Source organism: Andrographis paniculata, unplaced genomic scaffold (assembly GCF_009805555.1).
Source record: "Andrographis paniculata isolate CXL003 unplaced genomic scaffold, ASM980555v1 Contig74END, whole genome shotgun sequence".
Lineage (NCBI taxonomy): Eukaryota > Viridiplantae > Streptophyta > Magnoliopsida > Lamiales > Acanthaceae > Andrographis > Andrographis paniculata.
Genome location: NW_026137611.1, coordinates 3,946,507 through 4,018,595, shown reverse-complemented (window position 1 = coordinate 4,018,595; position 72,089 = coordinate 3,946,507). Strand labels below are relative to the sequence as shown.

Here is a 72,089-nt window from a genome sequence, read left to right as displayed (position 1 = left end):
TAAGAAATAAAATTAAAAATTAAAAAGTAAATAAATATAACTAACGGTTCAACAAAGAAAATATATATATTTAGTTACTTTACCAATAATACAGTGTATTCGATAATTATTTTTGAAAAAATAGTAATACATATTTATTATGATAATAGTAATTTTCAAATATTATATTTATAATATAAAAATACATATTTTCAAAAAAAATTGATAATAATTTATTAATATATTTATTGTGAAATTATTACTTTTTATTAAATATTTAAAATACTATTAATAGAAATTATTATATTCTTTATCATTTATATATTATCAACAACTATAATAATAATAATAATTTTTAAAATCCATCAAAATCTCTCTTATCATAAGAGATTTTTTCATGTACAAATTTTTTATAATTGTCCATTAAAATCTAATAAAAATCCACGGACTTTAAAAGTCTTGTTAAATACCTCAAAATTTTAAAAGACTTTTAAAAGTCTATATTGAATACCTCAAGATCTTAAAGGATTTTTTAAAAGTTTCGATTGAATACCTATTTTAAAAGACTTTTAAAAATCTGAATTGAATGCACTCAAATTTTAAAAGTCTAACAAAATCCTACAAAGTTGTGATTGAATATACCCCCTAATGTATGATTATATTTTCTAAAATAAAAAATAAATACTTTGAAGTGGACACGCGAAAATAGTAAAAATGATACTTTGAAATAGAATGATCAGAGTAAAATATATTTTTTCCAAAAATATAAAAAAAAATATTTCTTTTACATTAATTTGTACTATGCACTTACACTGACTACCTATAGACTAATTATTTTAATTCATATAATAAAATTATAATATTAATATAATTACAATACTTAGTTTTCAAGACGTTCAGCACAGATGTGGCATTTGATCTCCATTGAATTTAAAATAGTAATTTAATAGAAAGTAAGATTTATCGTTGAAAATTAACTTGATAATAGAAAATCAGTTAAAGTAAATGAGGTAAAATTTACTCAGTACACTGATTAAGTACCAGTTCACATCATATTCTCGTCTAAAAAAAATATGTGGCTGGTATAGTTCTGAATAAGTATTAAGTTCAGTATCATGCTGAATTAATAGAATCTGTTAGATCAATTTATTTTTTAATTTTATTGTTGATAATGATCGGGGGCAATTTAGGTATTGAATTAAAATTGATTTTATAACTTTTATTTAAAAAAATCAATATCATTGATTGCATAGATTATATTTTGAGACAAAGATCGTTTTAAAATATAAAAATTGATATATTAAATTTTAATAGAAATATTTACAATCAAAGCAATATAATATTGACAAATATGCTCTAATAAAGCAACAATACGATGTAGTATTATTTAAAATTCTATATGAATGATATGATGTGAAGATAATCCAAAATTTATGTAAGTAATACAATAAGATGATGATGTATTTTGTACCAATAAGTTATTATATATGGAATTATTGGGAGTTTATAATTTCTTAAAAGAATATGATTGATTACAAAAATGCAGCCCCAATTTAAAGATCTATTTTAGGAAAATAAATAACAATTAGTTACAAAAATATTTGTTATATAACACACCTAAAATAATATTTTTTATAATATTTTATTAGAATTATCTATATTATATTTTTATTAATTAATATTATTTTCATATAACACATTTAATTTACAAATTTTGAGTAACTTCAATAATTAAAAAATTAAAAAAAACAAAGATCAAACAAACATTACCATAATTTAATTCTCCTTCATTCCTTTTCCACCCACCCACGGTTTTAAATCTCCTCGCTAGTTTTGCTCCCAAAAAATTCTCCCGTTGCACTGATCGGCAAGAAGCTTTCGGATTCGTCCGCCCCTACACCGTCACTTTTTATTTGAACACCACCACTGCAACTAATTTAATTTCCGGCCCGATTACCGACCCCAAAAACCCTCCCGAATCGCCGTCGGCAAGATGTTGCCGGAATTGACTGCCCCCACTTCTTCGTCGTCTGTTGATTCGATTAGCATCTTCATGTTTCATCTCATTCCCATGTGTGCCAAGGAGGGTTGTTGACATCAACCACATAAAACTTTTTCGTCCCAATAGTGCTTCACTGAGGTACTTTATATGACAAACTTGTTTTAAAGGCCTTTTATATGTAAAATATATGGAGATGGGTGTGGAACCTATTAAAATATATATTAGATAGATATTTAGTTGATATTATTTAGATTTATAGTTATCATATAATCATATTTACTAGATTAGGTTCTTATTAGCTAAATATGTTACTAGATTTGGTTGTTATTATTTAGTTTGATCCTTTTTGTACAAGGTCTATAAATAGACCTTAATTTTATTATTAATATATCTTAAGAGTTTCTCTTAGAATTTTTACAGAATAAACACAGTCTATTAACTCACATTTTTTTTCGGGTACATCCCGTGATGGGCCCGGAGGACTTTTTTTAAAATTTGAGATCCACTCTCACCATCATTGTATTCCTAATTTGGAAAATATTTGCTACCAAATATCATCATAAAAAATAGTGCATATGAGTTATCAATGTCGGTCAATGTTTGGTCAATGTCATTGATCAACGTTTGGTCAATGCCATTGATCAACAATTTCATTGCCGCTCACTTTGGTTGCATGTGCAAGTGCGTTCGGTGTCCAATTACTAGAATTTTCCGGTGACAACATATTGAGATATTTTAAGCCTATCTATCAACCTTTCAGTTTTGATTAAGTCTTTTGGTTTGGTATTTAATTACCTGTCTAGAGTTTCTGCATATCAAGATTTAATTTATCAGGATTTAGTGCTACCGCAACGATAAAAAATCATTGGGGTTGTCACGACAGATGATCGTTGTCATCAGAAACCCTACTTTGATGCCGCCGCAGCGACAGAGGATCGTTGCCTCCACCACCACGACAGAGGATCGTGGCCATTAAAAATCTTAATTTGGCCAAAATTTTAATTTATTAAAGTTTTCGCCGTTGCAACAGAGGATTGTTGGCTCATGCCCACAACAAAGGATTAATGCCATTATAAATCTTAATTTGGCCAAAATCCTAATTTCTTAGAGTTTAACGTCCCTACCATGATAGATAATTGATTTGAATATTGATGTCCAGTTATGAAGTTCATCTATATTCAACCACATCATATTTCTTCTTCCAAACTCGAGTTGGTGAGGAGTTGGCTTTACATCACCAACTTGAGTTTGAGGCGACGTGTTAAATTATATATTAGATAGATATTTTAGCTGACATTATTTAGATTTTTTAGTTATCATATAATCATATTTACTATATTAAGTTGTTATTATCTAGATATGTTACTAGATGGTTGTTATTATTTAGTTTTATCATTTTGTACAAGATCTATAAATAGACCTTAATTTCATTATTAATATATCTCAGAAATTTCTACAATTTTTACAAAACCGATCCTAAACAACCAAAAAGATGTCATCTAAGGCCAAGATAGAGGGAGGGAAAAGGCTCGTTGATATATATAACTTGTGGATTGCTGTTTCGAAGGCCTAGATACATAATGTGGTTAATATCTTTTAGACGTATATGGTTGTTTTCGATTAGATATGTTGCGGACTTCAGATAAATATGCTAATTGTCTCATGCGTAAACGATGGTTGTAATGCATTTTTTGAAAATGTTATAGTTCTTGTGTTGTACTAGTCATCAATATATATTACATGTAAATAATGGATATACTAATTGTCATACGCAAAAATAATGTCTGGAACATTCTTTCCAAAACATAATAGTTTTGTTGATGTACTAACTAACAATATATTGTATACACTTTAGAGGGGGCAAAGATGATATTGGAACAATTTTTATTTATATATATAATTGGCTTTCTATGAGTGTAAATCGGTATTCATCATCAGTGGCTTAAAAAGTTGCAGTCAAATGTAGATCTGTATGCATCATCGGAGCTCGAAAATTTTTTTGGTCGTCCAGTCATAATAGTCTACACATGTAAATGAAATGGATTGTTATACAATATGTTGTATTCAACAATACCATATGCTTTATGTAATATTGTAATATGATATATTTATTCCATAATAATGATGTTATTCGTTAAGTCTACGTTATAATTTATCAAATTTATATCTAAATAATATTTTAGAAGAATAAAATTATTCAATTTATTGGGCTTAATTCTTTTGCAATAAAATTATATATATAAAAGTTAGTTTCATAATTAATGCCCTAAATTTTAGGTGGATGTATAAAGTAGATTACAATTATCTAAATTATATGTCAATTTTATGGCATTACAGTCAACAAATTTAATATTTTCAATAATATGAATATACTATTGATAATTCCAAATAATAGTATATTTTTTGCTTGACAAAATTGTGTATTACTTGAATTTTTAGGTGAAAACTATCACAATATATGATTTATGGCATACTTTATTGATTTGTTTCTCTTAGCATGATCTAGAGTTCATCTGTTGAGATTATTAATGTTTTTTGCCTTTTTAAGAGATATTTTTAGCTCAGAAAAACTCAGTATTGAAAGTCAAGCGAAGGCGCTCCGCTTGGCAAGCGACGCTCCTACCGCTTAAGCCAGCACTAACGACTAGACATCCGCAACTGCGAAAGCGAGATTCGACCACTCTGAATTTTGACTAAGTGCTTATCTCCCAACGGTCAAGCCATTCCATTACCAGCTCACAATGACAACACCGCTGGAGCTGCAATGACGCCCTCCAGCCAGCTAGGTGAGCGAGAAAGATCTGTACCCTTACATTATTGAGACAAGCGAACCAGCGACCTAGGAGTTACGGTCGGTGCAACTGCTCCAACAGATTAACCGCCTTCAACAGCCTAACTGCCCAACGGTTTCAACTGCCGCTCAACTGCTATGCAACTTCCGATTCCAAAGATCCATAAATAGGGACAGTCCCTTTGCAAACAATACATACTACATTCAAGTGTTCTTACTTTTCTGCAAATTTTTGTACTTTTCGAGAGCTCCAATCCTATAAGGGAGTTCTCTAGATAGGAATGGCCAGATGAGTCAAGATCATCTCCCCCTCTGGTCGCTCACCTTACTGTTTTTTAGTCTAGCTTACTGCTCTGATTTACAACTTTGTTACTACTTTTGTAATGTAGATCTTTACTAGCTTCTTTAGTTTAATGACATATCATGATTTTCATACTCACCTTCACCCCCGCTTCATATTTGTGTTTTGAATGATGAACTTAGAATTTTGTTTCATTGAGAAAGAACATAAAAGAATCAATTATCTAAGCCTAAATTCACGTCGTATTCATAAATAGATTTAGCTAGTTTAATGTAGTTGAGTATGCAAGAGCCTTGTTGACCTGCTTGGCTGCATTCAAAATTTGCTTGGCTACACCCGCTCGATCTCGCTCACCACCGCTCGAGCACCATCCTCATTATAACTCCCACCAACCGCTCACTTTACTCACTTTATTTTTATACTATCTATGTTCAACTTTCCCCTTTGGCTTGCTCACGAGCGAGCCACTTTACCGTTCTTCCGTTGCGCTTAACTTTGTATGAAATTTGTGATTTAGTTTTGTGTCTTAAAATCCCTATGTTCGACCTAAAAATCACCAGTAAAAAAAGTATAAATAATTCTGATAAGGAGATTCAGGGTCTACAACTTCACTTTCATCATCTATATCTGAACATGCGTAATAAAGCACACTTCACTCAAATACTTTGTTAATAAATTCTCTGCCTAAATACAAATTTTCCCATATCATAATTTGGTGCTGTTGCCGGAGATTTTAACCTCAAGAAACCTAATCTTGAACTAATCAAGTTATGCGCACTTTTAATTTTGTTAGTCTTTAATAATTGTAATCATTGTACTAACTTTTCTTTGATATGAAATTCGTAAAAGGGGTCCTAAGCGTTTTCAGTGTCAAACTAGTCATAATCCTTCTTCCCGCACTCAGAGATGTATGTTCAGAGAAGCTACCTGAGAACGGATAATGGCCAACCAAGGCAACATTGTTGCCCCAACTTTCCAAACTGCCGTTGGGGCATCCAACAACTCTTCCACATCTTTATCTTCGTAGAAGGTGCCGCTCCAAGTCCCCGCTGCACCCCAACCAACTACTATTCCCCATATCCTGACGTCTACTGAAGAGCAGATCGTTAGGATGCTGACTAGTCTTCAATAGGGAATGGCTAGAATGTAGGTGCACCTCGCTCAGGTTGAGCAGGCACAAGCCGCCCATGCCACATTTATCGTTGCCAAGCGGCCCAATCTGCTCACGCAGTTGCAAATCCCGCTACCAACACTTTACCCTCACCTATTGCTAAGCCCCAATTGAGGCAATTCCAGGGATACCGGGCCGCTGATTGCCCAATTTCTGAAGTCGCGATGAATGTTCACTATCAGTCCCTGCTGGATAATACTTTAATTAAAAGTTATGCGCTCAGAGGCTTTGGAAATTATAAAGTGAAGCTAGCGCTGGTAGGACTATCCAACCAGAGCTAGTTTCGTGGGCTGCTCAATAAAAGCCCTTATGAGCATCTCCAGAACTTTAATAGGATCGATGCCACCTCCAAATCGCATGGCATCACGAAGGATGCTGCCAAGCTAATATGTTTCCCTTCTCTTTAGCAGGTGAAGCCAGGAAATGGTTCGACTCGCTCTAACCAATTCCTGGAACATTCAAGGAAGCAGTGCAAACCTTCATCCGTAAATACCATACTACCATCATGTGTCTAAAACCATCAGTCAGCGAAACGAGATACTGAGTTTCAAAATAGCTGCTAATGAGACCCTGTCCAAAGCTTGGAGTTGCTATAAGCAACTGCTCCGCAATTGCCCACACCATGAGATTCCTGACTTCATGGAGCTTCAGATCTTCTATTCAGGGATCATTCATGAATTAAGGATGTCATTGGATGCGGTGGTGGGTAGCTCACTTATGGGGCGATGTGCTTCTTAAGTGAGGGCTTTGATTGAGAAGATGGCGGCTTCCATCAAGGGGTCTATACCAGGTTCCTGCCATTTTTTCGCACAATGCTCGGATAGACAATCTGTCTATCCAAGTTAAAGATCTAGCTAAGCTCGTGAAGTAGGATATTTCTCGTAATAAAAAGAATAAACAGGTAATTAATGAGATTGTGACCACTGAGAAATGTGCCTTTGTCGACCAACCTAGCCCGCAGGTTGCGGAGAGCTTAGCTGAGCAGACTCAGGACCTAGTGGAGGTCTTCTTTACGGCCAACACGAATCAACCTCATTATCAGCAGTTCCAGAAGAGGCAACCCCAAAGGCTTTCCAGTCCGCGCCCTCAATAATAATTCCACCAGCCATAACAGTTCGCTGCGATGCAATACTACCCGGGGAGATATTATCAGCAATATCCATATTTGCAGACCCCTCACTTTCCGCAAAAGGCACCTGTCTTTGCCCAGCTTCCAACAACGACAAATCAGCCGTTGAGTCTATAGAAGTTATGAAGAAATAAGTGGGAAAAAAGAGAGTGCTACTTGGGACAGTTAAGACTATCTCGAACTAAGCTAAGACTATTGAGACAAGGGGAGAGAAGCAAACTACATCGCCACCACTACCAGACAGAGGTATTAATCACTCTTCTACCCATGTTGTTCTAAATACTTTACATGTACATGATGATATTAATCAAGCCCAAATGAGGAAGTTTGTCCGGCTTAGCAACAAACGGCACAAGCCACTCGGGTGCCAACTCAGAAAGAGAATGTGTCATCCCAAGCGATAGCTAGGGCCCCATTTCCAGCAAGGTTTAGGAAAAAGGACAATACCAGGGAGTTTGAAAAGTTTGTGCGCACCTTTTATAATCTTAAAGTCACTATTTCTTTTGATGATGCTTTGTTGTAGATTTCACAATACGCTAAGTTTATAAATGATATAATAAATAGAAAACAATCATTTCTTGAAGTTGATGCAGTGATGCAACTCGAAGATGTGTGCAGCGCCATGTTCATGAAGAAGCTGCCAAAGAAACTCAGCGAACCTAGGAGTTTTATTATTATTTGTACCATAAGAAATCTGAAACCGATTAGGCACTATGTGACTTAGAAGCTAGTATAAATCTTTATGCCTTTTTTGTTTTTCAATAAATTAGGGCTTTATGAACTTGAGCTATGTAAAACTGTAATTCAGCTTGCAGATAAATCAATAAGACTCCCGAAAGGGATTATTCATGATGTACTAGTGCAAGTAAACAAATTTAATTTCCCTACAGATTTCATAATTATGGAAATGAGCGAAGATCATAAAATTCCAATTATTTTGGGAAGACCTTTCCTTGTCACTGCTCAAGCGAATCTCAACGTCGCTCAAGGCGAAACTACATTGAGCATTGGTGGAGAGAAAGTCACATTTTCAATAAACAAAGATTTACGCCAACCTCAGAAAGAAAATTGTGATTTTATTGATAAATTAAATGAATTAACTTCTCTTGAGAGAAATTTAACCTTAGAATTTCTCCAAGAAATTTCAAAAAATGATTCGCTCAAGCTGGAGTAGCTGGAGGACTCAGAGGAGCGGAACGTCAGTTCACCAAACCCCACTGAATCCATTAAACAAGCAAAGCGAGAGCCGGAAAGTGAATACAAAGTTAGGAAGGAGTTGAAAAAGCTACGAGAGCATCTTAAGTATGTGTTTCTTGGCCCAAAGGAGAATTACCCACTGGTAATCTCCGTCTCGTTTGTGCCGGACCAAGAGGCTCAACTCCTATCCCATCGGTGTGCATGCACCATATCAGGCTGGATGGTGAAGCGAAGCCATACAGACAGCCTCAGCGACGCCTTAACGAAAATATACAATAAGTAGTTAAGAAGGAGGTGATTAATCTTTTCGATGTAGGTATCATTTATCTGATAAGTGAGAACCAATGGGTCAGCCCATCCCAGGTGGTCCCCAAGAAGGGAGGCTTCATTGAACAAACGAGCGATGATGGGTAGGTTTTCATGACAAGACTTGTCACTAGATAGAGAGTCTGTATCGACTATAGGAGACTTAACGCAGTGACAAAGAAGGACCATTTCCCCTTACCGTTCCTTGATAAATGCCTTGAGAAGCTTATAGGTCACGAATACTATTGTTTCCTGGATGGCTACTCAAGCTATCATCAGATTCCCATCAAGTCAGAGGACTGTGAGAAAACAACATTTACTTGTACATATGGTACTTTCGCTTATAAGATGATGCCTTTTAGGCTCTGCAACGCCCCAGCCACCTTCTAGCGATGCGTGTACCACATCTTCAGTGATCTCCTGGACTCTTGCATTGAAGTTTTCATGGATGACTTTTCAATCTATGGAAAGACCTTTTCTAAATGCCTGAGCAATCTGGATAAAGTACTACTCTGCTGAATTGAGACTGATCTTATGATGAACTAGGAAAAATGTCATTTAGTGGTAAATGAACGAATAGTTCTTGTCCATAAGATCTCACTCGTCGGTATTGAGGTGGACAAATCTAAAGTTAGTCTAATCGGAAGAATGTCAATGCCCTCGAATGAGAAAGGAGTACGAAGTTTCCTTGGCCATGCTGGTTTCTACAGACGGTTTATCAAGGACTTCAGCAAAATCATTCAACCGCTCGCCACACTGTTGTGCAAGGATGTAAAATTTGAGTGGTCGAGCGAGTGTGAAGAGACTTTCCATATTCTGAAGAAAAACTCACTACCGCCCCCATCATTTCAGCACCAATATGGAGTGATCCATTCGAGCTAATGACGGATGCAAGCAACTATGTTGTTGGCACAGTACTAGGTCAGAAGGTGAAGTCCAAGCTGAATATCATTTATTATGCCAGTAGCACGCTAGACTCCGCTTAAAGAAATTACACTACAACTGAAAAAGAGCTACTAGCCATTGTTCACTTTCGAGAAGTTCACACAGTATCTGATTGGGAGCAAGACCATAGTTCACACAGACTATGCAGCGATCAAATTTTTAATGAATAAAAAAGAGACTAAGGCCCGCTTAATCCGCTGGTTTCTTTTGCTCCAAGAATTCGATATAGAGATTAAGGACAAAAAAGGGAAAGAGAACTTCGTTGCTGACCATCTAAGCATATTAAGAAAACTGGAGGGCACATACCCAGATACGAATGATTCTTTTTCTGACGAGAAATTGTTCCTTGTGTAGGGTAAAGAGCCATGGTTTGCAGACTTGGCTAATTTTTTGGCTACATGACAGTTTCCCGCTCACACTGTTCAGAGGAAAAAGAAGTGTCTTTTCAGTTTGACAAATGATTATTTTTGGGATGAACCTTACTTGTTCAACATCGGCTTTGATGTGATTATCCGTTGCTATGTAGCGGAATCAGAAGTCCCGCTAATATTGGATGAGTGTTATGGGTCCCATGTAGGAGGGCATTTCACTGGCCAACGCACAACAACCAAAGTTTTGCATTCTAGCTTCTATTGGCCAACCCTACAAAAAGATATTGACGTCTTTGCCAAAGCTTGTGAGAAATGTCAAAGATTATGGTCTATCTCGAAGCAAGATGAGATGTCCCAGACTGGAATCTTGTTTATGGATATATTTGATGTGTGGAGAATAGACTTTATGGGACCGTTTCTGAATTTAAATGGAAAACTGTATACCTTGGTGGCAGTGGATTACGTGAGTAAGTGGGTTGAAGCGCAAACGCTCCCTACAAATGACTCTCACTCAGTGATTCGCTTCCTCAAGTTCTGAATTCGGGGTTCCAAGAACCATCATCAACGATGAAGGCACTCATTTTGTGAATAAGGCGTTGCAATCTTGCCTTCAACAATATGGTGTTTGTTAGCATCTAACTACTCCCTACTACCCACAAGCAAACGGTCAAGTGGAGGATTCAAACAGAGATATCAAACATATCTTCCAGACCACAGTCAATAAAAGTCACAAGAACTGGGCTGAGAAATTGGACGATGCATTGTGGACTTACATAACAGCCTATAAGACACCAATTGGGATGTCCCGGTACCGGTTAGTATATGGAAAAGCTTGTCATCTTCCGCTGGAACTCAAACATCACGCATACTAGACAATCAAGTATCTAAATTTTGATTTGTTGTTAGCCCAGGAGAATCACACTGAGTGACTGTTAAATCTAATCGAGTTTCGATATCTTGCATGTGAAAGAGAAAAAATTTACAAGGAAATGATAAAGTTCTATAACGACAGGAAGTTGAAGAAGAAAGAGTTTGCTGAGGAATCCAAGGTCTTACTGTATGATTCGAGGCTTCATCTTGTTCCTAGGAAAATTAAAATAAAGGTAGACTGGACCATACATAGTCAGACAAGTGACGCCACTAATGTGGATAACCCAAGGGAACATGGTTCATTCCTAATATATAGAGCGAAACTAAAACCATATATTGAAGGGCCTATATTGCAGCGGACCGAAGCAGAAATCAATCTGATTGAAGTTCAGTAGCTCACTTTGTGATCAGAACTTAGCCAAGAATCTAGATTTGCCTAATCTTATATCCGCCTAAAGTTTTGTCTTTCCTTAATGTTTTTTAGTTAGTATTTTATCGCTTTTCTAGTTAGAATTTTCGTCGCTTTTGTAGTTAATTTTATTGCTTTCATAGGTTACTAAGTTCTTGTTTTCATAGTTAGTTTATCACTATCATTTATGAGTAGAATTATCGTTTTGTTAAGAAGTTTATCGCTTCCAGTAGATTAGAATCTTATTGTTTTCTTACTCTTTTGTAGAATAACTTCTAACCTGAGTCTAACCCAAACTAAACTTCATTCTACTTGTTTCACCCTAATACATGTTGGAAGAGTGTTATAGTTCACTCAGTACCACTTTCTAGTCGTTTTTTTGTCATACTTAGGATAAATTAGAAGTCTTGCTTTAATTCACCCGCCCTAATATTCTACCCTTAAGTCTTTATATTAATATAATAATATTGGACTGCCACAGAAGGTGAACCGCCCACTGCTTCTGTTACCCACTAGCAAGCACACACCTCTCCTCCATAAATACCCCACACTCAGTCATTTTCACTTTTACCTTAGAGTAGTTTCTTCAAGACGCTATTAAGAAACCACAATTTCTCCGTGTTCTCGAATTCGAAAAATCAAAGTCTTCTAACTGATTTTAACAAAATCTGATGTAAGATCTAGGCCTGTCATGGTCTAATTACTTGATTTCATGGTTAATTTCTTCTGATTTCATACTCAATAACGCATAATCATGAATTTCTTTTGCAAAATATCATTGTTCTTCAAACTTTTCTCAAAAAATCTTGTTTATGAGTCCATTATCTTTTGGATTTAGGTCTAATATATGATATTCTTACTTTCAATGGATTGATTTTGCATTTTGACATGGATTTATATGTGTTCGTGATTTTCTCCCTTTTTCACAATGAAACCCTCTCTGGTGTGTTTTGTTTCATTGTGAGAGAAGGAACTAGGGTTCAGATCGGCGAGAGTTAGGATATTTCTACCTTTTTATTTGATTGTTTGTCCATTCTGGAACTAATATCGTAGGTTTGAGATAGTTCTAGGTGTGTTATGTTCCACTCTGTGTTTTGAAGAAAATCCTAGGCCGTTCTAAAGCCATCACGATAGATCCAAGCGAGAAGAAATAAAGTGTGAAGGAGGAGTTTGAGGAAGTTAAACGAGAATACTTAGAAGAATTCTTAGGATATTTTCCACTGCGGAAGAAGAGTGGTAGAGACAAGCTGTGGTGTAGAATTTGTGGAACCAGAACCACCAGAGGCTTACTATAAGCGAAAAATGGTGCTTGAACTTACCGAGAATTGGGGCGAATTAAGGAAGCTGAAGTCCGTTGAATTCAGGAAATACCTTTCAGCGTTCCCAGTGGACTACCTCATATTTGAATACATTGACGAGACTGACCAGAGGTATCTGGTGAGTGACTGGTGGTTGAGCTATAGAAGGCTCAACGATTTTAGTATGAGGGAAATCGAGCAAGAATTCGCTCTTTAAAATCGTTAAGCTTTTCATTGTTCTTGTTCGTCTGAGTCAGTTTGTGTATCATACCCTTAGTTTCGGGGATTCTAACACTTTGTTAGAAGAGAAACGTTTTGTGTTCTTTCTTTTTTTTGATAAACTGTTTGACTAACCCCTACTTTCTAAAAAGAGAATAGGTTTGTTTTTTTGTTTTCCTACTGTTTTGTAGGAATATAAAATATTTGTTGCCGTGCTACAAGGGTCCGGTCCCTTAACTCACATTGTTTACTGTTTTTGTATTTTGAATTAATTTCTACATTCAATTTTTGTGCCCAAAAATGAATCGTAAAGGCTATTGTGAAACCAAGGTTACTAAACTTCGATCCTCACTTCATGAGTGATTCTCGAGTACCTTTGGTTGAATAGTCATGAATGTATATTGTAATAGTTAGGTGATATATTTCTTTGATTGCCTAATTGTTTGTTGTGATAATCTGTGTTTGTTTGTTTCGTGTGCATTGCTTTCCATGTAGTCTATTTTGTGTGAAAATTCAACTAAATAATTTTCTGAAATTAAAAATAGAATTTGTTTTGAAATTAAAATATATTTTTTATTAAAACAACAAAATGGCTGATCAATCTAGTTTTTGTATTCAACCTTTTGATGGAAAAATGAATTATGCAATTTGGAAACAAAAAAAATGAGAAGTATTTTAGTCACTCAAAGGTTAATTAGAGAAATTGAGCCGGATCATGTAGCTCAAGTTCCTCTATGGAGGAAGACTGAGTTAGATGAAATGACTTAATCTATTATAATACTTAACTTAGCAGATCATGTAATTAGAGAAGTAGGTAAACAAGAATATGCTATGGCATTATGGAAAAAATTAGATGAACTATACACTCAAACTTCACTTCCTAGTAGGTTGTATTTGTTAGGAAAAAATTTTAGTTTTAAACTTGATTTGTCAAAATTAATAGATGAAAATCTGGATAATTTTTCAAAACTAATACAAGATATAAAACTTACTGGTGATAAAAAAAAATTGATGACTATAGTGCTATAGTTTTGTTAAATGTCATACCTAATACATACATGGATGTTAAATATGCTATTAAGTATGAGCGTGATAATGTGACATTAGATGTAGTTATTAATGGATTAAAATCTAAAGAATTAGATTTACAAATTCATTAGTCTAATAAGGGTGAAGTCATGTATGCTAGAGGTCTCCTTTTAGATCAAATAAAAAGGGTAATTCTAGTGGTGTGGGGGTTGAACGTGTGACCGTAAGGTCATGGATTCAAACTCCCGATGCCTCAGGTCACCTGCCACACATGGTTCGCCTAGTGTGACTTACCTGCCGGGCTTAGTTTGCAGGGTATTAGGTTCGGCCGGGGGTTTACCCAATGTACACTTTCGGGTAGCGGCTGCGAGTTCCCACGTCATAAAAAAAAGGTAATTCTAGAAATAATAATAATAACCAGAATAATAGTAATAAAAATATATCTAAAAGTAGAGGAAACAATAGATCTAGAACTCCAAATAAATGGGGTAAAAGATGTTATAATTGTGGTGATCCTAACCATTTTATACGTGAGTGTCCTAAGAAGAAGAATAATAACACTACAAACAATAATAATGATAGCCAACAACATGTTAATGAGTTAGCCAGCATTACATTACTTGATCATAATTGTGGTATGTATGTATGAATGGTTTATTGATTCTGGATGCACTTACCATATGACTCCTTTAAAATCAATTTTTGTGAATACAAAACTTTAGAAAATTGCACTGTTTCCATGGATGATAATAGTGTTTCTAATATGCTTGGAATTGGTAGTGTAAATTTAAAATTTAACACTGGTTTTGTTTTAAAATTAAACAATGTGAGGCATGTTCCTGGTTTATCCAATAATCTATTATCTTATGCTGCCTTATCAGATTTAGAATTAGAGAGAAAATGGGAAAATGATTGTATGAAAATTACGAAGGGATCTTTAGTTGTGTTTAAAGATGTAAAGCGTAATAATCTGTACGTTACTTGTGTTGAACCAACTAATATGCCTGTAAACACAATAAATTCTGTTAAAGAGAATAGTAATTTGTGGCATAAGATATTAGGACACTTAAGCAATAAAGGATCAGAAATTTTACATAAAAATGGATCCTTAGAAAATATAAAATTTAATCCAATGTCTTTTTGTGATAATTGTGTGTATGGTAAACACCGTAGGGGTCCAATTTTCCCATCCCCCTAGTGAAAAACATGAATTATCTAAATCTGTGTTAGATTATTTGCATGTTGATGTGTGGGGCCCAACTAGTGAGCCCACACATGGTGGGTTTAGATATTTTTTTATCTATTATTGATGATTTTTCTAGAAAAACTTGAGTATTTCTTATGAAGAATAAATCTAATGTGTTTGAGATTTTCAAAAATTGGAAAATTAAAATTGAAAATCAAATTGGAAAGAAATTAAATATCTAAGAACTGATAACGATTTATAATTTTGTAACTCCTGGTTTGATGATTTTTGTCAAGAAAATGGTATAAATAGACATAGGACTGTCTCCTACACACCTCAACATAATTGGGTGGTTGAGAGGATAAACCGGACTCTATTGGAGAGAGTTCGAAGCCTTTTGGCTTCATTCGGTTTGTCTAAAAAATTTTGGGGGGAAGATGTTATGACAGCAGCTTATATAGTCAATAGATCACCCTCAATTCCCTTGAATGGTGCTTGTCCTAAATTTCGGTGGACTGGTAGAAAAAAATGATTTTTCAAATATTCGGGTGTTTGGGTGTTTTGCTTTTATATGTGTTAATAGTGATAAATTGGACCCTAGAGCTGAAAATGTGTTTTCTTGGGTTATTCGGAGAGAGTTAAGAGGTATAGATTGTGGTTAAGATCTAAACCTGGTTTTAAAATTGTTATTAGTATAGATGTATTTTCAATAAAAATGAAATGCCCTGTTTAAATACTAAAAAATCTGTTTTGGATAAATATTAAATTAATATAATAAATTTAGACTCTAGTAATATTCCAAATAAGATGGAGTATAATGTTGTTAGTATAGGAGAGGTTGAAAATAATGTTGAAATTCGTGTACAATCTGATGTGAGAGATGAAAGTGTTTCTGAAAATGAGAATAACATTTCTAAAAATCAAAATAAATATGATTTTGATAATAGTAATCAAAATGAATCTGATTTTGATAATAGTAATCAAAATGGGTTAGAAAATTACCAATTAGCTAGAGATAGGGATATAATAGTCCCTAGGTTGTCTTCTAGATTTGGTGATTTTGATTTGTCTTCTTTGGCTTTTAAAGGTGTGTTTGTTTGGGGGTTTGGATTTTGAGTTGGGATTTGAATAGTAAAAATTTTGAATTTGAATAGTTGTATGATGTGATATAAATAGGTGTTGATGTGATGTTTTGAATGTAAAATTGATTTTTAGTATAATATAAAAAATGAAAAATAGGTGTTTGATTTGATGTTTTTGGGGGGAAAAAATTGGATGAATAGTAGAAATCTTATTAAATCCCCCAAACAAACACACCCTTAATGTATTTGAGAATTTAGATGGTAATAAACTTAAGACATTTAGAGAGGCCATGAATTTTGAAAATAAACATCAGTGGTTAAAAGCAACAAAAGAGGAAATGGATTCATTATATAATAATAAAACTTAGTGTTTAGTTCCTAAACCTCCTAATTGTTCGTTTGTTGACTGTAAATGGATTTATAAAGTTAAATAAGAAGATAATGGAATTAGGTTTCAGGCTAGATTAGTAGCTAAGAATTTTACCCAAAAGGAATAAATAGATTATAATGATATTTTTGCCTTTGTTGTCAAATTTACCACTGTTAGAGTCATGTTAGCTCTAGTTGCATTTTATGATTGAAAGCTAAAACGATTAGATGTTAAAACAGCCTTTTTACATAGGGAATTAAATGAGAAAATTTATATGGAACAACCTGAAGGTTTTGTTGATAAAAACAAAATGAATCATGTTTGTTTGTTGAATAAGTCATTGTATGGTTTAAAACAGTCACTTAGACAATGAAATATCAAATTTGATAATTGTATGAAAAATCTTGATTTTACTAAAAGCAAATTTGATTATTGTTTGTATTTTAAAACTGTTAAAAACCAACCTGTTTTTCTTCTTATTTATGTGGATGATATGTTGATTATTAGTCCATATTTAAAGCTGATTGATCAAGTGACTAAATGTTTATATGATAATTTTGAAATGAAACTGTTGTGTGATGCCAAAGTGATTTTAGGCATGTGTATCACTAGGGATAGAAAAAATTCAAGACTTTTTTTGAATCAGTTTGCCTATATTTCAAAAATTCTTAAGAAGCTTTCTATGAGTGATGCTAAATCTGTTTCTGTTCCTATGGCTTCTAATTTTGTGTTAAGTAGGGATCAATGTCCTAAGTCAGAATCTGATTTTGAATATATGAAACATGTGTCATATGCTAATGCAATAGGTTCCAAAATGTACTTAATGGCTAGCACTAGGCCAGATTTAGCTTATGTTATTAGTTGTTTAAGTAGGTATATGTCGAACTCTGGTTTAGAACATTGATATGCATTGAAATAGGTCTTTAGATACTTAGTTGGTACAATAAATATTGGTCTTATATTTGGTAAACATACTGAAAATGTTAAATTAGAGGGTACAATAAATATTGGTCATATATTTGGTCTTATATTTTGTGGATTCGAATTATGCAAATGATAGAGATATTAGGAAAAGTACAACTTCTTATGTTTTTACTTTGAACTTTTATAAGTTGGAAATCTCAATTACAACACATTGTAGCACTATCCACAACAGAATCTGAATATGTTGCAATAACTGAAGCTTAAAAGGAAGCATTGTGGTTAAAAGGTTTAATCAATGAATTAGGTTATTTGCAGCATGTTGTTACTGTTCTTTCGGATAGTAAGTCGGGAATCCAGTTATGCAAAAAGCCTGTATTTCATGACAGAACCAAACATATTGATGTGCGTTTTCATTTCATACGTGATATTGTATCTAAAAGAATATTAAAATTGGAAAAGATTCCTTCTGAATATAACCCATCTGATATGGGTATTAAAGTTTTGTCTGCAAACAAATTAGTATCTTGTATGAAATATATACACTGTGATACTTTTGATTAGCCTTATAATACTTGAAGTAGTTGGTAGGCTAAGTTAATGTTTTGTGGACTGACATTATGAATTTTATGTTTGCAGGTAAATATATGGGCGATGATATTCCCCAACTACTCAGACTAAAAATCCGGTGGAGGATTTGTTGGATTTTATAATCTAGTGGATTCACCCCATTAATAAGGCATGAACACACCCATTATTGCAGCCCATGAAAATTAGGCCCAAACCCGCGACCTTTGGGTTGACCCGTGCTCTCAACCTGCGCCCGCAACCCACGACCCGCTGAGGATCAGCGTCTTTCTTAGACATTGCGCTGACCTTCTGATTTGGAGTTTTAATCTTGACCGTTGGATCTCTTTTGACCTAGGTATATATATGAAGGATGAGAGAGAAGCCGCCATAATATACAATCTCTTCCTCTCTCTACAACGTCTCTCTAGCCTCTCTCATCCTCTCCCTAAACCCCTTCTCCGGCGATGGTTTTGTGACGGTTCACGGCGGTGCTTTCCATCTTGTGGAGCTCCTTAGCACGTTCGATTTTCCCCTGTGTTGGTTGTTTCAAGCTCCAAAGGGATCGTTCAATCTTGTAGGCGCTCGTTCGCCTTGTTTTCTTCTCTGCGGGGATCTCTTTTTATTTGTCGTGGGTTGTTAGGGTAGATTTTTGTGTGTTCGTCGCGTTTTGGGTGTATGTTTGTATCGATTTTGCGTTTCGTGAGTTGGTTTGGAGCTGAGCCTACAGAAACCAAAATACTAGTTCAATATTTTTACTCGATTTCGTTAATAAAATTTTTGATCTGTTCATATTTTACAATAACAACAGCCTCTCAAAAACCATTACAATAAAATTTTTTTACGTGATTTATAAGTGCGTTGATCGTTCACATTTTGTTATGAAAATTATCGGTACAGAGATTTTTTGTAACTCGAGTATATACACTGATAAAAAATCAATTCAATATCATTACAAATAACTTTTTATAACAAAAAATGACCATTTTTAGCCATTTTGAATCCGAATCTTAATTTGGCAGTGAATAAAGTACTTCAACATTTCACATCAAATATAAGAAAATATCAAACGAGTAAACAACACTTAATGTATAGAGATTAGTGTGAAAGCAGCTACTAGAAACAAACACCCCCCTTTACATAAAATAGTCATATAATAATAAATAAATGCATTAAAAAAATTAACACGTGTAAATATGTATATATATATATATATATTCCCGTCCCCATTTAATACATACCTTCAACACAACTTCCCCCAATTCCATCTCTCCACCACTACTGCCGCCGCAGAGTCGTGTATATTAAATATTTCTATTAGAACAGAGATTAATCAATCGCGATCATGATTAAAAGGAAAAAGATAATCTTAGTACCTTACCCAGCGCAAGGTCACGTGACTCCGATCCTCAAGCTCGCCGCCGTCCTCTCCAATCTCTCATTCCGGCCGGTAATCGTCGTTCCGGAATTCATCCAACGCCGCATCTCGCCGCGAATCGACGCCGGAATTATCTGCCTACCTATCTCCGACGGCCTCCCCGAAGACGCGCCTAGGGATTTCTTTGCCGTCGAGCGCGCCATGGAGGAAAACATGCCGCCGGCGCTCGAATCGATCATCCGCGCCGAGGAGGACGGCCAAATTGCGTGTCTGGTGGCGGATTTGCTGGCGTCGTGGTCAATCGACGTCGCTCGCCGCTGCGGCGTCCCGGCGGCGGGGTTCTGGCCGGCAATGCACGCCACTTACCGCCTTATCGCCGCCGTTCCGCAACTCATCCAAACAGGACTTATCTCTGAAAACGGTTAGTACTATTTATTTTGTTGTATTTTCTCTTAGGAGCTGTTAGTTAGTGCATTTTGTTGGATTATATGAAATTTGGATTTTAAATTCCTAATAAATTTATATTTAGTTATAAAATTGATAACGAAATTTTAAGTGTACGAGATTTTAAAATTCTGCAAATATAAGATTTTTCAGTAACAGTCATTATTTTTCATTTTACTATTATATCCTCCTATAAAAAAAATATATTTCTTTTCCCTTTTAATATTAAATATATATAAATATATATATTTACATTTAAATTATATTTTCTTAATTTTATAAAATATAATATTATATTTAAGCATACTATTACAAATCATATATTTATTTATAAAAATGTTATATATATTTAATTCTTTTACCAATGATAATTTAAATAAATTAATAATTTAAAATATCAATTAATAATTTAAATTTATTTTAATGGTGTATTAATTTTGTATTTTTAGTTTCAATTATTTTTTTTTATATTAAATATAAAAAAGAATGTCGATAGTATAAAAAATAATTAAATTACAGTATTTTTTAGTGTATAGATGATATATTACAATATATATTTTGTATGAATATATATTATATATTTTATTATTAATCGAAAATCTTATTAATTTTTTTTTTATTATAATACACTAATAAAAAATAAAATTTACGGAAAAAATAAATGGATGTAAAGTTTAATTTAGCACAATAAATAAAATTAGTGAAAGGATAATTACGTCATTTAAAATATCAAAAATCAAAATTTTTAAACCAAACACATGATAGAATTCTAAAGCTAAATATAATAAATCCTATCACATATAAAATTTACTGCAAAATCTCAATCTCATCGTAAACGTCATTGAACCAAATAGCACCTAAGCCTTTTCTTTTATTATTTTCATCTACTTTTTGTTATAAATAAATAAAAAAATCTCATAGTAATATTAAAAATATGTGCAGCTAGTGATTTTTTGCGTTTTTTTAATATAATTGTATTTTTGTAAGAAATAATAATATACATTATTTTATATGGAAACTTAAAAATTTAATATTCTTCGATCAATTATAAACTAATTTTTTAGTTTATTAATTAGATTATTTTATCATTTTAATCGTGTAATTGAAATTTATCACAAATTAATTTTATAAGTAAAATTTTTTGCAATTTTAGTCTTCCGGAACCGGAAATACTTACATGGCATCCATGTAGCTCACCGGAGGATACGTGTCCGCCAGACACCTAATGGGCACGTAGATTTTTATTTTTTTAATTTTTTTTAAATCTTTAATTTTCAATTTTTTTTTGAAAATTTTTAAATTTTTTATAAAAAAAATAAATTAAAATTTTTTAAATAAAATTTAAAAAATTTGGGTAAATTACTTTTTTTTAGTTTCATATCTTAAAGCAGTTATGTAAGTAAAAAAATTTCATTAAAATAGTCCTTCGATGCCGGATTCGCCATGCCGGCCCGCCGCTGCTGACTTAGTTGACATATCACCGCACGTAGATGCTACATTGGAGGACCATTTTAGCAAAAAATTTTTACTTATAAGACTATTTTCAAACACCATTTAAAGTTTTGAAAATGATAAAGGAGGTCATATATTAGACTAAAAGAATAGTTTACCAAGACATTTTGTAAAATAAAAATAAAATTCACGTGTCGCTTACATGGCATCTACGTGGCGATGACATGTCAGCCGCGTTAGCACCACATCAGCAACGACGGGCCAGCGTGGCGAGTCCGGCACCGGAGGACTAGCGAAAAATTTTTACTTACGAGACTATTTTCAAACATTCAGATACAGGACTAAAAGAACAATTTACTCTAAAAATTTTCCACGCGTCGCTGACGTGACATTTACGTAGCGATGACATGTCAGTCGCGTCAACGTCATGCCAGCAACGGCGGACAAGCGTAGCAAGTCCAACACCGGATGACCAGTTTTAACGTAAAACTTTACTTGCAGGATTATTTTCAAACATAATTTATTTAAAGTCCTAAAACGATAAATATGTCATATACCGGACTAAAAAATATTTTACCCTATAAAAAATTTTAGTTTGAATTTATTTATTTTTATATAAAATATAAAAAGTTAGTAATATAAAAAATAATATATTGTATTCAATATTAATTTATTATAAAAGAAAACATAAAATATTATATATATATAATAAAATTGTTCATAACTTCCTTGTGATTTCAAAATTTAGCGTAAAATCTCCCCGTACTTTAAAAATTGATACTTTAAAAAAAGATATTTATACTTTAAAAAACGTTGTATGAAACTACACATCCATGAAATATTCCTTGTGTGATGAGAATATGATCTTTAATCTGTATTTTTTGTATGACAGAGGAATTTTATGTAATATTGTTTAAAATATAAGAGAACGTAATGCAATTTTTAAAATAAAGTAAAGATTTACACTGAATTTTGAAATCACATAGAAATTTTATACAATATTTTTAAAAACATAAAAGAATATCATGCAATTTTTAAAATAAATTGAGAATTTACGTTGAGTTTCGTAACAATAATAAAATTATTTACAATTTTGCCTATATATATTGGGTATCTATCACCGGTTTTTATTGTTTTTGGGTGAAAATATATTATTTTTATAAATTGATCTGTAGGATGGCGTAGATAGTTAATAGTTAATTGTGTTTGTTCGGGGGTTTTGAATTTTGAGTTAGGATTTGAATAGTAAAAATTTTAAATTTGAATAGTTGTATGATGTGATATAAATAAGTACTGATGTGATATTTTGAATGTAAAATTGATTTTTAATATAATATAAAAAATAAAAAATAGGTATTTAATTTGATATTTTTTAGAGAAAAAAATGAAATGAAAAGTGAAAATCCAATCCCCAAACAAACAATCGAAGAGATTAATTATTATAATTGCGTTGGTCAACTTAAATTTAATTCGTGTGTGGCACTTTAATTGGCCACGTGTGTCCGATTACTATAATGTAGATAAATTAATTTGTTTTATATACTTTCATTTTTAGACTATTATATATATTTATATTTAATTTTAAGATATTTAGAAGTAACTAATAATTTGTTTTTTAAATTATTTTTTATACGATTTTTAATATATATAATATTTATATTTTTAAAAAAATTAAAAAAGAAATTCAAAATAAAATATTATTTTATAGTATATTACTCTCTCCGTTCCAAAAAGAAGTATCTATTTGTTTTTTTGCATGTAATTTTAGAAATATTAGTATTATATTGGGATATAGTAAGAATGAAGTAGAAATGACTAAAATAATCTTGTTAGTACGTGTGATATAAAGGTAATGACATTTGTGTAATATATTGTAAGTTGTAAGGGTATTTGTAATGTTAGATAAAAGTACAGTTACTAAAAAAAATAGATACTTTATTATGGGACAGACTAAAATGGAAAAATAGATACTTTGTTATAGACGGGGGAAGTATTAACTTTTTATACTTTCTAAAAAAAAATTCAATCCAAAACATAAAACAAACAAATTCGTATAAAAAACTTAAAACTAAAAATCATTATAAAAGTTGGGATGTGTTTATACTTTTATTTTAATGCCCTGTTCGCTTAGATGAATTATTATTTAAATGTGATATGAGAATTATATCAAAAATATAAAATATATTATTTTAAATTTATTTTTTTACTTTTGTAATCGGTATTTGAATTTTTCTTTAAATTTTTTAATTTTGTAATAAATATTTTATATTATTTATTATTATGTTTTAGGGTTCACAATTTTCAATATTGGACTTGGTAAACAAAACCTTTGTGTGTATATATAAATATATATATATATATATTTATGTTAATTATGAAGAAGATATATACATAATTTAAAGGGTAAACTATTTTTTTAATCCTGTAATTGGACCCTTTTATCATTTTAGTCCCGTAAGTGGAGCATGTCGCAAACTAGTCCCATAAGTAAATTTTTTTTGTTGTTTTAGTCCTCCGGCGCCGGAGACGCCCGCGTAGCTCGCCGGAGGTGACGTGTCCGCCAGGTGTCCCGCCAGGTCAGCGACACCTGGCAGACACGTGGATTTATTTATTTTTTTAATTTTTTTTTAATTGGACCAAATAAAAAAAAAAACAAATAAAATTAAAAATAAATTAAAAATAAGTTATAAAAAAAATTAAAAAATGAAATAAAAAATCCACATGTCCGCTAGGTGTCGCTAACCTAGCGGGACACCTAGCGGACACGTCACCTCCTGCGAGCCACGCGGGCGTTTCCGGCGCCGGAGGACCAAAACAACGAAAAATCTTTACTTGTGAAATTAGTTTGCGACAGGCTCCACTTACGGGACTAAAATGATAAGAGTCCAGTTATGAGATTAAAAAAAACAGTTTATCCTAATTTAAAATAGTATGTTAAAATATATTGTATGAGCCTATTTATATTTATATTTGTATTTGTATTTTCTATAATATTAATTGAAAAATGTATTAAAAATATTTGTTAGAAAAATATAACTATGGATAAAAAAACTTTAAATAAGTGCCGTCTTTTATTATGTTGAATAATGATAATAATAATAATAATAATTTCTTTTTAGTTTAAAATGAATTTAGAGGTTTATATTTTTTATTTAAATAATACTATTTGATACTCCCTCCTGTTCAAATTTGGAGTTTTGTATTAAATTAAAAAATATTTTATTAGTGAACAGAAATGTATAAGAATTTTTAATATTTTTGTCATTTGAATTTATGTATAAAATAACTGTACATGTAATGATATTTGTTGTAATTTAAGTAGAAGATAAATATATTTTAGTATTAGTGTATGGTTATTTTTTTCTAAAAATATGAAATAGATACTTTAAAATGTGACAGATGAAAATGGTTACAATAGTACTTTGAATTAGAACGGAATGAGTATAATATTTCGTAATAAATAAAATATATATTTTTTAGAAAAAAACTGTGTCCGAGTGTGTTTGTTTAGTATTTTAATTTGAGTTATTTTTTATATGGGATTTAGAAAATTCTGTCAATAATATAAAAAAATAATCATTTGTATTAAATTATTAATTTTTTGTACGATAATAAAATATAAATTATTTATATTCTGTTTGATGTATATATAACAATATTTTTTTATTAATATTCACCAAAAATTGTGTCCGGTAAAAAAAAAAAATTATTAAATGAACAAACCTCTGGAGTTCAAATACTAGAAAATTAAAAATAAGTTGAAAAGAAGCACACCCCATATGCTATTGGATATAAAATAGTTGTATGATGTAATATAAATAAATATTAATGTGATATTTTGAATAAAAAATTATTTTTAGTATAATATAAAAAAATAAATAATTTAATTTAATTTTAATTTGATATTATAGAAAAAAATGAATAATAGAAAATTTCGAACAATCTCAAAGTAACACAACCTAATAAGTTATGTTGTTTTATTTCATGTAGGATTACCAAGAAATCCCAATGCTCCTATAAAGTTATCATCCATGGATCCCATCTTCTCTACAAATGATCTCCCATGGCTCATTGGCTCTCTTTCTTCGCGAATTCGGAGGTTTCGATTTTGGACAAGAACCCTCCATCGAGCCGAATCCTTGCGATGCATTCTCGTCAACTCGTTCCCCCTCGAATCACCCTCCAACATTAATCCTATGCAACAAGTTTTAGAAATCGGGCCAATAATCATGCAACCCGCGACGGTAGCCAATGCCACATTTTGGGAAGAGGACTTCACTTGCCTCGATTGGCTCGACGAGCACGATGTGGGCTCCGTTGTTTACGTGTCATTTGGAAGTTGGGTGGGCCCCATTGATGACGGTAATACTTAACGATTTTTTATATTTTGTTATAATTCTTTAGAGTAAGTCTGTTGGTATTACTTGGTTATATCAATTAGATTAAGTAATTATTATTTGAGTCTATCTCATATCATACTTGATTTTATCATTGTTCTTCATGATGAGTTTAAAACTATATGAAATTTTTTCTTATGTGTTCAAAAATATTACAGTGAATTCCTTAATATTTTAAAAAATATTGCGTATAATTCCCTTTTAAAGGGATCCCATGGAATTTTATGTAATATTTTCGAAAATACAAATTTTTTTTACATATTCTTTTGAAATTCTGTGCAATATTTTCGAAAATATAAGAAAACTTCATATAGTTTCAAAATCATGAAAGAATATGATATAAACTTTTTAAATCAAACGTGGGTGATGAATACTTTTATCTATTATTAATAAGATACAACTTTAAAAAGTACTAATATTGTAATATATGACAGGTAAGATAAAAACCTTAGCCCTAACGCTCGAAGCATTGGGGTTGTCATTTGTATGGGTGTTAGGGCATGCATGGCGCCGAGGGCTTCCGCTAGGGTATGCTGCTAGAGTGGCAACACATGGGAAGATTGTCTCGTGGGCCCCGCAAACGGAGGTGCTTCAGCACCCGGCCGTCGGATTTTATATCTGTCATTGTGGATGGAATTCGACCATGGAGGCAATACTTTGTAAGAAACCTTTGTTATGCTATCCTATTGCAGGGGATCAATTTTTAAACTGTCGATATATTGTGGATGTGTGGAAAATCGGAGTGCATATAAAAGGATTTGATTTTGAAGAAGTAAAAAATGGGATTGAGTGGATTGTCGAAAATGACGAAGTGAGTACTCGCATCGAGAAGTTGAATGAGAAGATATTCGGAAATGATGGGAGCTTCAAGGCGATGAGTAATTTTTCTACCTTTGTTGAAGATATTAATATGTAAGTTCAAATAGATGTTCATTTCATAAATTTTGGTTGGTTTTGTTTTTGTTTTTTTTTTATGCACCATAATTAGTTTTGAAGGGTGATCAAAACTATGATTACATCTACATTATTCACTTACGTTTCATACTTACGGGATTATTGTGAAATGCAAGTAATTTTTAATTTTTACATATAAGAATGTTTGTTCAATCATTTGTGCTTGATTTTAATTTCAAGTTAATCTTTTTACTATTATTTCGTATGATTTTCACTAAACATATTTTTTATTATTTAAATTAAATTTAAATAAAAAGTTTAAATTCAAACAAAATCAAATAAACGATTGGGACAAATTAATGGTTTGTTTGTTTGGCTTCTCAAAAGTCATCTCACAAGCAATGCGCACTTAAAAATTATTGTCTACTTTTTTTTTAAAAAAAAAAAGTGAATTCAAATGTACTTTTTATATCTTTTTCCGATAAATAAATACATTTATACATATTCAAAATTCTTTATTTAAATAAAAAACTAATCATCTTAATAATATGTAATTAAATATTTTGGTTTGTCTGTATTATGTCAATACCTGTCAATACTAAATATATTATGTGAAAATATTTTTAAATCCAAATATTTTGGAAAGTAGATAATTTGTAATAATGTGGTCCAAAAATGACCTCCGGTAATAGGGTCATGCCATAAATACGCCAAGTTGTCCCCTCTATCATATAAGGGTTGATAAGAGATTGGGGCGGTGGTGCAATTGCACGCTTTCCCTGGGCTATTCGGCAGCTGTATCTGCGGGTTGTTGGAATGAGCTAACGGATGTTGCGGAAACTAAGGAATAGGTCCTTGACATGGGGAACTTATGCATATTCTCTCGGTCCACTTTGTTGGAATATATGGGTATTGCGAGAATAAACTCTACCGTGAAACCGAGTTGAAGATGGATTTTCTTTCCGAAAATTAGATACGCCTCAGTAGTGCCTTCGGTAGCTGACGTTCTAACCTAAAAATAAAACGGTTTCTGTCTCTAATGAGAGTGGAACCTCTAATCGTTGGAGGTCCAACGAACAAAAACGAGAGAGAAACTGAGCTGGGGAGGTTTAGAAGAGAGGAGAGAATGAAGAGAGAGTTGTTGGTATTGATATTAGGATGAAGAGGGGAGACCATTTATATAGGTGTCTCCACTCGGTCAAAATAGTAGGGGATTAATTACGTTCATAATTACAACCTTAATTATCGATATAATTTATTCTAAATTCAAACCTTCCGTTTGAAGCAGTCGTAATTGATTATAATTACAAACTTTCTGTTTGTAACGATCGTAATTTATTCTAATTTCAAACCTTTCGTTTGAAACGATTGTAATTTATTCTAATTTCAAACGTTCCGTTTGAGATTATAATAAATCTATCAAACGGATAATATTTTATCCAAATAATACTGCGACTTAGGCCATATACCCGAGTTTAATTTGAGGTTGTACAATTTAGTTTGTCTCGAGACAGACAAAATAGCCAAAATATTCACTACCCCCAAAAAAGTCATTTGGTGCGGAAAAAACCGCAGCAAGTCGGTGCCATTTATGCTTACATGGCGCGGTCATTGTCACGGTTGGAATCCACAGCCGAATGGTGCTTCCAAATATCGACGGTGCCGCAGTCCGTACTGTAAATAACACTATAGGCGCCAAAAGTGGTGCCAATCATAAATAATTTATTTTAAAAAATAAATAATAGGCGCCGAAAGTGGCGCCAATCATAATTATTTTTTTTTAAAAAAAAATAAATGATAGGCGCCGAAAGTGGTGCCAATCTTAATTAATTTTTTTTAAAAAAATAAATAATAGACGCCAATGATGGCGCAAAATTTAATTAATAATAAATAAATTATATTTTATTTTTGGTGCCAATAATCGCTCCACACAAAGTAGTGCCTTCAGAAACTACTGATCATCAATAAATATATTTACGGATTATAAGCAAACTTCAAATTATAAGGCATATAACCACCAAATAGCTTTGGACAACCAAAAAATCATAGAATTGGTAATACCACTTAATCAGAGCTGAACTCACATAGAATTGGATAACAACAGGAAGTAGAGATTGGTCCACCAGATTCCTTAGCTCCTCAGACCAGGAATTCTAAAGAAGATACAAAACATCTGAGAGTGAAGCAACTTGCGTTTTCCTGTTTTCAGCACCCATGGAGTGATTTGCAACAAGACAAACACTGCTCCAAATCTTAAGCATCCAAAACAGCCATGGGGAGTATTTTCAAGAGTCCCAACTTCTGATGCATTTTTCTTTGGAACCCATTACTAACTAATGGTTCTTCTGATTTAGGTTGTTCAATATCCCAGAGAAACCCATTTTCCTTCTCCACAAAAAGTTTGTCAAAATCATTGCCATTGGTTGTAGAACAAGATTCAACATATGCAATGTAGCTATCTGCAACAACCAAACCATGAGTTAGACATATGCAGAACAATCTCGTAAATACAGGATAACAAATCGAAAACTTTCAGATACACACAAACATGCTGAACTGACACAATAGACTAAACTTACTAGCACAAACAAAAAGCAAGCCTCCACTCTTACACATGCATACTCAAGAAAATGTATTCTCACCTGAACAAAAACCAAAGATAAATTCCCAGAGCATTCATTCACATTGATTCAAAACTGACTTGAATACCTAAAATTGTTACATCATTCAAAACTGACTTGAAACTTAGTCTGTGTCCCTCTGCTGCATAAGTGGCTGTTTCATATGCATCATAATGCTGCAATGGAGGGTCACCTTAAAGCATCTGCAATGCTACTAGTACATTTAACTGATGCTTAGATAATCGATTTTGTGATTTGTTGTTGCTAGAAAATACAAATTACCTCATATAGTATTATGGAAGAAGAAAATACATCAACCTTCTCATCGTATTTCCAGTGCATAAAGACTTGAGATGCCATGTAACGATCTATTGAAGCAAGATAAAATGAAAGCATCATTAATGATTAATCCAAATGCAAATCTGCACAGAGGCTTCTTAATTAGAATAGCTACTCACAACTTCCGGTTTCGCCGGTCATTTTGTAGACATCATAAGAATGTCGTCATTTTGCATTGACAAGAAGAACATTCCTGGACAAATACAGAATATAGAAAGTGATTTCATCTCACTGGTATAGAACAATTAGTTCCCACACTCTCGACTGGAGTGCGTCAGGCACAGATAGATAAACTGCAATAGTCTGAAAACCAATTTAAGATCTATTTTACCGAAATTCCAACCAATCAGATCCCTCTCTATTATGACATTTGGCTCTGTGTGAAGATACGCCATGCCTTTGTCCAAACAAGAATACAATAATTAGAGTGGCATACAACACTTCTAGAGTGATAATAAACACAATGGAGATTAATATCAAGGTCCACTAATTTTCGAGGAAAATACTACTTCAATTTACCTAGCAATATCCATTGCTAAATTGATTGCAGTTAATGGATTCAGTGCTCATTTGCCCTTTAATTGTTGATATAAATCACCCTACAGGAGAAGACAATTCAGAGACTACACATATATGCACTCCTTGTGTGAATATCACTCATCCCTCTCAAGTACTCCGTGATCAACATCAAGGTTTTTTTTTATTATTTTTTCAGTAACAGACGTTCACAGCTACAGGCGTTCCCTTCCATAAAGCTTTCACTATCTCACCAAATGACCCCTGACAATATCAAACTTTGTCAGAGATTTACAAACATTGTTACTAAAGAAAACATCAAACCTAAAACACTGCTACTATTTAGTTGATAAAGGTAGAAATCAAACAAAATTTAATCCTAAGAAACTCCAGAACAAATTAAAATTTGAACCTTTCAACTTTAGAGCTCTCATCCAGCCAGCCAGCAACCATGCCTAGAAAGAAAAAAACACAAATCAAGCATGTCACTACAACAAACTAATACACAATTCTTAAGGAATATTAGATAGACCAAAATAGGCTGATATAACTAAATGGGAAGTTTTACACTTCATTATCCTCTTACTCATTGTCTTCACTATCGTACTCTTCAATGTCTTCAGCAGAATCCCTTATTTGATACGGATCAAATGAATTCTTGTCAAATTGTGGAATATACGGAGAAGTTTCTTGTGGCTGAGAAAGCATCCGACTATATTGTCCACCTTGAGACATCGACATTATAATTTGACGAAGCTGTCCAATCATATATTTTTAGTTCAAAATAATAAAAAATTATTATTAATCTCTTATATGCAACAAATACATACTTGTCTCAATTCTTCATCTTGTCGTTGGAACCGTTGTTCAAATTATTGCTGCAATTGTTGATGTATTTGCTCTTCGTCCTGGTGTAACCTTCATCCATTGCATCCGATTCTGAGGCATTATGGCTTGGAACATGTTGCGAGCATGAACCCTGAAAAATCAACTTGGCAACTTTACCTCTTGAACCAAGACCGGGCACACGACCTTTCTCGTTAAAACCTTCAAATGCATTAATCAAATCTTGGTTGGGACATGGTGGAACATCGTTACCATATCTTTGCGTATATTTTTTAAGCTCTGCCTAAATTTTTTTTTTTTTTTAAAAAAAAACATCTAGCTATACAATTCTAAGAACAAAACAATATGTCATCAATGAAAATTTGTACCTCATGATCAATTGCTTTTTTAGAAGGAAGCATCCCATCCTTTTTATCATAGCATTTTTTATAAAGCTCAACTTCGGTGGGTAAATGTCCTAATTGCTCTACCTGTACAAAATTACATATTAAAATACTGAATATCTTTTTTTTGACATATAACTTTATATGTTAAAACATACCATTTGTCGTCTGACCCTACCCATGGACCGTGCACCACCTCGATATTGATTTGCCATAGCCTCGGGGTTTTTTGCTTGATTTTCTTTATTTCGTATTTGCATATTTTTATATTTTGTAGTATCCCATTACGTAATATTTCCAACCATTTATCTTCTCGGATCCAATTCGGACATCCCTTAAATCGGTTTTTCCTTGCAGTCGTGAAGGATTTCTTAATCATTGCTTGCCCTTTTTCCATGAATAAGTCCCTAATAAGAAACTCGTGGCTAGGGTCCCATCGATAATAATATGTATTTCAAGAATATTAATTTAAGATGATTATACTTAAATTGAAAATAAATATTAATAACAAATATATACATACCTGGAACATCCTAAACCATTCGTATTGTTTATATTGCGGAACTTGTGAGAAATAAATCCAATCTCCTGTAAAATTTCTCCCCCATATATTTGAGATGATTGAAATAATCTCATCAATAGAACTGCATATCCAAAACTACCTTGATATAAGCATAAATTAATATGTAGTAAGCACCAATTAAAACTTTTATTAACTTACTCGAAATTATATGGAGTAATCCACTGACGGTTATCGGGTTGATTACTATTGAATCTTTGATTATTTTCGTTGGGGCCATCTCCATGGGTGGCATAGGAAAAGGTGGAGGTTGATTATCCATTCACTAAAAACACAACTAAAATGAAACTGAGTATTTATAGCTCCGAAACGATAAAATTTTCACAACTCAAATGCTTTAGACTAAAATAGCGGAAGTGGAAGTGGTAACAAAAATGGTGCACATTTAATAATAAATATGATCCCGGAAGAACATCCGAACATCCATCTCACTCACAGGATCTTTGTCCGCCATGATTTATAATGAATTTATTTGATCTTCGACAGTTTTTTAAACTTGGTAAACAAAGTTTTGTCATATTTTTGTATGGCCAGCATAAAAAAAGGGCTATCACAAGATGTCACGATTATATATTGTATATATATAAGTATGTGATGCGTATGCTTTGTACTTGTGGAGGAAGCACCGGACACTTTCAACAAAATACTGATACGATGGACGTTCGTCTGCTACTAGTTCTCCGAGTGTGGGGATGATTGAGAATGAGTAATAATCATACCTAAAAATCATTATACATACTGCATAAATGTGACTATGATAAAAGATACAACAGGGCATGAAATATTGGGGCGCTCAAAATCATATAAAACTCCAAGGAACATGCATAAGAATATATTATGCATCATATAGTCTAGAACCCATCAAAATCTTCCTACTAATATATTCAGTACAAATGGATATATTCAATACAAAATCATGCTTAATTTTAAAGGGTATTAAAATTACCCGCCGTGTAACACCCAATGTTTGCATTGCTACACTTGAGGTTGGCGTGGATCTCAACTCGGTGTTCTCTTGGACATCTAATTGGCAAATGATAAGTTAAAATAATGAATACTTCTGAACATGAAAAATAGTGATCTCACTTTCAATAGTTGATTAAAGTTGAATAAGAATGATTGCATACCTAACAAATTGGATGGGCCGGATATTTTAACATTTGATTTTGAGTCCTCAGTTCTCAAACATAAGCAGATATTAACTATGTTTTGCACATAATGACAAAAACATACATAGAATGAGAACTTCTAGGACAAACCTGATAATACCACATGAAGAGCCTTTCAGATGCTAAATGCCAAGAGAGAGTTTTTGCAGCAACAACGCCTAAACCAAATGTCACTAATGGAATTAGCTAACCAAACATCTAGCACAGTTGCAAAGATTATGGCTGAAATTATAATTGTATACTTGTGCTAGATATAATTAGTATTAATTACTGTTAGAATTTCAGAGCAAGGAAAGCAAGTACCTACTGCGCAAATTGTTGGCACCACAACAAGGTTTTCGATGCATTATCGTTGGCCATGGCTAGCCAATAAATCAAGTTAGCATATCACATTAGGGCTTTGAAAAATGCCAAAATAATGATATTTCTACATTATTAGTTACATAATATTCTTAATATAAGAATCAGACATATTCAATGGAATAGTACACATCAAAATATAAATCAAATTCTTGAAAAGAAATAATAAACATCAAAGCATATTTGCAGAAATATATGCGAACTTCGTGATCCAAATTTACGATCAGAGAGGGAAATTTTGCGCACCAGCTAGAGAGGGAACAGAGCAGAGTAGGGATTCGATTTACGCAGAGAAGATTACCTGTCCGGTGGAGAAAGTAACGGAGAAGAGGAGAAAGTAATGGAGAAGAAGAAACACAGTGAAATAAAAAAGACAGGGAAGAAAAAAGTGGGGGAGGCAGCGACCAGGAGAGTGTGTTGTGGGTAGGGTTCGACTGTATTTATTTAGTTGAGGTGCGGTGGTTCGCGTCTTTTTATATTTTTAAAAAATAATTTATAAGATAGGCGCCAAAATTTGTACCTCTATTTTTTTATTTAAAAATTAATTTTGGTTTACGTATTTTATTTTTAAAATAAATATAATTGAGGGCGGTTGTTAGCGTTTGTTTATTATTTTAAAAAATAATTTATAATATAGGCACGAAAAACCGTGTCTCTATTTTAAAAATTAATTTAATAATCTATTTTATTTTTAAAATTAATATAGCTTAAAAAATAATTTGCAAAAACTGTCTCTATTTTTTATTTGAAAATTAATTTAAGTCATGCATTTATTTCTAAAATTAATATAGTTGAGGCGCGGTAGTTCGAGCCTCTATTTTTTATTTAAAAATTTATTTATTCTCATTCATTTTATTTTAAAATTAATATAGTTGAGGTGCGGTGGTTCGCACCTCTTTTTAATTAAAAAATAATTTAAAAGAGAGGCGCGAAAAATCATGCCTCTATTTTAAAAATTAATTTAATCATCCATTTTATTTTTAAAATTAATATAGCGTGCGATTTTTTATTTTATAAAATAATTTAAAAAATTAATATAGTTTAGGCGTGGTTTTTTAGTCTATTTTTTAATTTAAAAAATAATTTACGGAAAACGGCATCTATTTTTTTATTTGAAAAATTAAATTTAACTCTTGCATTTATTTCTAAAATTAATAGAGTTGAGGCGCGGTGGTTTGCGCCTTTATTTTTTATTTTAAAAAATAATTTATAATTGTGCATTTTATTTTAAAATTAATATAGTTGAAGCGCAGTGGTTCGCGCCTCTTTTTAATTAAAAAATAATTTAAAAGAGAGGCGTGAACAACCGTGCCTCATTGTTTTTAAAAGAAAATAATTAAAATTTACGCACGGAAGATTGCTATTTATGATAAAATATTAATTATTTTCTTATATTAAAAATAATAAGGCGCGATATTCCGCGCGAAATTTATTTTATTATTAATTTGACACGGGTTTCGGTTACTATATGTTCCGAGCCACGTTGCACCTTATTATCCGTGCCCTTTCCCTCTTTTCGGGTAGTGATTAATCAAACATCATATACAATAAATAAATAATAGTTATTTATTTCTTCCAAATTAATCTAATTAATTTGGTACACCGGCCCGTCGCATTTTTACTCACAAAATAATCGATTGCAAAATAACCGATTATCCAACATTCTCCCACGTGAGTGGAAATTTCTATAAAGGAAAGAAGCCCAACTCAATACCTATGAGACATTGACACATCAGAAGATGTAGTTTTTTGCTTTAAAGCTTTCATAGTCAATATTACAGAGTGTACTGGTGGCCCAGTTGACGTGATGCATTGAACTGTTCCACCTTTGCGTGCACTTAGTCAATAATATTGATGTGTCGCTATCTCAGTCTCAACTTTATTATCACGTTTTGATCTATTTCGGCCATGGATCTCGTCTTTGGATTTATAAGTGTGGTGTTTGAAGCGGCCCACACTTCGCACTTATATAGGTAATTCTATATCAAGGTATCTAACTCACACCTTTAGGATCATTAAGAGTCATTGACTCAACCTCACCACTTTTGCACATTATAACACTCATTGTTTTTCAAGGAATTGTAATTGAGTGTTTGTGCCGGACTCTCACAACTTAGTTTTTCCATTGAACAAGGGTTTGAGATTTTCAAGTGATTTGGTTGGGTTACCACTGTAATTTTCTTTATCTTGTGGATTTCAAATCCATTCCCTTTAACAGTTTGTACATTTGATCTCTCTGCAACCCTTTGGTTAGCGGATCCACTAGGTTTATTGATTTTACATATTCAATAGTCAAAACCCCACTGGTAATCAAATGCCTTACAGTGTTATGTCAACATCGGATATGTCGGGATTTACTGTTGTAAATTTCATTTTTAGCCCTTGCTATTGCAGTTTGGCTATCACAGTAAATCATTACGGGAGGTATTGATTTAGTCCAGTATGGAATATCATCCATGAAGTTTCTCAGCCATTCGGCTTCTTTGCCAACTTTGTCCAAGGCGTTGAAGTCCGATTCCACTGTGGACTGTGCAATGCACGTTTGTTTTGTGGTTTCCACAAAACAATTCCTCCTTCAATCGTAAATACATACCCACTTGTAGACAGTGAGTCTTTTGCATCGGATATCCAATTTGCATTGCAGTACCCTTCGAGTAACGGTGAATATTTCCCGTAGTATATGCCAAAATTTAGAGTAAATTTAAGATAACTTAATACTCTTACCAGCGCTTTCCAGTGTTCATGACTGGGGCTGCTAATGTATCGACTCAGCTTGTTTACAGGGCAAGCCAGGTCAGACCTTGTACAATTTGTTAAGTACATTAGGCTTCCAATAATTTTGGCATAGTCTTCTTGAGCTACTGGGTCTCCCATATTCTTGCTCAAGTGTATGTTGAGGTCCATTGGGGTTTTCACTGGAGTATTTTCGTAGGCATTGAACTTTCTTAGTATTTTTTCCACATAGTGAGACTAAGTCAGAACAATACCTTCGTCTTGTCTTAGAATCTTCATTCCAAGGATGACGTGGCTAGCCCTAAATCTTTTATGTCGAAGTTACAACTCAACATGCATTTGACCTAATTGATCAGATTGACCTCTTTAGCCATGATCAGTAGGTCATCTACATAGAGACGTATTATGATAAAACCGGAAGGTGTTTCTTTGATGTAGACACACTTATGATAGTCATTTATTTTAAAACCATTTGATAACATAACATTATCAAATCTAAAGTGCCATTGTAAAGGTGCTTATTTTAGCCCATACAAAAACTTTATCAGTTTGTACACCTTTTTCTGTTGGCTAGGAACGACATATCCTTCCAGTTGTTCTATATATATCTCATCTTCTAATTCACCATTTAGAAAAGTAGTTTTCACATCCATTTGGTGAATCTCAAGATTGTTCAAAGACGCAATCGGAAGAAGCATTCGAATGGATGTTATCCTGGTTACCGGTGAATATGTGTCGAAGAAGTCAAACCCTTTGGTTTTTCTATAGCCTTTTACTATGAGACTGGCTTTGTATTTGTCAATAGACCCATCAGCCTTGAGTTTAACACCCAAGTGTTATTATGCATTATTGATTCTATTTCACTATCTATTGCTTCCTTCCAAAAAGGAATATCAGGACTAGATAGTTCTTCCTTGACCGTTGCGGGATTATTATCTAACATATACATAACAAAATCCAAACCAAATGTTTTCTTGACCCTTGTCCTTTTGTTATGCCTAGGCTCTGAAGCCTCTTGATCAAGGCTATTGGCCATTTATCTTTTTTACGCTCTGTAGTTCTTCATCTACGGATTTTGGGTTGGACTACATCATTTCCTTACAAGGGTAGCTATTTTCAAAGAATGTGGCATTCCTTGATTCTATCGTAGTTCCCTCGGTCATCCCAGGGATTTCCGATTTTTGAATTATGAAACGATGAGCACTATTGTTTAGTGTGTATCCGATAAATATGCAATCTACTATTTTTGGGCCGATAGAAACTTGCTTTGGAGGCGGAACTTCCACTTTTGCTAAGCACCCCCATACTTTGAAGTATTTGTATGTGGATTTCTTGCATTTCTATAGTTTGTAAGGGGTGACATCTTTATCCTTAAGTGGAATCTTATCCAGGATATAATTTGCATCAGTACCCCCTTCCCCTACAGGTTTTGGGGAAGTCCTGAACTTATCAAAAAGGCATTCATCATTTCCTTAAGTGTTTGATTTTTGCATTATGCAACACCGTTCGATTGAGGTGAATATGGAGTCGTCTGATGAATTATGCCACTTTTGTTACATAATTTTTCAAACAGGGCCACATATTCGCCACATCTATCACTTTGAATTGTCTTAATTTTACAGTCAAATTGATTTTCTACCTTGGTTTTGAAATTCTTGAAGGCCTCGATTGCTTCACTCTTTTCCTTTAATAAGTAAATATAGCAATACTTTGTTCAGTCATCGATAAAGGTAATGAAATATTTCTTTACACCTCTAGTCTGCACAAATTTTAAATCACATACATCGGTGTGAATTAACTCTAATGGCTTAGTTTTTCTTTCGACGGACGGTTAGGGTAATTTTGCCATTTTGGCCTCCACGCAAACTTCACATTTGTTTTGAGTGTTCACCTCTTTTATATTTAGTAAATTCATATTTACTAATCTTTTTATAGCATTTAGGTTTACATGACCTAATCTACAATGCCATAAATCAGAACATTCGATCAACTACGAAGAAGAAGCAATATTTTTATTATCAATAGGTGGTGCTCGGCGCACGGCCATTACATTCAATTTGAACAGCCCATTTGTAAGATGACCCCTAGTTAAGAACATCTCATTTTTCGATAATATAAATTTATCTGCTACAAAGACAAGTTTAAAACTATGCATAACTAGTAGTGATCTTGAGATGAGATTTTTCCGAATGTCTGGCGCCTGCAGGACATCTTTCAGGGTTAGCTCTTTTCCATAGGTCATCTTCAGCACCACGTTCCCTACGCCTTGGACCTCAAAAGTTGCGTGATTTCCCATGTGCAACTTCCTCCCTTCGGTCTCCTTACAGGTAGAGAAGTTTGTTTTGTCGGAGCAAATATGGTAGGTTGCTCCGGTGTCAATATACCAAGCTCTCAGACTTTTCACATTATTTTTTTCATACACAACAGGGACAAGGTCGTCACTATTGAGATCAAGATCAGTCCGGTGGCTCGTCTCGACCAGTTGGGAAATTGGCTTCTTCTTTTTTGGTGTCTTGCAGTCCTTAACCCGGTGTCCTATTTTACCACAGTTAAAACAGTTACCTGTAAACTTGGACTGTTTGGCTTTGCCCTTATTCGTTTGAGTTGGGCGTGCACATTTTTTTGAGGGATCTCCGACCAAGTTGGCTTTAGCAATATCTCCACTTTTCTCATTGTGCTGTTTTATGTTGTCTTTCTCTATCCGGATTCGGACAATCAAATCTTCAAGCCCCATTTGCTTTAGCTCATGCTTCAACCCATGCTTGAAGTTGCTCCAACTCAAGGGGAATTTCACGATCATCACACTCATGATGAACTTTTCTAGTAGTGGCATCTCCTTGTCGATAACAGAGTGAACAATGTGTTGAAATTCTTCAACTTATTCGATGACAGACTTGCCATCTATCATTTTATAGTCCATAAACGGGCCACAAAAAATATTTTAGACCCGACATTCTCGGACTTATATTTTTTCTTAAGGGAATCCCACAACCCTTTCGCACTCTTTATTTTGCAATATACATTATAAAAAGAGTTAGAGAGACTACCTAATATAGTATTTCGTATCATGTAGTTTTCATGTGCCCACGATGCATAATTCGTATGCGTCTGCTGGTCCGCACAGGGCTCTAGGGTGATTGGGCCATCGTGCAACACGAACATGGCAAACTCAATCGCAGTCAGGTAGAAGAGCATCTTCTCCTACCACCTCTTAAAGTCCACTCCCGTGAATCGTTGTGAAACTTGTACATAGGGCATCATCCGTGGGCCAAGCCCAGGACCAACAGTTTGGGCCGCGAATGAGGCAGAGGGTGCGGCCACAAACCATAGAAAGCCCCCACATCCCCTTAGGGCAAATCCAAAAAATATAGGACTACCCATAAATGGAACTGGCTCAAGTGGAGGAGCGACTACCTTGACTGCGGCTCCGGTGACTCATCCAACGGTGGTTCCGGTGACTCCTCTGGCGGTGGCTCTGGCGAATCCTACGGCGGTTCCTCCGGCGACTTCTCCGGTGGCGGTTCCAGCGGCTCCTCCGGTAGCGACTTCGGAAGGGGTTGACATTCTCGCAAAGTAATATCTAATTTTCGATTGTTGAAATATATGGGTATCGCGAGAATAAACTCTACTGTGAAATCGAGTCGAGGATGGATCATCTTTCCGAAAATTAGATACGCCCCGGTAGTGCCTTCGGTGGCTGGCGTTCTAACCCAAAGATAAAATGGTTTCCGTTCCAATGAGAGTGACACATCTAATCGTTGGAGCTCCGGCAAACAAAAACGAGAAAGAAACTGAGCTGGGGAGGTTTCCGAAAAGTTAGAATAGATGAGAGAGTTGTTGGTGTTGGTATTAGGATGAAAGGGGGAGACCCTTTATATAGACGTCTCCACTCGGCCAAAATGGCAGGGGATCAATTACGATCATAATTACGACCTTAATTATCGATGTAATTTATTTTAAATTCAATTCTTCCGTTTGAAGTAGTCGTAATTGATTCTAATTACAAACTTTCTGTTTGTGACGATCGTAATTTATTATAATTTCAAACCTTTCGTTTGAAACAATTGCAATTTATTCTAATTTCAAACATTCCATTTGAGGTTATAATAAATCTATCAAACGGATAATATTTTATCCAAATAATACTGCGATTAGGTCATATACCTGGGTTTAATTTGGGTTTGTACAATTTGGTTTGTCTCGAGACAGACAAAATAGCCAAAATATTAACCAAACCCCATATACAATAAATAAATAATATTTATTTATTTCTTTCAAATTAATCTAATTAATTTGATACACCGATTCGTCATATTTTCACTCACAAAATAATCGATTGTAGAATAACCGAATATCCAACACCCTCTTTGTCGATGCCGGCGGCATATGATGTTTCTTAGTTGCACAATTATTGGGTGGGCAGAAGAAATGATATGCTTAGAAGATCCGTGATGCTAGATTGCTCAACAGCTGCCGGAAAAGCTCCTTCCAAAATGGTGCCTACTCCCATACTTGAAAAGGCATCAATGGAGTATTCACTTTCATGGTGAACATGTGGGGTGGTTGCAATGAGAAGTAGATTTGGGTATTACTACGGCGCTTGGGAAGCTCTTTCAACACTTTTTCCTATTCTCTAGTTCTGTGGCAATCCAAAAGACGTCTATCCCATCGACTATTATATTCAACCTTTCTCGACCTCGGCATTCTTGTTCAGTATGGTCACCTGGCTAGCCATATTGAAAGGGCACAGAGGAGGAAATAGTGATTGAATATGATGACTGAGTCACGTCAAAGTTAAATAATAGTAAAAAAAATTAAAATAATAGCAAATAAATACAAATTAAATAATTAAAGTTAAATTGTAAAAAAATAAATATAATTAATAAATATATATATATATTAAACTTTTTTTATTATATTTCCTCTTCATTTCTTTGCTCATTGAGAGAATAAAATTTTAAAAAATGAGAAAAGATTTATTTCATATCTTAAATTCTTTATTTCAACCAAAGAAAATAAAATAAAAGTGCAGTTAATATTTATAAAATGAAATTGAAGAAAAATAATAATAATAAATGAAATTACACAAAAAATAAATTATCAAAGAATAAATATTACTCCCTTGTCCGCCAAAATTATATTTAAAATTACTCCCTTGTCCGCCAATTTATTAATTTTTTTTTTAAATTGAAAATTCATTAAGAAATATAATTTGAAAGAATCAAATAGATTTTAATGAGTGAAAATTCATAAAAACATATTGTTGGTAACTTTTTTTCAATAATAAATTAGATGCTATATTTTTTTTCAGATTATATTAGTATAATTTTTTAAAATATAAAAATTAAGAGTTTATTCTGTTAATATTTTTTTGTGAATGATTCCATAAGAACATCTCTAACCAATGGCACTGAGTTGGCAAAAATGGAGTTTGCCTATTCCAATCGGCACCTAATTTAGCATCATAAGATGACGTTGCTACAGTGTTAACACCGTTGGTATTGTTATTGTTTCTTTTGCATATTAATTCTTTTATTTCTTTTTAATTTTTTAAAAAATAATGTTAGTTGTAAATATAAAAGTGGTCAAAAATAACATGTAAAATATTAATTTTATTTAAAATTATAAATTTATTATAAATTTTAATAAGTAGTATATAATAGTTATTATTATTTTTAATATTAAATTATTCGAATTTGTGTGTTTATTGGTATTTAGAAATTTAAATGTTGAAATAAAGTTGGATTAATGCATTGCCAAAAGAATTTTTGTTGCCTATAATTTTATTAAAAAAATTAGTTGAAAAAATTACTATTTTCATTCGTCATAGTTGAAATTAAATATAATTTTTTTTCTTAAAAAAATAAATATTGAAATAAATATATATAAAAAATATGATTGAAAAATATGCAGATTTGTGTGGTATTTTAAAATAAATTTAAGTTATATTTGTACAAATAAATAATTGATAAATTCAAACTTTTAAAAAAATTAAAATTTAAAATTTTGTGTAATAGTTAATTAATTAATTTTTTCTAATTATTTTTATTAAAAGTAATGAGTTCTTAAAAAAATAATATGTACCTCTTAAATGTAATTATTAATAGAGTAATAAGTCTTGTTATAATAAAAATTTATAAGATTGATAAATACTTATATAGGTGATTATAACATCTACCAGATGTCCTTATTTATTTATACTTTCAAAGAGAAAAAAAAAAAGTAAAAAATTTATTTATTCTCAAATTTAATTATTTTTTTATGCAAACAAACAAATAAGAAAAAATTAAGAAAAGATATTTGTCTTTTACTGTCTCTATTCTTTTATACCAAATAAATTTTACAGATATTTTATTTTTTTTATTCTCTTTATCGAATGCATCTTCCATTATTTTTATTTTTATTTTTATTTTTTATTTTTATTTTTATTTTTATTTTTATTTTTTGTTGTAAGAAAAAAGGATAAATTAATTTCAGACATATAAAAATGCCGATATGGATAGGAGGTACATAAAATACTAATAAATGAAATTCATTGAATTGTTGAAACTTGGAAGGCAGTCCCACTTTGATCCATTCTTCCTTTCCCCTCAAGAACCTGCATCTTCAACTTCAACTTCAATCTCACACGCCTTCTCCACTTCTTGTTTGCTCACCTACCTTACCCTAATCTGATCCCTTCTTCCTCTCCTCTACTTTCGTACTGTTGCCATTATCGATTAACTTAAGGAAAACCAGAGGAATAATCCAATTTTAGGGTAAGAATCATCTCGCTCTTTTGTGGATCTTCCAGTTTTTTAATCTTCCAAGTTCTTTTATTTGTCGCTTTGCGTCTCAATTTCAGCCACGTATCGCGATTTAAATATTTCACGAATTATTTCTGATTTGGGATTAGGTTCTGTTTCAGTGTACAATCGATATGAATTACGCGTGTATGTGATGGATGATTTATGAGGTTTCTTTAATGCGATTGTGTTTCTAGGGTTTAATCGATCGATTATTTCGAAGAGATTGTTATGACTCATGTGTATGGGAATGAGGCTTCTAGCTCGAGCACTAGCTTGAATAGCTCACAGGATACAGAGGATGATCACACGATTGCCGCAATGTTAGCCGAGGATGAGAAATTAAGGTTTGATGGGAAGCTTGGCAAAAGGCTTTCTCATTTGGATTCGATCCCGGTATGTGTATGATCAGCGTAATTGTTATTGGTTTCTGTCTTTGATTTGTGGTTTCTATGGATTCGTGATTAATTAGGAATTCTTTCTTTCTTTTGGAACTTTGATTTCAAAATGGGAAGCTTGAGATGAATTGCTAGTTTATTTGCAGCTTCAATGAACAGATTCCAATCCAATGATTGGAATCATTCTTGATTGAGGAAATTCGATACGAATGTGTTGATTGGAATATAAACGGCAGTACGAGAATACATGCGTATTCGATTGTCTTTTTGGGTAGTTTTCATTTGGTTTTTTGTTGTTAGTTGTTAATTTCCACTCGCATTTCGAATAAGTGATTGCTTTCTAGAATCTATTCAATGGTTTTATACCGCTTAATTTAAGATTCTTTAGCTGTAACTTTATGTAATTTGAAGCTCAAAATTTTTCGGTTCATTATTATGCAAGCTTACTGGTTAGTGAAATTTGCAGCACACCCCTCGGGTTATTGGGGATATACCGGATCCAAATCATGCAACCTTAGACCATGAGAGGCTAGCCGAGAGGTTATCTTTCTTCTCCAAACTTTTACGTGCATACGTTGCTTCTATCAGTTTTATACGTTTGGTTAGAAGACAGTTCGGGAACATACTTATGATGCTAAGATTAAAGTAAATCAAGAAAACTAATTCTAATCATAAAAAGAGGATGAATTATTGTTGATTTCCCTTTCTCGAATCTAATAAGCTATTGGTAATTGGAAAGCATCGTTAGTGAGGATTAGCGTTGTGATTTCAAAAACGCCAAAACCGGGTGGCTATTACAATTTTAGCAAGAAAATATGAATCAAAGAATGTGAAATTCATGCACGGGAGTTTGCTAGGCTGATATACTATTTTGTGGCTATTGTGTCTCCCGTTTTTATTTTAGTTAATAGTTACGCCTTTTTTAAAAATGTTTCTATCCATATTAGGCAGGCTATTCATACATTTAAATATGGTCAGGATGTCGATTTATGGCTTAGCTGAAATGCAAATCGAAGGAGACGGAAATTGCCAGGTTGGTTTTAATGCTCTCAACACATTTTGTAGCGTTCCCTTGATGGAGCTTATTGTTATGTCTATTTGTAGTTTTGATTTTGTTGCGCTGCGCTCTTTGAAGTTGGATGATTCATGTCATGCTATTGTTATCCTGATTGCTGCATATAGCTGATGTTTTAAAACCTTAGTACTGGCATTTGTGTTTAGGATAATCTGTCTCTGGCTGATTTATCGTTTTTATGGTTCCGTTTCAGTTTCGAGCCCTTGCGGACCAGCTATTTCAAAATCCCGATCATCACAAGTACATAAGAAAGAAGGTTTGCAAACAGGTGAAATTCAGCTCAATCGTTGCCAAAATTGTTTCGATCTATAGTTTTTTGCCATATTACGTTATTTTCGTTACAAATCAACCTCAACATTACCACTCGATTCACAAACATTGGACTATTTTGCAGCTGAAACGCCACAGAAAGCTATATGAAAGCTATGTCCCCATGAAATACAGTCGCTATGTGAGGAAGATGAAACGGTATGGTGCTCGACACTTTTCGCGACTTTCGCAGTCCCTATCATTTGTAATTTTGTTTTTAACTTAAACTCTTTTTCTTTGTGCTAATAGATTGGGAGAGTGGGGCGATCACGTGACTCTACAAGCAGCTGCGGATCGAGTAAGTCGCATTTTACATAACCGTATTAGTCTTAGCATCGCCATGAACACATGAATTCGGCTACGTCGTTTCATACCTACGATTATATTATAATATGTCGCTGCCATTATTGAACTCTGTAGTTTGAAGCCAAAATCTGTTTGGTCACTTCTTTTCGCGACTCGGGCTACATCGAAATCCTTCCAAAAATCGGAAATCCCACTAAAGGCATGTTATTGCACACTCTCTGCTTTTCATTGTTTCAGACCGAAAAAACTTATTCAGCCACCCTTTCTACGCTTTCTTGCAGAGCTGTGGCTGAGCTTTTGGAGCGAAGTTCATTACAACTCTATATACCAAGCTGGAGGTAACGAACATGAGCCCCCCCCCCCCCCCCCCCCCCCCCCCCCGGGTTATTACATTGACGCCCTCCTTAAACATGTAAAAAGATTTATTTTTAAATGGTTTTGTTGCTTACCTTCTATTTGCATTTGACAGAGGTTCCTACGAGACCATACCGGAAAAAGCATTGGTTATTCTGATGATTGCCCCGGCGGAGACGACAACGGCGACAACAACAATGTAAGTTTAGCGGTTTACTTTGGAAATTACTTTTTTTTTTTTTAACAGCGGCATCTCTTGACACTATTGTCTTGGTGATAAATTTCTCTGAAGGAAAAATCTGCATATGATAAAATGTATTGTAATTAGTTCTTCTCTTCTTCTTCTTCCATGTGTATATTTATACTGCTCTTCGATATAGGCTTTGTTTGTCTTTTACTTGACAGATATTTATTTATTTTTCTTTAAAATATTATTATATAACAAATACTTTTTCTGTTGATTGGTAAGCATTTTGCTATCATTAAAATAAGTAATGTTTTTTAAATTTTGGGAAAAAATAAAAATATTTATTTTTTAAATACAAATAGTTATATGACTTGAATGTACGCCCACTCGAAAGTGCGCACTAGGTAGTAAGTCCAGGCCATCCCTTACCGGACACCCCTTAAGTATATTTTATTTAACTTGGGGGATTATTTTGTGTACTTGTAAATTAGCTACAGTTAATCAATTTTGACTTCATAATTTTCTATTGTAAATTGCTGATAATTGACATTACAGTTGGCATTAATTGAATATAATTACTCTTTTGTTTTAATTCAATAGTATTATTTTATTATTTTTGTTGGTCTCAAATAATAATTTATTTTTATAAATAATCATATTATTATAAAATTATTTTTATTGTTTATAAATACTCTCATGTTTTAATGCAATAGTTTTATTTTATTATTTTGTTTGTCTCAAATAATAATTTTATTTTTATAAATAATCCTATATCATAAAATTATTTTATTATTATTATACAAATATTATTATTTTTTAAATTTTAAACTAAAATACTCGTTGGGACAAAAAAGTTGTTTATTTATACTTTCTGTCAATTATTAATATAAGATCAATATTTTAAAAATTATGATACGATTCTTTATATATATATATTATATATTATATTTTATCATTTTATAAAATATAAAATTTAATATAAATATATTTTTATATTACTTAACAAATATAAATCAATTTAATTAAATTTCTAAAATCTGCAAATGGAATTCACTCAAAAATTTTTTATTTAAACATTTTCCTTTAATAAAAAAAAACTTTAAATTAATTATAAATAAATATATATAATTTTTATTTATTTGTATTATATAAAATTTTATTATCTTATATTAAATGATATTCATATTGTATATATTTTTATTTAGATATAATGTTAAAAATATTTAAAATATCAAGAACACTACTCATATAAAAAGTAATAAAATAATAACTTGATAATTATACTATCTAAAATACCGTATTTCTAAACAAATGGATCTGACCTGGGAAAGAGAAAATGGGGACGTTTGGTATAGAGAATGGAATTGCAGATAAACGGAAATGAAATAGAGAATGAGAATTCATTGCCCTGTTTGGTAAAACAGAGAATTCAAATGGAAAAATGTAACAGAGAATCAAATATCTTGTTTGGTGGCTATAAACAGAGAATTGCACAATATTTTTTTTTAAAAAAAATTTATATTTAAACAAATAAAAATCATACTTAAAAGTATATAAATTAATAATAAAAACAAAATTTATTAATCCAAAAAATCCTAAATAAAGTACTATAAAAATTATTAAATAAAATAAAATACTTCGGCATCTTAAATAAGCAAAGTAACTATATAAATATAAAATAATTATCACATGGAACCATCTACAAATGCTTTAATCATGCTAATTTTATCATCTTGATTCAGGGTAAGAAAAGCCCGTGCTCGCAACACATCCTTTTCAATCATATCAGCTGCTTTAAAACATTGTATGATATCAATGTCCGGTAAAATTCTTATCTCTTCATCAATTTTTTCGTACAGTTCACGAACTTCTAACTTTTCTTTGAGATTGACATTCAGAGATTCACCAACAATATCTCCAAATTTAACTAATACTTCTTTCATCTCTTTGCATGATTCCCGATATATTTCAAATCCGTCTGTGCTTTTACGTCTCTTACGTTGGCTTGCAACACTACCGATTGGTTTGTCAAATCGACGAATATCCTGATCAACTTCTTCAACAAACAAAGTTATCAGTATTGTTTGGAAAATTTCTTTGGGTCTCTTGGATGAGATCTTCTTCTCCAAGATCGGTTGCTTGACTACCCGTTGCTCGATCCTTACCAAAGATAGTACACAATTTATCATAGAACGGGAATGGCTTGCCTCGAAAATTTGCAGCACCTTTGTGAGACTACAAAACAATTATAAATAAATTTAAAATAAATATTATTTAAGATATGTATATTTAAGTATTTAGAAAATACCTTGATGTATTCGTCCCAAACACTTTCCTCAGCAATAACACAACTTTTTTCTTCATCCCAACCAAACCCACTCGTGTGCACCATATCATACACAATACTAAAGTGAGTCTTCCATGTTTTCATCCTAGATTTTATATGTGGTTCCGCTTTCAAACCGGAGTTAGGAAGACTTATATCTAGTAATTGTTGAACTCCATTTAAATAGCCCGGTTTAAAACCGTTGTCAGCACCCGCATACTTCCCAGATGCATGTAAATCCATCAATGCATCAATCAACTTAGTATCTTCCTAATTTGTCCATGTATGTTTGCTTCTTCCGATATTTCTTACTACATTTGAATTTGCCATATTTATATAAAAATATATAAACATAATAAACACATTTATATACACAAATTACTAAACAAATTTAGCATTATTATAATAGCACATTTACATACACAAAGTACAAATGTAACAGAGTATGTACTGTAGCAACACTATCTTTTGCAGGAGGACAAATGAAATTGAAAACTGTATAAAAAAACAAGCAATAAGACTATCTCTAAGGAAAACTAATTATTGGTACGTCTAGCGTTCCAATTGTTAAATATTTCATTAGCTAAGATGTCTCTACGAGTAGTCCATTCTTGTGAAGTCTCAATCATGCAAATAATGTTGTCATGGTCGTCTGCAAATTGCGCGTGATTTGCTGAGACTTCATTATCAATAGGGTCTTCACTCATTGTTGTTCATATAAAATTGTGTAACAAACAACAAGCAATGATGATCCGTGGCATGGACTCTATGGGATGATATGCGTTATCACGCAAAATAGCCCATCTAGCTTTAATTAATCCAAAACACCTTTCTATAATATTCCTTGCCGATGAATGTCTCATGTTGAATAACTCCTTGGCAGTCATAGGTGGACGAGATCACTCATTGAGATGGTAACGTTGACCTCGATAAGGGGTTAAAACTCCTTCACCATTCGTATAACCAGCATCACAAAAGTAGTATGTTCCTACAATTAATTATAACATCTATGTTAATTAATATACAATTCTATATATGTATATTGTTTAAAAAGATCACATACCCTGAGTTATTTTAAGACCATTAGGTCTACTAATTGCATATCGTAGAACTCTATTGTCTGCTGCAGAGCCCTCCCATCCCTCTAATACATACGTGAATAAAAGGTCTCTCATACATACTCCGAGGACATTGGTACAATTCTCTCCTTTTCGTGTTCGATAAGGTTTTCTATCAACAATAGGAACCTTAACTTTCACATATGTACCATCTAATGCTCCTAGGCAACCCTTCATAAAAAAAGAAAATATTACTTAAGAAATTTTATTATCAGTTAATATTGCTAATCTAAAAATATGTTTGACTAACCTTAAACCATTTCTATCTTTCGTCCGTTTCATTATCTGGCACCGGCACTGGTGTTCTGTAGAAATCTTTGTGTAATCGACATACAGCATTCAAGACTAACTTGAAATACCGACTTATAGTTTCCCCAGATCGATGAAATCTATTGACTAGTATCCTATTTTTTGTATTATGAGCAAGAATATATAAAAACATCGCAACCTGCTCATCGACTAACATGTTTTTACTACTCTTTAATCCTCATTTAAATTCTAGAATATGGCAAAATGTTGAAAATGCATGTATATTCATTCTTATGTTAACCACACTTGTAACATCACTTTCATAAACCATCCTTATCATATTTTGTCGTCTGTTATGCTAACTCATTAAATAATTTCTACGTAACGTTCTTGATTCAATTGAACGATACAAATAAAAACTAGACATCGTCCACCAACGAATCACCACATGCATAACATAGAATGCACCTATCGCAACCAAATTAGCAACTCGCTTATTGCGATTTATTCTTGCTCTCAGTTGTGATCTTGTCATCTACACATAAAAATATACTATTCAATAAAATAGTCGAATTTATTAAGATCTTCACAATACAACTGTCAAATAAAGTACATCGCAAATATTCTTACTTACTAATAAAGTCAAGCTAATGACAACATATAATGATTAAAAGAAAATAAAAATCAATGATACCTAAAGTCAATGATAAAATAAAAAATAAATAAATAATTGCTGAGCGAATCACATAAAAATATTCTATTCAATAAAATATTGCGTAACCACTAACTAACGGGAGAGGAAGCTATAGCTTACAAAGTGATCTAGTAATTCAAGATACATAAAGATATACTTGCTGCAGCAATCTCAGAACCAGCAACAACCTTCAGCCCCATATTGCCATCTTTTTCAAGAAATTGGGAAGATAGCCATATCATCAACATCAATTTTGTAAAACAGAAGTGTACACTTTCATGCTCCATTGTGCAAGAAGCATATTGTGTCAACGATGTGATGAGAAGAGACAAGAAAATAGATTGAAAATCAGACAAGTATAATGAAAACAACAATATTACTGATTGAACACATTAGATATTAATAACAATCATCATCTAAGACTCAACTACATGGGCCCAAGAGAAAAAACAGAAAAAGCTAGTGTAGCATTTGTAGATCATAAACATAGTATAGTCGAATTTAGATATATAGCAAAGTAATAGTCCATTCGTATCTAACCATTACACACAATGCATTAACATATATATAATACACCTATCATATCCAATTCAATTCAATTCAATCCAAATCAAAATCATCTAGTAATTAGTGATTGAGTGAGTGGGTGCTAAAAATTAAATTCAGTTTTTTTGATATAATCTGATCCAATCAAATTATACAACTTATGCTTCAACAAAATAAATTTGTTTGTTTCTAGCAACAAAATTTAAAAAAATATATAAGATCTTCATCTTATGCATATTATGCACATCAATCAATAAATAAATAAAAAGCATTACATTAAATAAAATCAAACAACACCAGAAAAAAAAAAAAAAAATCAAACAAAGTCGATTTCAAACAAAGAGAAAGAGTTGATCAATCTTGATGCCAAGAAATTAAAACAAACAAAATTGATTTCAAACTTTCACGGACGCAGGCGATAAGAGAGATTGGCGCAGAAGTTGCGAGTTAAGCTGCGCAGAAGAACTTGCGCTGCGCAGAAGAACTTGTTGCAGTCTGATCGGTGTGCGCGTAGAAAGGGTGTAGATGCAGCGAGGCCGCGCTGCTGAAGGAGTGATGGTGCAACGTGAGAAAGAAGTGAGGAGTTAGGTGGGTCTGATAGGATAGTCGCGATAATTGAGGGAGAAATATTTGATTTCTAGAATTTAAATTCTCGCTATTTCTCCAGGGGTAAGGCAGAAATAAAATTCGAGAATAGGAAATCAATTATTTCTCAACAATAAATTGAAACAAACAAGAGAATTGATAATATTTCCATTTCTCTCTATGTTTATTAGGCTGAATTTTACATGTAATATTATAGCAAATAATATATAATCATATTTATATAATACAAATGTAATATATAAATCAATAGTATAAGGTAGATGCTGATTTGATTGGATCAACATATTACATAAACATATATAATATATAATTTTTTTCATAACATGATATATACTATGTTATAATATATCATATAGCAATTTGATTGGCAACACTCAAACCACAACATCTATAGTAATTATTAATTTGTTTGGGAACAAACAATTAAATACAATAGCATGTTTCTTTTGATCCAAATTTTTGAATTTTTGTTATTTGAACACTGCGTTTTTTTTCGAATGAAACATACTCTAAGTGACTTCTGCCCACATATCAATATAAAGCGGCAAAACACATTTTAGGATTCAATAACAAACAAAATATGATTAAGATCACTACTAATTTAATAAAGGTAACTATGCTAATATCAAATGAATTATATACTAAATTATATTTATAGTCTGTTTGGTAAGCAGATATAACTATGTTAATATCAAACAAATTATATCCTACATTATATTTATACTTTCTTTGGTAAATAAATGATTTACAAGCTTTTAGCCGTTTTATTGGTTAAAATATTTGGTAAATTTATTTCTTTTCAAAGAGTTTATTGGTGTATAAAAACTAATGTTAAAAAAGCTTACAAAGGCATGTGTTATACACATAATGAACAATAAAATCATACGAAATGAAAAACAAAGTTATACGTGGATGATTTTAAACTTAATATACAATTTCATTTTGCCTATAAATAGGCTTGTATTGTAGATTGCCTTCAATTCAATGAAAACACAACTCATTTATTACACTACATTTTCTCTCTATCTATCTCCCTCCCTCTTTAACATTACGCGCATATATACATACATATATTTATTAGTGTAATCATTACATTTATATATACTCCATCTGTCCTATAAGTAAATATCCATTTGTTTTTTGCACGTTGTTTTAGAAATATTAGTATTATATTGGGATATAGTAGAAATAAAGTAGAAATGACTAAAATAACCTTATTAGTATGTGTGATATAAAGGTAATGGCATTTGTGTAATATATTGTAAGTTGTAAGGGTATTTGTAACGTTAGGTAGATAGTACAGTTACTAAAAAAAGAAATGGATACTTTGTTATGGAATGGACTAAAATGGAAAAATGGATACTTTGTTATGGGACGGAGGGAGTATAAAGACTAAATATTTTTAACGTGTTAGAGTCTATACTTAATTAAAATGTAATTTTGGTTTTAAACCAAAGTCATCATTATTTTATTTGCACGGTGATTTTTAATAAAAAAAATATTTGTTTTTTCTTACAAAATATTACATTAAAAATTATATTTGAACTAAATTTAAATGAAACAAATTAAATTTAAACCAACACCAAACAAATCATGTGTGTTGCTTTTATATAAAATGATAAAATTTAAAGATTTATATTTACCAAATAAGAAAATAAAAAATATTTTCGAATATAGGAGATTCTGCCTCTAATATCAAATTAAATAACAATTTTATCTAAAAATTTAAATTTTTAGAGAAAACGCATCATTAATTATTATATAGTCAACAAATATTTGAGATGAAGCAAAATTAATAAGAGATTAGTATTTACGTATCCTCGAGTTTTTTCACTCCCATTAACAATATATTTCTCGTCGTTACCTCCAAAGCAAGTTCCAACGATGAATCGAGAGCATTTATTAATGATGTTGGTTTGAGCTAATTCTCTTTCAGCCTATTGTAATTATATACACGATAATTCGTTGTTGAAAGATTTTACAAATATTGATAAATAACAACTATAACACTTTTGTCTATATATTGTCTATATATTTTTTGGTATTATTTATAATCGCCAAATAATATTGTAGGGTCTGTTTCTTTAACTAAATTTTCTCAAATTTTATTATTTAGACTATGTGATTCCCGAAAAAAAAAATTAACTTTATTTTTTCTCACAAAATATCTCATCAAACATTATTTTAACATCAAACTCAAACTAATTTTTTTCAAACTCAACCAAAAGAAACACACTCTATTTTTTTACTAAAACAAATTTTCATTTAAAAAAAATATTCACTTCATCCCAAATCAAATGGTCTTTCTGAAAGTTTTGTAGTATAGTAAAAAATAATAATATTTTATTACTTAGTAGAAATGTGTAAGAGCTTTTCACATTTTTACCCTTTGACTTTATGTATAAAGTAATTGTATGTGTAATGATATGTTTGTAATATAAATAAGAGTTAAGAGTATTTTAGTATTGGTGTATGATTATTTTTTATAAAATAGGAAAGAAATCCTTTGAAATAGGACAGATGAAAATGATACTTTGAATTTGGACGGTGAGAGTATTAAAATTGTCTAACTCTCGTAACTAAACATTTGTTTGATTTTGGTTTGATTTTGGATATTTTATTCAATTTTTGTTTAAATAATATTTTAATGTGATATTTTAGGAGAAAAAATTACTCATCCACTTTTGTTCTTTTTATCTATCTCAAATACCTTCCAACATTTTTAAAAATAGAGAATAATTAAATATATTTAATCTCTATACTACATTTTATCTAATCATATAACCCGAATAAAAAATAATAAATATATACTTCTCTCTCATTACATCATATCGTTTCCAAATTATTATACTCCATCTGTTGAGCACAAAAAAAATGATGATGGATAGGTTTTTAGGGAATGGGCCTGCCAAGATTAGGTTAAAATTTATTCGAAACGTCTAATGGGCTTTTTAAAAGTCCAAGTATGACTGCAATAACCGGGTCAGATGAGCTTAGGGTCAGATGTTAAGGTCAAACCTAGTCGGGTTAATCCCAAAGGTCGGACGGATGATGAGATTGGACTTGGTCGGGACCAAATAGTTCGGATATCGAAGTCGGACCTAGTCGGGACAAATTCCAAGGGTCGGGGTAAGAAAGTCGGACGAATGATGAGATTGGACCTGATCGGGACTAAATAGTTTGGATAGTGAAGTCGGACCTAGTCGGGACAAATTCCAAGGGTCAGGTGTAAGAAGGTCGGACATTGAAGTCGGACCAAGTTCAAAGGTCAGGTAGTAAAAGTAGCTGTCCTGCAGGTCGGGTGAAAAAGCAATTTCTGATAGTGGAGGGTAGTTTCAACTGGCGAATGGTTTTCAAAGGTCAGACGTAGTAGGACGGTTCTCATACGTGTCGATAGAAGAGAACTTTTTGGGGGAGTTAACAACGGTTATGGTAACCGACCGGATAGCGGTTCGAACCGTATCTTCAAGGGGTTATTTAAGGATTCTGTACTGTACAGAGAAGGGATCTTCAATCGACATCAAATTCACCACTTTATTTTCTAGTCTTTATTTTTATCTTTTCCTTATTTTATTTTATGTATTCTACAGTGTTTAGAGATCTCTAATCTCAGACACTCCTCTATCAAATTCAGGGATATTTTTCTATTTTTGAATTTTACTTTTTATTGTTGAAAAATGCATCAACACCATCCGTCCCATAACTAAATATTCATTTGCTTTTTGCACGTAGTTTTAGAAATATTAGTATTATATTGGGATGTAGTAGGAATAAAGTAGAAATAACTAAAATAATCTTATTAGTATGTGTGATATAAAGGTAATGACATTTGTGTAATATATTGTAAGTTGTAAGGGTATTTGTAATATTAGGTAGATAATACAGTTATTAAAAAAGGAAATTAATACTTTGTTATAGGACGATTAAAATGGAAAAATAAATACTTTGTTGTGGGACAAAGGAAATATTATCTTATATATATCATACACGCATCCATATATATATATATATACTTAATACTTACTAATATATTATTTATTATATAACAGCATGTTTGTTAATAACATGTTTGTTATCCAACAATTTTTTGAAGATGCAATTCCCTGTGAAGAATAAAATATACTCTCTTTCTATAATAATTGATATATTTTTTGTTTTAACTTATCTAATAAAAAATGACACTTTTCTATTTTTAATAAATTTATTAATATTAAACATTCTTAACAATTAATACGCAATATATTCCGAATGAAATTATTATAAATAAATAAATATTTGATTTAATATTTTACATGTAAAATATTCAGTCTACATCTGCAACCTTCTAAATATCTTAACTCTCTCACATAAAATTCTTACTTTTAGTTTCTCTCATATCTTAGTCAATTCAGGTAGTCTTAGGTGGTATTTTGATTTCAGATGTTACAATCACATGACCCCTACACTTGGTCTCTTTACCGTGTGTAAACTGCCTATATAGTCTGTTAATGGGAGCCATATGATATCACTTATTCAGGAGTATGAGCACGCATTTAGATTGACAGTAGAGTATGAGCCCATTTAGATTGACAGAAGCCAGAAGCAGAAACCAAAAGCATGAGCAGTTAAATTTTGTATTTAAATGAATTATTATAAAAGGAGAGTTTTATAAAAAAATGTTTGGATGTAATAAAATTGAAAGTGCTTTAAACTGTTAAAATTACTGAAAATGACATTTGTTAATATAATTGTATTTTTCTATCCAAATTTTACTATTTATTTTTATTTAAATATTTTAAATTAAAATATATATAAAAATATATTTTTAAAATTTGGTTATTTATATTTAAAATTTTAATTTAAAGATAATATATAAATTAAAAATAAAATTACAATTTAATATTAAATTACTTGTATTTTATAATTTTTGTTAAAACTTTATAAATTATATTTAATAATTTTAGTATAACTAAAAAATTTAGATACTCTTATTTAAATTTGGTATTTCAATTCAAATATAACATATAAATTAAAAATAATACTCTCCCCATCCCTTAAGTATATATTTGTTTGCTTTTTTCATGGAGTTTAAGTTATATTAATATTATATTTATATGTGGCAGGACTAAAGTAGAAATGACTAAAATAATTTTATTAGTATTGTATGATATAAATGTAATAATATTTTTGTTTCTATGAGTATTTGTAATGTTAGTAAATAGTATAGTTACTAAAAAAATGAATATTTTGTTATAGGAAAGATCAAAATAAAAAAAATGGATAATTTGTTAAGAGACGAAGGGAATAATATAATTATATTTGTTATATTTTATTTTTTATTAGAATATAATATATATAAATTAATTATTTTTATATTATAATATTGTATTTATTATTATTATTATTATTATTAAGAAGGATAAAATAATAATTTAAATTGAAAAGTGTTTCTGTTTGTTTTAGAAGTTTACCCTTAATGTGCTTCTGTAATAACATTTTTAGTCTCAAACGCTGCTTTTACTTTTGGACAAAAATAAATGCAAACAGCTACAAAGTGTTTTTTAGAAGCAGAAGCCAAAAACTTCTACTAAAAGCCAATCCAAGCGGGGCCTATCTATACCATTTACATATTTTCCTAATATTTACTGAATTCCTCAGTTGGTGTTAAATATTGTATCAGTTGGCCAATTAGTTGGACCATTGACTTACTGTTACGTTCTCATTTTCAGGTGTGCAGGTCCAGGATCAACGTACAGGCCAAATTTTTGGAACAGATTGAAAGATGGGACGACTATTTGAGGTACAGTCATTGAAAATCCTTTCCGTAATTTTTCCGCTGCTTCTATTCATACCCTTTTAACTACATTTCCTTCCATTAGTCTCCAGTTGCACATTTATCTTGGTCATGCATCTCCTCTAAAATTCAGTCTCTAGTTATTAAGGGTCATTTGAGTTCTACTAGTTTTGAGTTATTTGATTGCTTACACTGTCGTTTGGGCAAACAATCAACCTTATCCTTTTCGAAAGATGTGTCGATCAGGAGTTAACCATTTTATTTGGTTCATTATGATATTTGGTATCCTTCTCCTATTCCATCTATGAATGAGTGTCGTTATTATATCATATTCATAGATGATTACTCCCATTTTACATAGATACATATTTTGAAATACTATTCAAAATTATCTCAAATATGCATTCAATTTGCTTAAATTCTAAAACCTAACCCAAGACTACCAATTTATAGGGAAGGGCTTATGGCAAATTTGTCACCATAAGCAATGTGGAAAAATATTTTTCTTCAATTTTTAAAATATTCAAATGTGGGACAAAACCACATAACAAATCTCCACCTTGGCGTGTCCAACATTGAAAAAATAGTGAGTTTTCTCCACATTCTCCACAAAAGCCCTATCGGGCTAAATCACCAACACAGAACTCCAATCCAACTCAAGCATTGTTTGAACTTGAGGATTGTAAGAGATTTTGTAAACATATAAGCAGGATTCTCCTTCGTATCAATTTTCTGAACGCAAACCTTATCTTCAACAATGATATCTCGGATGAAGTGATACTTCACATCGTTGTGCTTCGTTCTGTCATAATGTCTTTGGTATTTAGTCAAGTGTATCGCACTTTGACTGTCACAATGAATAACAATAGTACTCTGATGTAGAATGAGCACGCCCAAAAGACCTTTCAACCATAAAGCTTCTTAAATTGCTTCTGTCACTGCCATATATTCTGCCTCTGTAGTAGACAATGCCAAAAATAGTTGTAAGGATGCTTACCAACTAACTGCACAACCACCAATGCAAAGTACATAGCCTGAGAGAGATCTTCTTCTATCGATATCGCCAGCACAATCAAAATCTACATATTTAACCAGAGAGCTACTGTTTCTTCCAAACTCCAAACAGGCATTCGAAGTACCTTGTAAGTATTTCAAAATCTACTTCACAGCCTGCCAATGTGCTTTTCCAGGACAAGACATATATCTTCTAGCAACATTGATTTTCTACAAAATATCTGGACTGGTGCATACCCTTGCATACATAAGGCTGCCGACTACATTTGAATAGGAAACCCGCGCCATTTCTTCTTCTTCTTCTTCACTGACTGTGGTGACTGAGCAGCTGATAATTGGAAGTGATTAGCAAAAGGGACATTCACTGGTTTGGCATTATTCATGCCAAAACGCTCCAAGACCTTCTTAACGTAGCTTTCTTGAGTTAAGACCAATCTTTTCTGTCCACGATCACGCTGGATATCCATGGCAAGAATTTTCTTCTCTGCTCCCAAATCTTTTATTTCAAATTGACTACTAAGCTGTAACTTCAGAGAGTAAAGTTTAGACATATTCTTGGCAACAATAAGCATATCATCATCATACAACAATAGATAGACGCGAGTACCATCGACTAACTTCAGAAAATAAATGCTAATATCATAAGTACTCCTCAAATATCCGCTACTCAACATAAAAGAGTCAAACCTCTTATACCACTACATCGGAGACTGCTTCAATCCAAATATAGATTTCTTCAACAAATAGACATGGTCTTCATTTTCTCTGATTTCAAAACCCTGGGGTTGCTTTATGTAAATATTCTCTTTAGGTTCCCCATGTAGAAAGGTTGTCTTAACATCCATCTGTTCTAACTCTGAATCCTCAATGGCAACCAAAGCAAGCAAAACACGAATAGAGCTATGTTTGACAACATCTGAGAAAACATCATTAAAATCAATAAATTGCACCTGACTATAGCCCTTTGAAACCAACCGTGCTTTATATCTTACTTTATCACCCCTTGGAATGCCTTTTTTTGTTTTTAAGACCCATTTGTTTCCAATAATTTCTTATCTGGCGGTGGTTTCACAAGAACCCAAGTAGTATTCTTTTGGAGAGACTCAATTTCTTCATTCATTGTCGCTATCCACTTAACAGAATCATCACGCTGAATTGCGTCTGAATATGTAAATGGCTCACTGTCTTCACATATTTCTTCTGCAACAGACAATGCATATGCGACAAAGTCTGTATACCACTGTGGAGGCCAAGTTTCTCTGCGCTATCTTCCAATGGCTATGAAATATGGCTCTTCTTCTGAACTTTCAATATCAACTGATTCTGTTGAATATAAGAGTCTGGTTGAGGAGTGCTAGAACAAACAATTTCGAACTCCATCTGCTTCTGTGTATTCTTACTTGAACTCAAAGACTCCTTGTTAGACAAAATAGCCATTTCATCAAAAGGTAACATCTCTACTGATTGCAAACTTTGGAGATTTGGGATCAAGACACCATAAACTATATCATTTCACTTTAGAAGCATAACCCAAGAAAATGCATTTCGTAGCCCTGAGCTCCTATTTTCCTTTATTTACAAGCATATAACTAAACACCTAAAAATCTTTAAATTAGAATAATCAGCAGGAGTACCTGACCAAACTTCTTAAGGAGTTTTTAAGTTGATAGCAGAATTTGGAGAGCGATTGACAATATAGGCAACCATATTGATTACTTCAATCCAAAATTCCTTAGTCAATCATGCATTGGAGATCATACATCTTGCCTTTTCCAAGAGCGTTCTGTTCATACGTTCAACCACGTCATTCTGTTGAGGTGTCATCCTGACTGTGCGATTCCAAACGATTCATTCTTTCTTACAAAACTCAATGAACTCCCCTCCGCAAAATTCCAAGCCGTTATCGGTTCTCAATTGCTTGATTTGTTTTCTTGTTTGATTTTCAATCAAAACTTTCCACTATTTGAAAAGTAGAAAAACATCATTCTTATTCTTAAAAAAGTATACCCAAAGATTTCTTGAGTAGTCATCAATAAAAGTCAGCATATACCTGGCACCACCTTTAGATAAAACACGAGATGAACCCCAAAGATCGAAGTGGATATAGTCAAGTGTACCTTTCCTCTTGTGAGTTGTTGGTGACTTGAAACTCACTCTTTTCTGCTTTCCGAATACGCAATGCTCACAGAACTCCAACGATCCAGTACTTTGTCCATAAATAGTCCTCTCCTGTTTAAGATTCGCAAGATTTTTCATTCATATGCCCCAAACGTATATGCCATAACTTGGTAATGTCAGATTCAACCAAAGAGGATGATGAAATAGTTGCATGCCCAGTAACAGTCGTTCCTTGCATAGTATACAAGCTTCCAGATCGGATACCTTTCATAATCACGAGAGCACCTTTGAAAATCTTCAGAACACCATTTTGACTCGTGTACCTACAACCAAGTGCCTCAAGTGTCCCCAAAGAGATTAGATTCTTTTTCAAATCAGGGACATGCCTAACATTAGTAAGTGTCCTCACAATGCCATCATGCATCTTGATACGAACAGTGTCCTTACCCACAACATTGCAAATAGTGTTTTTACCCATTAAGACAGTTCCTCCGTTGCCTGAATCAGAAGTAGGAAACGAATCCCTATTGGGACAAATGTGATAAGAGCATCCTCTATCCAAAATCCACTTATCTGTAGATCGCACCCTATCATGAATGAAAAGAAAAACACTACCCTCACTATCATCACCAACAACACTAACTTCACCGGTGTTATTTTTCATTTCAACCGATTTTCCCTTTTGCTTATTTTTCAATTTAAAGCAATCAACTTTAATGTGCCCTATCTTATGACAATAGTTATACATCATATTTCGATGTCTAGACTTCGATCTAGATTTAATATTGTCATAGTTTCTCTTATCCGATCTCCCTCTAGCAACTAGACTATCAACATTAACCCCAATATTTTCTCCAGTGATATCTCTATCTATTTGCTCATTAGATTTCAAGGCAGATTTGATTTCTTGATAAGAGATAAATTATTTTCCATAAATCATAGTATTACGAAAATTCTTAAGAGATTGGGGTAATGAGCACAAAAGCAGCAATGCCTTATCCTTATCATCTATCTTAACATCAATACTTTCCAAATCCAAAATAATCGAACCAAAATTATCAAGATAGGATAGTAACGATGTACCTTCCGGCATTCAAAGCATATAAAAGTTTTGCTTTAGGTACAAACGATTCTCGATAGATTTTTTCATGTACAAAGCCTTAAGTTTATCCCACATTGCCTTAGCCGAAGTCTCTGTAGCAACCTCCCGCAAAACCTCATCAGAAAGATTTAAGATAATGTTCGAACGGGCCTTCTTATCAACTCTAAAAATTTGGACTTTTCCATATCCTTGGGCATTTTTCAATACCATGGATAGCCAAATCAACTTCACTTTGGACCACAATGGCCTCCATCTTGAGCTGCCACAAAGTTGACATTTCTGTCAAACTTCTTCACTACCGTCCTTGCGATTGTCATTGTATGGTAACAAAAGGTTCCCACAAATATACCAAGGGCTCTGATACCAATTTGTTAGGATTATGGCCCCAAACAAATATTTGCAAAACCTTAATAATGACAAAAAGTAAGAACGAAAAATTTAAAGGACACAAGGATATACGTAATTCGGTCAAGATGACCTACATCCACAGGCAAATGCGGAGCAAACTTTCACTATCAAGAGAAAATACAAAATAGACTCGAATAACAATTCTAAAGCCCACAACTCCCGATCTCCCAAAACACCGTCAAGGCAAAACAAGTAACCCACAAATATATATGGAAATGCTACTTGTCTAATTTTTTGTGTGTCTAAAACTCAACCCAAGGCTACCAATTTATTGAAAAGGATTAATGGCAAATTACCAAAAGCAATGTAGGATAATATTTTTCTTCCAATTTTAAAACATTCTAACGTGCGACAAAACCACATAACATTATCAAATTTTAATATTTTAAGAAATAATTTAAAAATAATAAATTAATATACATTTAGAATAATATATTTCTCCATCCCAACTCAAAGTAATATTTTTCCATTTTCATTTGTCTTATTTAAAAGTATTATTTTCATATTTTAGAAAAAGTAATCATACACTAATACTAAAACACCCTTTAATTTTTACTTAAATTACAAACATATCATTATACATACAATAATTTTATACATAAAATTAAAGAACAAAAAATATCAAAATTTCTTAAACACTTTCATTAACAATAAAATACTACTATTATTTTTTAATCCACTTCAAAATTCCAAATGACCTATTTCGATTGGGGCGAAGGGAGTATATTAGTTTATTTTTAGATTTATAAATTTAGTTTATTTTTAGATTTATAAATTTAGTTTATTTTAAAAACTTACTATAAATTTTGAAAAATACTATATAATTATAATTATTAAAAATAAATATTATTTTACTATTTTTATAGTTTTTTTTCCAATCAATTTTTAAAATATTAAAATTTGATTATTTTTTATATTTTTAAATAATTGTAAAAAATATTTTTATTGAATTGTAAATATATATCAAATAATTTGAAAAAAAAAAAGTAAAAATGATAATGGTGTGGCCTATAATATAACTATATTCAAAACATCATCGTAAACATAATTATATTAAAAACAAAATCGTGAATATGGGCATGTACATGACTATTCATAATACAACCATCAACACAAACATGAACATAGCCGTGCTCTGGCCGTGACAAAAATTGATAAATTTTAGTTTGAATTAGACAAAAATTGATAAAATATTTTAAATAAGACCAAAATGGTAATTGCAATTTGAAATAAGATCAAATTCCACATCTCCAAATCTTGCATGTGATACATAGTTGTCTAGTGTAACTTGCCTTATGTAGTCTTTACAAGCTATTAGATTCGACCTTAAATTTAACTAAAGTGGACCCGAATGACAGCGTGAACATATTTTCACGTAATAAATAAATAAATAAATAACTTTTGCTCAATATAATATTATCCTAAATTCTATTGGTTGTCCTTGTCATGCATGTAACACATATAAATAATTATATGTATGTATAATATTATAAAATAAAATTCCAAGTAACTTTTAGTATTACTGGAGGTCACTTTCTAATATTTGTCATTTAGTTCAACCAACATTTCAGAAAATTGATGACTCTCTAGTTTCTTTGTACCCAAATAATTAATAACCATCCACTTCAGGCCCCTTATGACGTCACTTCCCCCTGATATGACGTCACCAAAAGATTTTATTCTTATTAATTCCCAATTAATTAACAAAAAAATAGGGTTTCCAATTGGGAAGAAGATTAGAAGAAGACGACCAGCTGCACAGTGGTAGTGGTTAAACCCCTAATTGCGATTATTCAGGTAGGGTTTCAAGGAATCTTTGGAGGATTTTCTTTCGTCAATGGGGAGGTTGAATTTTGACGAAATATCAAAATTAGGGTTTGTTTATGTGGGATCGGATGAAGTAATATAAAGTAATCACTCCCAGCTGGGAATCCCAATTACAGATCAAGGGAGGAGGAGAAAAGTCAATGGTGGATTTCTTCGTCTTCTTCCTTGTTACGTATGCCATTGCCAACCGCAATTCATTATTGCTGAGAAAATATTGCAAATCTGCGAATAATAAATTAATTCCTTTTTTTAGAGTGAGTTCCTTTTAAGCAAGCAATAATTCATTCGCATATTCCCTCCCAGTTGCTGCTGCTTCCAGTGAATGGTATTGGACATTAAGTGCTCTCTCCGCTTCGAACCCTAATTAGGGTTTGATATGGGGGCGCTGTGATTGTGTTAATGTCTCGGTGATTATTGTTGCAGTTGTAGCTTCCTCTTCTTCTTCTCCTCTCGATTTTTGTTCATTTTAGGTATGGAGAGATCCGATAGAAGGGAAATTTATGGCTTCTCGAAGAGTTCGAGCAGCTCAATTTCTGGTTTGAAATTTGTGCTTTCTGTTGTTCTGATCGATCTGTATCTCGATTGTTTTGATTTCATTGTGAATTTTTGTTTGTTGGATTGATTGATTGATTGATGCAGAGAAGATGATGTTCGATGCATCTCAGTATGATTTTTTTGGGAAAGGTGTCACAATGGATGGAGTTGAATTGGAATTGGAAGAAGAGGATGGAGCTGACGATGCTGTAATTAGGGGCAGATCTGGTGGAGAAGATGACCTGAATAATGAGTATCATTTGTTCGAAAGAGACGAGGTATCATAGCGTCGAATCAAGCTGTTCTGTATGGTTTATTTTCATCGAATTGGTGTGGAACTTAGCTTGTTGATTGATCATTGATCATTGGTCTTTTCCATTGATTTGAGTCATAATCTTCTTAGTTTATACATGTCGAAGAATATGCCTCTGTGTTGTTGATATGCACGGCTGTTGATTCATTCCGTTTTCCTTTACTGTAGGGATCGGGATTGGGATTAGGATTAGGATTAGGATCGTTGTCTGAAATAGATGATCTTGCGACGACTTTTGCAAAGGTAAATGTATTTCCCCTGTTTGGTTATTGATTGCATACTTGTGCTCCAGTTCTTTTTCATGCTATGATCTGCTTACGATTGAAATTTTACGTATAGAGGATATCTGTTACGTCCCTTGTGTAGTTGTTGAATTGCAATTGATAATCGCCGCGTATTAGCCCCCTTTGAAACCAGGGAATTTCGAAGATCTATTGTTATTATTACTATTTTTAAGTATTTCGGCGAAGATGATTTTTCTCCCTTCATTCAGTTAAACAGAGTTGTTTCCGGACCAAGACATCCGGGAATCATTGGTGATCGAGGATCTGGATCTTTCTCGAGAGAAAGTAAGCCTCTCGAATTTTTCTACGTTATGCTTTCAACATTTGTGTTTGTGTTTAGGCTTCGGATCGATTTTGCAATGTTTCGAATGTTTTAGGTTCATCGGCTACAGAATGGGGACGGGAGGTCGAATTTCCCGACTGGAACGACCATCACATGTCCGATTCCGAATTCTACGAGGAAAACCAGCGATGGTCGTCGCAGCCTCATCTCCCGGAATCCCTAAACCGAGCATCATCTTACCCCGAGCCGCAACAGCTGCCTCTGCAACACTGCTCGAGTGAACCAATATTCGTCCCAAAGTCGTCATCCTTCGCTTCCTTACCTCTGCGGGACAATTCCCCCTTGCCCGTCTCCGCTCGACATTTATCAGCCTCGCCCTACGACGTATCTCACTTAGCCTTGCGGAATTCCTCCAGACTGAACCGATTACAAAACCAGTGGAGTAGCCACGCCGGCGTGCTTCATGGTGATCATTCGATCCTCTTGAACAACATCCTGCAGCGTCGTTGCGGCCAAAATGGATTATCATTCCCGACTCAGCTGCTGTCTCCTCTGTCACAGAATTTTCGACCTTCGATGGCCCAGTTTTCGGCGTTACAGTCCCAGATATACAACACCTTTCCTTCTCCGTTGCAGCCGAGTAAATGCGGGGTATCCTCAAACAAGAGGGAGGCGAAGCTGCGATCGGCGCCAAAGGCTAAACATTCGGTACGTTTCTCAGGTTCCGGCGAAAGTAATCCACCCCAGTTTCGGTCCAAGTACATGACAGCCGAAGAAATTGAAGGTATTCTCCGGATACAGCAAGCCGCGACCCATGGAAACAATGACGTCTACATCGATGATTACTACCACCAGGCTCGTCTCGCCGAGAAATCGGGGACAAAGTTCCGGTTCTGCCCGCAGCATCCGAAAGAGCAATCGTCGAAATCCCGGAACAACAGCGCTGATCTTCAACGACATCTCCATGTCGATGCTCTCGGAAAGATTTCCTTCTCTTCGATCCGTAGGCCGTCTCCGCTCTTCGAAGCTGATCCTCCTCCGTCGCCTTGTGGCGACAATAATCTCAATCTCAAATCTTCCGGAAAGCCGCTGGATCGAGAACCGATGGCTGCAGCCCGGGTAACCGTCGAAGACGGGCATTCTCTACTATTGGACGTCGACGACATTGACCGGATTCTACAGTTTACGCAGCCGCAAGACGGAGGGATGCAGCTGAGGCGAAAGCGCCATATACTCTTGGAAGGCTTTGCCGCTGCCCTTGAGCTCGTCGATCCGCTCGGTAAAAGCGGAAACTCTATCGATGACATCGTGTTTCTCCGTATCCTTTCCTTCTCGAAAGGCCAGAAACTCGTCCGGAAATTTCTTCGGCTTCTTCTTCCCGGGAGCGAGCTTACTCGGATTGTATGCATGGCTGTGTTCCGGCATCTAAGATTTCTATTTGGGAGCCTTCCACTCGATCCCGAAGATAAAAATACGGCTAACGATCTCGCCAAAGCCGTCTCAATTAGTGTTGCGGGCATGGATCTTAATGCCCTCAGCGCATGTCTCGCCGCAGTGGTTTGCTCCTCCGAGCAGCCGCCGCTTCGTCCAATCGGGAACCTTTCTGGTGATGGTGCCTCGATCATCTTGAAGTCTGTGTTAGAACGAGCGACGAGCCTATTGAGAGATCATCAGGTGGTCGGGAATTTCGCTGTTCCTCCGAACCCGGCCCTTTGGCAGGCGTCGTTCGACGCCTTCTTCGGTATTCTTACAAAGTATTGCATCAAGAAATACGATGGCATAGTCCAATCGTTGATCGATCGAAACATAGAGAACTCAGAGGAGATTGATTCGGAGGCTGCCCGGGCTGTAAGTCGAGAAATGCCGGTGGAAATTCTGCGTGCTAGTCTGCCGCACACAGATGCGACCCAGAAGAAAGTGTTGCTTAACTTTGCCCGGCGCTCGATGCGGATCGAATCTTCGCAGTCGACAAGTGAATCATAGAGTCAGTCGATTTGAGTTTTGGATAGTGTATGAAGCGCCGAGGCAATCGTTTTATTCTTTGCCTGTGCGCATTGCCTCGTCGGTTAGATCATCTTCTACCTTTAATTGGTCAAGTTCGATTCATGTTTGTTCGACAGAAGGTCGAGTTCTACTCGTGTTCGTTCGTTCCTTCGCTCGCAGTATAGGTAATACAGTGTGTTGTGCGGCGATACGAGTGTTTTGTGTGTGTGAACACTTTCTTTCCTTGTTTCATTCGTTATTCAGAAAATACTTTTTCGGTTAATTTTAAATATTAATTATAATATTTTATAAGTAATAAGAATAAAAAATATTTTTATTATTAAATTCATTTACTTTGAATTTGGTTTTTGTTGTAATATTGTGATAAGATGTTAGGTGTTATGACAAGTATTATGCAAATGTATAGATCTCATTATTTGCTTATTGCATGTATGGTCAAGAATGACTAAATATGGTCCGTAAGGGATGGCCTAGCAGTGTGAGGATTAGACTTGTGACCGTGAGGTCAATAGGTTCAAATCATCGATGCCTTAGATTACCTGTTACGTATGGTTTGTTTAGTGTGATTTGTCTGTCGAGTCTAATTTTCACGGTATTAGGTTCGATTGGGAACCTAATTTGCACGGTATTAGGTTCGGTTGAGGGTTTACCCAGTGCACCCTTTCGGGTAGCGGCTGCGAGTTCTCAAATATGCTATTTCTTAGAAATGAAAAAGCTCTATTCGTAAACCCCTGTATAAATATATATATATATATATTATACAATTCATACATACACACACGACCATACTTACATTTATACATATACAATTTTATATATTATATCTAATTTTGTCATATATTTTATAAAACTTTATCAGCACGAAACTTTGTCGAGAAAGTATTAATATAAAAATAGCGTATTTTTTTTATACTTTTTCAAAATTACTTAAACAGCTTGCAAAATTTGTTTTCAAAGAACAAAAATATCCCAAAGTTTTACCCGGATACAATAAGAAAATATCAAAGTGCTGCGGAAACTCTGCCAAAATTTTAAGGTATTTATTTCATTATTTCTTTCAATACAATTTATAACATATAGATTTTCAATTTTCACATCGGCTATTATAGAGAAAACGATACCCGACGATGTCAATATTCAATAAATAAATCTTAAAATAATCCTAGTGATGACTATGTGATTTTTTTATTGTACCCATAAGGTACATATTTTAATAACCTTGAAGATTTATATTTTGAAAATCTTCGATGTTGTATATTGAGAACTCTGGAAGTTCATATTTTAAAAATCTCCGATATTGTATATTGAGAACTCTGAAGGATCATATTTTGAAAATCCCTCGTGATGTATATTGAGTACTCTGAAGTGTATATTGAAAACCCTGAAGGTTCATATTTTAAAGGGTAAACTGTTTTTTGTCTCGTAATTGGACCCCATTATCATTCCTGTAAGTGGAGCTTGTCGCAAACTAGTCTCATAAGTAAAAATTTTTCGTTGTTTTAGTCCTCCGGCGCCGGAGATGCCCGCGTGGCTCGCCGGAGGTGATGTGTCCGCCAGGTGTCGCTGACCTGGCGGACACGTGGATTTTTTATTTTATTTTTTCATTTTTTTAAAATTTTTTGAAAACTTATTTTTAATTTATTTTAAATTTTATTTGTATTTTTTTTATTTTTTTTTATTTGGTCCAATTAAAAAAAAACAAAAAATAAAAAATAAAAAAAAATAAAATCCACGTGTCCGCCAGGTGTCGCTGATTTGGCGGGACACCTGGCGGACACATCACTTCCGGCGAGCCACGCGGGCGTCTCCGGCGCCGGAGGACTAAAACAACGAAAATTTTTCACTTATGGGATTAGTTTGCGACAGGCTCCACTTACAGGACTAAAATGATAAAGGGGTTCAGTTACGGGACTAAAAAAACAGTTTACCCTATTTTAAAAGCTGCATATTGTGAAATCTCCCAATATTATATATTGTGTACCATGAAAGTACATATTTAAATTTCTGATAGTTATATTTTGAACACCCTGAATGTGCATATTTTAAAAATACCGATGATTTATATTTTGAGCACCCTGCAGGTGCGATGTAATAATATACATTCAAAACTCCTTATATATAATTATTTTTACTCCTATATTTGGTAATAATAACAACTATGAATTTTGTTTAAAATTATGATATATTTATTTTGTGATATTTCTTCAAGAAGAATAAATATGAATGCAAGACGCGCTATAATGAAAAATACCGAAGATATGTCTCATTGATAGTGCATCAACACACACCATCTTAAAAAATAAAAAATATTTCACCAACATGAAGTTGAGAAAAATTAAGGTGAATACTAGAAGTGGTTGTGCGAAATTGATTGAGAGCTTCCACTACCAGAATTAGAAGGCATTGGCGCGGAAGAAACCGCGCCAAAACCACAACTATTTTAATTAAATGGCACGGTAGTGGTCGAGGTTTCAAGACGCTACCAAATCATGGTGACTAGATTCTTTGCAGCGGTTTGCGGAACCAAAATTAAAAATTATTGGCGCCACAATCGGTGCCAAAGAAAAAACAAAAATAAAAACAAGGCACCAAAATCAGTGCCACCAAAAAAAAAAAAGTAATAATCTATTTTTTGGCGCCGAATTCGGCGCCAAACTATAATATTTTTTTTTGTGTTGGCACCGACTGTTGTGCCATAACATCCAAATTATCATTTAATTTTATAGTACATTGAAATAAGACAAGATAGGATGAAAAAATTATAGAATGTTAATATGCTATAAAATTTGCTACAAAAATTATTAAGACATTTGAACTATTCCCAAAACTGAACACAAATTGTAAATCTCATTAATAAACATTGAACAATTAGATTAAAATATGATGTTACTCTTTCCTAATATATTACAACTTCATGTCTTTTTTGTAAAACAAGTACTAGAGCATTTTTGCACTTCCTCTGAATCTAATGGAATGAGCTCTAATCTGGCATTGAGATCTCCATCAAATATTGCAAGATGCTTTCTGGTCAGATCAGTAACATATTTTGTGAGCAAACTTGTCTGGTTAGTTCTTATCTCCATAAATAAATCTCCAATCTTTAGGGAGAAATCTTGCAATTTTCCTTATATACAAAAAGGTTACATGAAATTTCTGCCATTTGAACCAATAGTGTGGGGAAATATCCAATCAGGTGGTAAAACATAATATGGCATACCTCTGAAATTGTTTTTAGCATACAACAGAGATCTATTTAAAAGCATGATATTGATCCTGTGTAGATCCATAAAGGACCACCGATTTTGTACTCTTTTCCACAGTGGCTACCTCTTTAACCAACAACAGAAGTGAGCTAAATTTAAATGAAAAGCTTATATATCCACCCTATAGTCAACAGGTAGATACTTACAGGGAATAAACTAACAGAGTAAAAAATAAGAATATGTAAAATAATGAAGATGAATGAGTTCATAACTTACCTAAATCTAAAATTTCAACTCCAATGTATGGAACAAGAGCCTTTGGTATAACAATATTTGTATGGCTAGCATATGCCATCAACAATGGGAGAGTAGCAATAGATGGCAACACCAATTTTTTGTCATGACATTTGTCTGCCAAATACACAGAACAATAGATATTGAATTACATTACGTAGCTTAAACATCATCCTTTGATCAGGTTTTCGAAGAATAAATTAGTGGATGGATTCCGACTTACTCCTTGTAGAGAGCTAAATCCAAGTCTAGCACCAATGGCAAGTCGGGGTGGATCAAAAAGAGAGTTGTAGTGATTCCCATAGTGGTAGTTGACTCTTATCGAAGGGGTATCCCTATTGTAGCTTCCATGGAAAATGTTTACAGGTTCTAGAAGCAAGAATGTGATTGTTAAATCAGAAAATAGTTGCAAAACTAGATTCATTACAAGAATGAATATCGGAAATCAATTGTGCACCTATGTTGTATAAGTATATGTAAATTGACCTATTGTACATTTCGGATAAAGCATAGATCTCGATGTTATTTCCGTAGACCTGCAAGCCGTCAAATAGGCTAAACTACTAATAAATCATATAAAATAATGCATTCAATAATCACCACTGATCGGCTCGAATGCTCCAGATAATAAACATTTGAATTCGACACTTAGTCAGACAAAGAAAGTATTTTCCAGAATCTGTTTTGAGAATCACCAAAGCATTTTAAATGCAAAGAAACCAGTATAGGGCTTAAGGCATGAACTTAAGTTTACTGGAACTTCTAAATTTATGTTGAAATCGATTCAACTGTGCACCAAACTATTTATTCACTATTAATGTAATCTTTTCTTGTCTGTTAAAGTAGCAAACAAGATTATGCTGCCAAAAAGGACATAACTTAAAAATTCCAGGGTGCATTGATTAGTTCATTTATCTTATCGCATTATTGTCATGAAGAACACATTACCAAATGCTGTAAAACTTAGAGAAGTTATGATCTTACAAACACACCTACAAACTAGATGCGCCCTAGTCAAAACTACAATTCAATCTATAATCCGAATGCACTAAACACTGTTAAAAAATTATTATAGTAGTTTATCTTGCCTCAGTTGTGTAGCCTTAATTTGTGCCTCTTAACAAATGTTCGCTATCAGATGTCACATAGTCGATTGAACAGATTTAGCATTTCTTTCAGCCTTATTAGTTGATGAAGACATGGCTTGATTAGTAGTCATGTTTTTGCCAATAGTCGGAATTTTGAATTGGTTTGGCTCATTAGGAGATTCAGTTGCAAGAAAAAACATGATAAACTTCTTTAGGGAGTAAAGTCTCAAAATAGGACAACTAAAATAGCTTCACAATAAAACTTGAATGCCAATACCTTGTCTCTTTCCGCTTACAATATGAAGTGAAGCCTTTTGTGATGAACTATGAGAACTGATCATTCTCTCAAGTAGACAATGCAAGCAGAAGTTTCCTTAAACATATTATGGTAATTGCACACAAAATTCAGATCAAATTTCAACATACACGCATCTCCTAAATTAGAATTGAAAATTAAAACTCAAGAGAAAGAGATTTAAGCTAATTAAACTCACACTTTAATGGATCCATCTGCTGTGCCCTTCTTGTTAATGTCATACCGAACAAAATTCTCCTCACCACATACCTTGACGCCACAGGAATCACTCAAACAGTGACAAAAAAGCCTAGAATGTTGATTACCGTGCTAATCAAGAT

General features: G+C 33.0%; 4 protein-coding genes across 5 annotated transcripts; 3 read left to right on the top strand and 1 right to left on the bottom strand.

The window, feature by feature from the left end:
* The first annotated feature begins 19,369 nt into the window (after positions 1-19,369).
* On the top strand, positions 19,370-26,905 carry LOC127266178 (UDP-glycosyltransferase 82A1). The gene is made up of 3 exons (XM_051296343.1): positions 19,370-19,942; positions 25,408-25,779; positions 26,249-26,905. Exons 1-3 carry the CDS (start codon positions 19,489-19,491, stop codon positions 26,728-26,730), a joined length of 1,308 nt encoding a protein of 435 aa, XP_051152300.1. The 5' UTR covers positions 19,370-19,488; the 3' UTR covers positions 26,731-26,905.
* A 3,949-nt stretch (positions 26,906-30,854) lies between these two features.
* Positions 30,855-31,658, bottom strand: LOC127265817 (uncharacterized). Its single transcript, XM_051295826.1, has 4 exons — positions 31,572-31,658; positions 31,399-31,500; positions 31,015-31,163; positions 30,855-30,940 (listed from the first exon to the last, which is right to left on the bottom strand). The coding sequence occupies exons 1-3, from the start codon at positions 31,626-31,628 to the stop codon at positions 31,020-31,022; spliced, it is 303 nt and encodes a 100-aa protein (XP_051151783.1). The 5' UTR covers positions 31,629-31,658; the 3' UTR covers positions 30,855-30,940; positions 31,015-31,019.
* Positions 31,659-42,786: 11,128 nt separating this feature from the next.
* Positions 42,787-47,462, top strand: LOC127266182 (OVARIAN TUMOR DOMAIN-containing deubiquitinating enzyme 11). Of its 2 annotated transcripts, XM_051296347.1 has the most exons (11): positions 42,787-43,013; positions 43,238-43,436; positions 43,905-43,978; positions 44,417-44,471; positions 44,707-44,781; positions 44,908-44,981; positions 45,072-45,120; positions 45,243-45,327; positions 45,410-45,466; positions 45,598-45,681; positions 47,412-47,462. In XM_051296347.1, the coding sequence occupies exons 2-10, from the start codon at positions 43,272-43,274 to the stop codon at positions 45,639-45,641; spliced, it is 678 nt and encodes a 225-aa protein (XP_051152304.1). In that variant the 5' UTR covers positions 42,787-43,013; positions 43,238-43,271; the 3' UTR covers positions 45,642-45,681; positions 47,412-47,462. The 2 variants fall into 2 exon arrangements, with proteins under 2 accessions (XP_051152304.1, XP_051152303.1); XM_051296346.1 differs by lacking the exon at positions 47,412-47,462 and having other exon boundaries at positions 45,598-45,879.
* Positions 47,463-63,331: 15,869 nt separating this feature from the next.
* Positions 63,332-67,130, top strand: LOC127265966 (protein PAT1 homolog 2-like). Its single transcript, XM_051296016.1, has 6 exons — positions 63,332-63,420; positions 63,498-63,986; positions 64,090-64,262; positions 64,466-64,540; positions 64,791-64,866; positions 64,959-67,130. Exons 2-6 carry the CDS (start codon positions 63,923-63,925, stop codon positions 66,845-66,847), a joined length of 2,277 nt encoding a protein of 758 aa, XP_051151973.1. The 5' UTR covers positions 63,332-63,420; positions 63,498-63,922; the 3' UTR covers positions 66,848-67,130.
* Positions 67,131-72,089: the final 4,959 nt, after the last annotated feature.

Excerpts from the sequence above, each read along its gene's own strand:
- LOC127266178 (XM_051296343.1), top strand. The coding sequence starts at position 19,489 with ATGATTAAAAGGAAAAAGATAATCTTAGTACCTTACCCAGCGCAAGGT. Across the intron at positions 19,943-25,407 it reads AGGACTTATCTCTGAAAACG|GATTACCAAGAAATCCCAAT; the intron begins GTTAGTACTATT and ends TATTTCATGTAG. Across the intron at positions 25,780-26,248 it reads GGTGGGCCCCATTGATGACG|GTAAGATAAAAACCTTAGCC; the intron begins GTAATACTTAAC and ends AATATATGACAG.
- LOC127265817 (XM_051295826.1), bottom strand. The coding sequence starts at position 31,628 with ATGGCAAATCAATATCGAGGTGGTGCACGGTCCATGGGTAGGGTCAGA. Across the intron at positions 31,501-31,571 it reads GTAGGGTCAGACGACAAATG|GTAGAGCAATTAGGACATTT; the intron begins GTATGTTTTAAC and ends AATTTTGTACAG. Across the intron at positions 31,164-31,398 it reads AAAAAGCAATTGATCATGAG|GGTTCATGCTCGCAACATGT; the intron begins GTACAAATTTTC and ends TTGATTTTTCAG.
- LOC127266182 (XM_051296347.1), top strand. The coding sequence starts at position 43,272 with ATGACTCATGTGTATGGGAATGAGGCTTCTAGCTCGAGCACTAGCTTG. Across the intron at positions 43,979-44,416 it reads CATGAGAGGCTAGCCGAGAG|GATGTCGATTTATGGCTTAG; the intron begins GTTATCTTTCTT and ends AAATATGGTCAG. Across the intron at positions 45,121-45,242 it reads TACAAGCAGCTGCGGATCGA|TTTGAAGCCAAAATCTGTTT; the intron begins GTAAGTCGCATT and ends TGAACTCTGTAG.
- LOC127265966 (XM_051296016.1), top strand. The coding sequence starts at position 63,923 with ATGGAGAGATCCGATAGAAGGGAAATTTATGGCTTCTCGAAGAGTTCG. Across the intron at positions 63,987-64,089 it reads TTCGAGCAGCTCAATTTCTG|AGAAGATGATGTTCGATGCA; the intron begins GTTTGAAATTTG and ends TGATTGATGCAG. Across the intron at positions 64,541-64,790 it reads TTGCGACGACTTTTGCAAAG|TTAAACAGAGTTGTTTCCGG; the intron begins GTAAATGTATTT and ends CCCTTCATTCAG.